At 34.6% G+C, this 72,089-nt stretch overlaps 3 protein-coding genes and 1 long non-coding RNA gene across 4 annotated transcripts; all 4 read right to left on the bottom strand.

Moving 5' to 3' along the window:
• Nucleotides 1-22,352: 22,352 nt before the first annotated feature.
• On the bottom strand, nucleotides 22,353-26,268 carry LOC127878057 (probable G-protein coupled receptor 139). Its single transcript, XM_052424459.1, has 4 exons — nucleotides 26,132-26,268; nucleotides 24,890-25,380; nucleotides 24,114-24,542; nucleotides 22,353-23,932 (listed from the first exon to the last, which is right to left on the bottom strand). The coding sequence occupies exons 2-4, from the start codon at nucleotides 25,358-25,360 to the stop codon at nucleotides 23,666-23,668; spliced, it is 1,167 nt and encodes a 388-aa protein (XP_052280419.1). The 5' UTR covers nucleotides 25,361-25,380; nucleotides 26,132-26,268; the 3' UTR covers nucleotides 22,353-23,665.
• An 8,220-nt stretch (nucleotides 26,269-34,488) lies between these two features.
• On the bottom strand, nucleotides 34,489-35,308 carry LOC127878671 (uncharacterized). The gene is made up of 2 exons (XM_052425199.1): nucleotides 35,192-35,308; nucleotides 34,489-34,647 (listed from the first exon to the last, which is right to left on the bottom strand). Exons 1-2 carry the CDS (start codon nucleotides 35,306-35,308, stop codon nucleotides 34,489-34,491), a joined length of 276 nt encoding a protein of 91 aa, XP_052281159.1.
• A 10,742-nt stretch (nucleotides 35,309-46,050) lies between these two features.
• On the bottom strand, nucleotides 46,051-51,871 carry LOC127877144 (uncharacterized). The gene is made up of 3 exons (XM_052422791.1): nucleotides 51,048-51,871; nucleotides 48,647-49,170; nucleotides 46,051-47,688 (listed from the first exon to the last, which is right to left on the bottom strand). The coding sequence occupies exons 1-3, from the start codon at nucleotides 51,731-51,733 to the stop codon at nucleotides 47,339-47,341; spliced, it is 1,560 nt and encodes a 519-aa protein (XP_052278751.1). The 5' UTR covers nucleotides 51,734-51,871; the 3' UTR covers nucleotides 46,051-47,338.
• A 5,348-nt stretch (nucleotides 51,872-57,219) lies between these two features.
• LOC127877152 (uncharacterized) lies at nucleotides 57,220-58,365 on the bottom strand. Its single transcript, XR_008048261.1, has 2 exons — nucleotides 58,301-58,365; nucleotides 57,220-57,571 (listed from the first exon to the last, which is right to left on the bottom strand). It is a non-coding gene; the product is annotated as an uncharacterized LOC127877152 (long non-coding RNA).
• Between the last annotated feature and the right edge of the window lie 13,724 nt (nucleotides 58,366-72,089).

Genomic DNA, 72,089 nt, shown 5'->3' with positions numbered 1-72,089 from the left:
TATTTTGCCACACTTGCCTCCACCTCCTTACGGAATAACTTAAAACGTCTCTTGGACATCTGTCGCATTTCGTTTATCAGATGCTGTCCATACAAGGCGGCGCGATCAGACGGTTCATCAAGTTTAACAGCAACTTTGTCATCACTGTCAGTTTTGTTTCCATGTTCACTGTCAAGTTCGATGCCCTGAGATTGGGATGGGGATTTTTGGTCATAAGACTGATGTATATCACCTCCACTGAACATATTATATGTGAAAACTAATAGTATTAATTGGAAACAATTTACCATGTATATACTAGCATAATTAGAAACATTGCTGAAAATCTTAATGACATTGCCACTTCCCATGTGGATTTTTCTTGGACAGTAGATGACCCCTATTGAAATCTGAGTCACTAGGCCAAGGGTTAAGGTCACTGTCACACTAATTGTGAAAATTGTTACCGATCAATAACTCGTCAACGAGTTAAACGATTTGTCTGATACTTCACATGTGCATTGGCCTTGGACAGTAGATGACCCTTATTGTAATTGTGGTCACTAGTCCAAAGCCCTGTTTGGGGGCATATGTCTCCGACCGCGGAACGTTTGTTCGCCTTATTGTGTTTGAAGAGTGTTATTCTATTCCCTTATTTTATTTGACGTTTTTTTTCCTAGGATTTATAAGCAAACATCAGTGATTTAAAAACACTTAATAAAAATCGTGAAGACTAACAGTGAAAATATTCAATAAATATAATTGTTTCACTGAAAAATTACGTGTTTTGTTTATTCGATTTGTAATCAATATGTTAGAAAACGGAGAATAAAAATCATTCAATAAACAAAAATTAAGATGGGATTTCGGTAAATAATCTTTTTTATATACGCACGATCATAAAACAGTCATGCTCGTAAACTCATTGCGCATATTATTGTATTTATTTTATGTATCATCACTCCCGAATTAAAATCGATCATCAACCAAAACCAATAAAAATCCTCAATATAAGAATCATTTTGTCCTTTATCGCAATATTTACGAAGATTTACACCTGAATTCCTTTATTTTTGTTAATTATTTAAAATCAAATACCGTCTAATGATGATAACAAGAAAGCACTTGTGTCGTTTAACACAGATTTAAACGGCACTTAACATGTCCATTTTTAATGCTGTAATGCAATAAATGTAAATACTTCTTAAGATATACTTTTAAAAGTCATAAGCACACATCTTTCGATCATAAGGTGCGGCCTTATAAGATAATTAAATATTGGTTAGTGTCTTCTACAGTATGTGATAGTCTGTACACAACTGAATTACAATACATAATGACTTGTGTATTGTATTGATACATTTATTGTTGTTTCCTGATGTTCCGCAGACTCGGTATGTGCAAACTGATGAAAAGTGCACATGCTCATCCTCGTAAAGGGGTTGTGGTTATTTGAGTGGATTGCACTCCAATATTATTACATTTTATGGTTTGGAATTTGCATAATGTGTTTAATTTATCATACATTTCTTACAGCGTTTTAATGTTTCTTCTGCGTGTTCTGAAATAGCAAATGGTAATAAGTGGATAATAATGAATACTGATTTTATCCCATTTTCACCGCGACATTGACGGTATAACACGTTGTGGGATATACTTGCTTGTATTCAACACTGTGGAATATACCTGTCGCGTGCACGGACTACTTTTTAAATGACGTCATGCGATATGCGCTAAAATTAGGTCGATATTGTTTGGTTCATTGATCGAATTTTAAGGTCACCCATTAGAAGAAAATGTGCATATTTTGCAGAAAAACATATATCTGACATATTCACCAAAAGAAATGTTGAAATAAAATATGAAATTACACGATTTTTGTTTTGTCATTTTTTTATTTATAACAAAGTCGACAAAACTTAAGCTTCAAAATTATACGACCTTCAACCTTTAAAACTAGTCATATGACATAATTTTTCGCCATCCGTATAATGAATCAGCTGATTGATGGCGTCATAAAATGACATACTTATTGCGTCATTTTCCCCATTTTTTTGACGATTTATTATAAACGCGACTTATTTCACATTTTTTCTACATGTACTGTATGTCGACATATCTGAATTGTCAATTGATCACATTTTCCTTATTTCGTGTAATGTGCATTGTTTATAACCAAAGCATATACTTTTGACATTTAACTTAAATATTAAGAATGTACAACAAGCCATACACATATCGCACAGTTCATGAATAATCTGCTATGTTTGCTTTTCTATTTAATTCACGTTAGGCATAGAGCTGTGTAAAGTATAAGATGGTAAAAATAGCACCACACTGGAATTGGGAACGTCCCATTTTGTACACGGGTATTTTCTACTTATTTATCTGTTGTGTACTGGAATGTTTTCCATTCTTTGTGTATTTATATATTAAATTATTTTCTCGTACAATAAGGGCATTTACCATAGATAAATAAAACATTGTGCAAGTTTAAACATAATTATGTTTGTATGCAGAAATCTGCAAATGCAACCGAGTTTACCAACGGCTATTATTAGATATACTGCTCCGGTTCATTTGAACAGCAGTAATGTAGAGTACATGACGTAGCGTGTGACGAAGAAGAAAGTTTATCGCGTTCATAAACTCATTTGAATAAAGTGATAGAATGGCATTAGGGTCTTTATTTAACTATGCTAAAATAATTATTAAAGACCCTAGATGCAAAATCGTCAATTATTGAGTTAAATGGATTATTAGATGGATTTTAAAGGATAATTAAAGGTAAGATACTAGTTCTTACGTGTTTTTATTTTTGTTTGTACTTTTGTCGTTCCCTGTTGTCGGGGAAATGATTTTAATATGGGCGCCATTGATGCATCGGATCACACACGGCATACCCATAACATTATATAAAAAACACGTTCTGCGCGTCCTTAAATTCGTCGTCCGAAGTCGGAAAACGTATTGCCCTGTATATTTTGTCAAATAAAGTGTCAGTCGCTGCAATTGTCTGTTTACTCGTCAAAATTGTCAAGGTCTTCGATAGCTAAAGAAACTTCAGCGTACAGTTTATTTAGTATTGAAAGACCTGTACAAAGTCGCGCCAGTCAAAAATCATAAAAAGCGACATTTAAAGTTATGGTAGCCAGAACTAGGTCGTCGATGGTGTACATGTATGTTGACATCGACAGCATTTTGTCAGGAGCAATCGCCGCCATATTGGATTTGATCATTTTCTTTCGAAAATAAAATGAATTATAGTAAAGTAAAATCTTCTTTTCGCGGTCGTAATGTGTTAAAATTCGCATACTGCGTAAAATTGAATGTAGGCATATGGTGATATTTTTTACTTGTTTTACAGTTTGTGTGTGAATTTTTTAAAGACTTTTGCGTACCAGAACAAATACATGTATATCACTACGCATGGTTACATTTGTTAGATTTTAAGCGCTTTTATGACTGAATTAAAATTATTGTTAAGGTTATTAAATCTATTTATGTTAAATGTCACGTTGAAAAAATCAAATGGGATAAATAGAATACTAGGATTAGCGTTGAATACAGAGAAGTTTATGTTGCTCGGCTCGAACACCGAAAGCGCTCGCCAAGGCTCGCGCTTCCGGCGTTCTAAGCCTCGCAACATAAACTTCTCTGTATTCAACGCTAACCTAGTATTCTCTATTTTCTTCATGGAAGACATTTATGGCATTAAGAGTAGTTTCCACAATGAGCAAAAATTGCAGAAAGTTTCACGTTTTATTGTCATTTATAAATGACAAGTTAGTGTTTGATTATTATCTTTAAAAACCTTTGCTACTAATTGTAATGCAATAATTATAATAGGTAAGCTGGTTATAAATATTATTATATGTATGACGGTATACCATCCATTACATGGTTTTACGGTTTTTACAAATGACTATAACGTATTGCGCTATTTAAAACGCTTTCGATAATACTAAATAACATAATTCATGTATTTATCAGTGAATACATTATTTCAGACATCTGTTAAAAACAAACAATTTGCATTATAAGTATTTCAAACTAATTAAAAGCGATAATTAACGATTTATCATACATGAAAAATTGTGACTGGACTAAACTCACTGTGTTTCAAATTTTTGCAATTCAGTTGCCTTAACCTACCACAATAAACAATAAGTACGACATATTGTATGGACATTAAATTATTTATTAAACTGCAAAAAAAGAAAACCCAGGGTGTCTCATAAACATTCGGTTGACATGGTGCTCGAGATCTTTTGTTAAATAAAGTATTTATCTAAATTTGACTTTAATAGATTTCCATTAATATATACGTATACAAGAAATGTAAATGATTTACATGTCTAGTGCATTAGCAAAAAGCACATGTAGCAATTACTTAACATTGGTACCGTACAATTATCGAAGCATGCAACAAGGTAAACGACCAGGTAAATGGTTTCCGTTTGACTTTTGCCGTGATTAAGGTAAAAACGCAAACAAAGTACGAAACGCGAAATCGACTTATCAACTTCGAGTAATTAAATTATGGGACAATCTTTCGAATGCGATATATTGTGAAATTGATCAACAAGAAAAACAGTGTTAACAGCGATGAAACACACTTATAACCGAACTGTTATCGGGTCTTAATTAAGCAACTAATTGATCATAATAAAAACACTTTATAATTTTGATTCGAGCAAGTATATATCAATCAGTCATCATCTAAGATTGAACAGATCTATACAGGGAGTCATTAAGGGGCTAGAAATGTTGTGTTTATTATTAAAACATCGGTGATATATGTCATTGTCATACAATTTGATTCCTGATTGGAAATATTTTGGAACAATTTATATCTTCAAAACTTATGGATCACGTTTTCGGTTATCCATTAACTAAATACCAGTTATACTTTCTTTATCTTTAATGACATTTCTTTTCCCCCTGTGGCAGGAAGCTTTAAGATCACAATTATATTTAGTTTATTGTAGTAATTTTAAACTTGAGTTTTGTTCGCGATGTTGTTGTTGCCGTTGCGTTTTAGTTTTTCGACAAAATAACATTGAGATAATATTTGAAATATTCATGATGTTCTTTTTTTTTGCTTAACCAAACCAAAACCTCATTAAAACTAGTGCTCGAAATTAGTAAATATAAGAAGGCCATTCTATAAAACGATGGCGATACGTAATTTAATTAATATCCCAGTGCAACCAATGTTGACACGAGTAAGACATGTGCGATTCATGTTTTGCTGACTAAATACCGCCACAGTTTATCAGAAGCTTAGCATGGATTTAGGGGCCTGCAGAGCTAACAATTAAAATCTTTCTTAAAGTGAATGCAAGTGTTGTTGTTTTTTTTTCATATTTTATGGAATGGCCTTGATCTTTTGGAAGACAATAACGACGCACGTATTACCCATATAATAGCATTTTGCATTATTAAAAAAGACATTATGAAAATGCACAAATGACCTTATGAGAACAAATCTCAACATTTATTTAATATGTAGGAGTAAATGCGGTGGAAAATATTGGCCTATTGCGACTGACAGGTGTTTTTTTCTTCTGAATGTTCGATAGTTCAGTGCTATCAAAAGTTTTAGTCCATTTCAAACTGTTTAAGACACGGATTTTTTTACACCAATTCCGGCCGGCCGACAGACAGACAGGTATACATACACACAATAAAACATTTATATGTAGCTTATCGCCATATTGAAATGGTTTGGTAATAATCCCGAATTTAACATATAAAAATACTATAACTACGCAGATTATATTCAGCCGGTGAGCAGAGGTAAATGTAAGCACAAAATATTCTCTCTTGTTAATAAATGTATTTTTAAAAAATATTGCGTACGCACAGCTCCAGAGTAAATATATCTCCTTGTGACGGCGACCAATGTAAGGCTATTAATAGTGCTCCGCAATATGTATTTAATGCACTACTACGAGTACCGACACATGATTGCATGAGTTTATCGCAAATACAAGCGACATAAGAAACTACACACATGTACAACACATATAACAATTTATACAATCAATTGTGTTAGTAAATTAAAATAATGAATATCACCAATGCACGGACAATAACAATTTTAGGACCCTTCCCCAACTGACGAAATGACAAATGCACTAGCACATACGTCCCCTTACAATGTAATGGTATTGTATATAAAGTTTATCATATTGAATCATCAAAGAATGAAATTAAAATTCTGAATTTAGTAAATACATCTACATCCACGATAGTGCCCACTCAAATCCACCACGGAACAGCTGCATCGGCTTCCTTATACAAGCAGCAAAATAACTTGATTGTGGCAGTTGCCACGTATTCATTTCAATTGATCCATTTGATGCTCCGAGTTATCACGTCATGATGAGCCCGATATTTTGCAATGTGTATGACTGTTCCATAAATTTGTTTAAAGTTCTTGGAAATCATTATGTTGAAAATGTATACCACTTCCATACGTGTCTACTTAAAGAATCTGTGCAGTGTGGTTTAGATTTTTTACCGCAAAAACAATACAATATGAGATATGGGCCGTGCTCTGTGAAAAGGGGGTTTAATGCATGTGCGTCAAGTGTTGTCCCATATTAGCCTATGCACTCCACACAGGCTTATCTGGGACGACAATTTCTGCGGAAAGTGTCGTCCCTGATAAGCCTGTCCGGACTGCACAGACAAATCTGGGACAGCTATTGACGCACATGCATTAAACCCCTTTTTCACAGAGAACAGCCCATATTATTGATAACTGGACCGTTGGTTCTTAGGCATTTGACCGTAACTTTGGCAATATACCGATATTCAAATAATTGTCACATGCCAATACGACCGATGTTATGTTAAGTACAACATCCCAATTTGTCGAAATGATTGTGTTCAGCCATTTTATAATTTCGAAAACGTGCACAAGGGTCCCTATTTGTCTTGTCGATAATAATTTATCAAGTTTTCTTCCGATTCTAGGTTTTCGTTATTTATCATCTTCTTCCGTTAGGCATCATTTAAACGTTCATCAATCTTTTTCTACCAAACAAATAACCACACGTTATTATATTGTCGGCAGCATCTCCATCGTGTAAGGAATGCATAGCCCATGTAAGGCTAAAGTCACTGAAGATATTTTATTTTATTGATTGAGCAATTCTCAATTTAATCAGCAAAGTCATTGAACCAAAGCGCATACGACGCTGCTTTAACAAGTATTACTATATTCATGTATTTTGTATTATCATTTTGTTTAACACTAGAAACTGTTTAGTTTATGTGTAATAACATTCTGTTCTGTTAAGTATTGTATTAGCAATGCAACACTAGTAAGAATATATAAGAAACAATGTTGGAAAAAATATTACATAGCATCACCATACAGGCAGTGATAGTGTTAAGGATTAAATTTTTTGCAGGACAAGGAGGTGCGGACAATTCGTTGGGTATTGGCGCCTTGGTGTTGAGATCAAATGTAGCTTTTATTATATTGATAACAAACTGTGGGTATTGGCTTCATGTCGAGCTCAAATTATGTGCTGTGTTGATAGACAACTGCTACGGAGTCTGATGTTTGTGTATCACACGGCTGAGATAACAGTCATACACAGATGTAGGATGTAAACTGTGTCTGAATCTGAACGATCAAATATAAATGACATGAAATCAGTTACATCAACTTCTACTAAAATCTAATACAATTTGACCATCAAAGTAATGCGTTTGCAAATTGTGTTTGTAATTTTTGTTTAAACATTTTAAAAGATTTCCTCTCTGTGATTTCTACACGCAGACTACATAATGTGTTTGCAATCACGTAATGCACATTTTCAGATAATATCAAGAAGCATGCAGTGTTGTTGTTTTTTCATAAACATTAACGTAGCAAAATAACATGGAACATTGCGTCATGCATATCTTGACGCACTAAATGATCCGGATTTTGTGGGAAATGAATATTTCATCATCCGAATAAAGAATTCATTTCCATTTATCAAACATAATACACATTACAAACTTGTTTCTGGAACAACATCAACAAAATGTTTATGCTAGTTATATTTAATTATTGTATCGTTTGACACGTTGTACCCAGCTCAGACGATTTCATATAATATAACATTTGCAGAAGCGTCGATTTGAAGAAAATAAAATTTCAAAATTGTTTCGGGAAGAACATTAACACAATGTGCGTGTTCTTTATATTTAAATAATATATCGCTTGATATGTTGTACCAAGATCAGACGATTCAATATAATATAACATTTGCAGAAGCGTCGGTTTGAAACAAATAATTTCATTAATGCCTTAATTTCATTCATTTTGCTGGCAAATCATTGATCTGACTTAGTTCAAAGAGTTGTTATAAGCACGCGATTAATATTCGTGGAACGGGAACCTTCATGTATAATAACAATACAAATAATACATTCATCAATACTTTAAAAGAAACACGTTGGTTAAATTCTAGTTTCGCAAAAAATACTTATGAAGTCAACTTGAAATGTGATACTATTTTCATGAGAACTTTTTGTACCCAATTACTTTCAAACGCTCGCCCATTATGTCCTGATAACTTGTGTGAGGATTTGGTCTCCTTGGGCTGCATGTGCAAATGGAAATTTGATTTTTATTATAAATGATTGATTTGTCTCGCATATTAATCTTTCCATTAAACAACCTAAACTGCAAATAATATTTAATCAAAAACGGCCAGTGCTCAATTAAAAGATACAGCAACCATGCACTATAATATCAGTTCTTACCGCACATGCAACGCATGGGTTACAGGCGTATCAGATCACACATTAGAGCCATTTTCTTTGCAATGGATATCTCACTGTCACAAATATAACATTACATTTTACCACGAATTGTTGTAAAAGTAAGATCTGTCAACCCACCCGTTGTAGCTTTGTGGGATCCTGAACGCGTTCGTATTCGGAGTTTGGTGTATCTCTACGAATATCATACAATATTATGGATCGTCATTGTGTGTTATATCTATGTTTTGAGTGCGAATTTAACACAATGTGGATTATTCCAAATAATGTTCAAGAGGGATGTTTACATAGATTTATTTATTCATATTCCAATTATTAATACAATCCACAATCCATTCAATCAAGAAGCCATTGGAATGCGTGAGTGTGTATTCATCATTTATATCTTGGAACTATTTTCGGCCAGCGGTCTCAATTCTGATGACACACATGTTTTTTGCTTTTTTGAAATTAACAAATTTGCGTAAGCAACAACAATTCGGTAAATGCATATACCGACGTTAAAATGTGCCTTACGGCCTATGCAATGCACAAAAATGCAGAGTTACACTACTATTTTATCCCATCATCAGACGTGCATTGTCGAAATAAACCACTGTGAAATAAATTTACCTTTATTTCAGCAGTGCTGAAATATAGCTGTCACGCGCGGCGAAGAATGTTCATATTACTCGGAATCAACTATAAAGTAATCATTTTTAGTAAAATCGAATCAGATTCAACAAAACAAACAATTTGATACCAAGATGTAATATAGTTTTTACACATAATGCAACTCAAAAAGCAAATAAACATTATTTACAAATATTAAGTGCGCGTACTCGTGACGTCATTATTAATACGTCATACGACACAATGCATGTTGTTTCACGCTAAAGATGCAGTTGTTTAGTGTCTTTTTTTCCATTATTTCTTAAACATCGGGGACGTAGAGGTATGATAAACGAAAAACAGGTTGGTTACTGATCTTTTTGTAATGTATTAGGCTCGACACGATTAAAATAATGAAACGATGTTTGCTTAAAATATCTTTGGGATTTTCCGTCTAGTTCGATTTTCCTATTCTATGTTTAAAGAAATAATTTACGTCTAAGAAAATTGATGGGATAAATCGAATACTAGGTCGGTGCCGAATAAAGCAAAGTTTATCTTGCTCGGCACGAAAATCTGAACCACTCGCCAAGGCTCGTGGTTCAGATTTTCTAAGCCTCGCAAAATAAACTTTGCTTTATTCGGCACCGACCTAGTATTCTCTATATTCTAAATGTACAAAGCAGTGTACAAGATTCACTTTAAGACTTAAACCATGCTAACAAACAAAAACACTAAATAAATACAATTTACGCAACGACATAGCAAATGTAACGAACATCTTATCAAGCGATCAGATGAATTTTTTAGACATTCTTATGTTCAAAAAATATGTTATGGATTTAAACAAGTAACACAGGCACACGACAAATTAAGAAAGTTAAACACTTTTGTGAATGCGTTATTCGGTAAACCGTTCCGGCGTCTGCCGTCCGAAGGCCAATTTGGCGTTCTATTCTGTCGTAGGACGTGTGTGTGTGCGTGTGTGTGTGTTTGTGTGTGTGTGTGTGTGTGTGTGTGTGTGTGCGTGCGTGCGTGCGTGCGTGCGTGCGTGCGTGCGTGCGTGCGTGTGCGTGTGTGTGTGTGTGTGTGTGTGTGTGTGTGATGTTTTTATATATTAAACCAGTCTACAAACCCCTAACTATGTTTTTACAAAGTATTTCCAGGGTGAATGTGATTGTTAAATATCGCATGGCCTTGTTTTTGAGGCGATTGCCTTCTGCAATTCGCCCAATAGGTAACATAATATTCGTTTACCGAAGAACGAAGTCCGTTACTGCAACTAGCCACTTTGCACCAAGATTCTGCATTTGCAAACAAAACAGCTCCGATCTCATGGTATTAATAATAATGCGCCACAAAAACACTGTGACGAAGTACATCGGTGTTTTCCGTTGCACAAATTGACCAATCAGAAGATGTCAAAGATATCGGAAATTGTTTGATTTTTTTATAATACATATTGCGAGACGAATGTGTCCGCTCGGCTAGCTCAGTCAGTAGAGCAGGAGACTGTTAAACTCAAGGTTTGAGTACCCCGTTGGTTGATACTTTTGTCCCTATTATTGAATGGATTAACTTAATTCTTTGACAGGACACCCCTTTGGACAAGACCTTTCTGTTGACTGTTTTACCTTGACCCCTGGTTGACATTGACCATTAGTATCCAATTGCTAAAAAACTAACATTTTCCGTATCTTACTTGATACTGAATGGATTTACTTTATACTTTGACACACACGGAGGCCCGTGTACTTAGGCAAGAACGATCCAAAACCTAACTGTACTTATTAGAAATTACTGCAATTCTTGGCTATCAAATGTATGTCAAGTTTGGAACTGGGTTGACTTTTTACCTTGAATCCTGTTTGACATTGACCTTTAGTATCCAATTGCTCAAAAACTAACATTTGTCGTATCTTACTTAAAACCGAATGGATTTACTTTATACTTTGACACACACAGAGGTCCGTGTACATAGGCAAGAGCGATCCAGAAACCTTATTATACTAATTAGAAATTACAGCAATGATTGTCTTTATCAAATCTATGTCAAGTTTGGAACTGGGTGTGTTATTTCTTAGAAGTTTAGCTATCAATTGGCAAAAAACGACGATGCCTTGTTTTAAAAAGCAGGATTTACGTTTAAACCCAATAGCTAAATCATATAATGTTGACAGCCTGTCACCCTTGCTTACTTCAATCTGTTGTGAATGCGTTATTCGGTAAACCGTTCCGGCGTCTGCCGTCCGAAGGCCAATTAGGCGTTCTATTCTGTCGTAGGACGTGTGTGTGTGCGTGCGTGCGTGCGTGCGTGTGTGTGTGTGTGTGTGTGTGTGTGTGTGTGTGTGTGTGCGTGCGTGCGTGCGTGCGTGCGTGCGTGCGTGCGTGCGTGTGTGTGCGTGTGTGTGTGTGTGTGTGTGTGATGTTTTAATATATTAAACCAGTCTACAAACCCCTAACTATGTTTTTACAAAGTATTTCCAGGGTGAATCTGATTGTTAACTATCGCATGGCCTTGTTTTTGAGGCGATTGCCTTCTGCAATTCGCCCAATAGGTAGCATAATATACGTTTACCGAAGAACGAAGTCCGTTACTGCAACTAGCCACTTTGCACCAAGATTCTGCATTTGCAAACAAAACAGCTCCGATCTCATGGTATTAATATTAATGCGCCACAAAAACACTGTGACGAAGTACATCGGTGTTTTCCGTTGCACAAATTGACCAATCAGAAGATGTCAAAGATATCGGAAATTGTTTGATTTTTTTTATAATACATATTGCGAGACGAATGTGTCCGCTCGGCTAGCTCAGTCAGTAGAGCAGGAGACTGTTAAACTCAAGGTTTGAGTACCCCGTTGGGTGATACTTTTGTCCCTATTATTGAATGGATTAACTTAATTCTTTGACAGGACACCCCTTTGGACAAGACCTTTCTGTTAACTGTTTTACCTTGACCCCTGGTTGACATTGACCATTAGTATCCAATTGCTAAAAAACTAACATTTTCCGTATCTTACTTGATACTGAATGGATTTACTTTATACTTTGACACACACGGAGGCCCGTGTACTTAGGCAAGAACGATCCAGAAACCTAACTGTACTTATTAGAAATTACTGCAATTCTTGGCTATCAAATGTATGTCAAGTTTGGAACTGGGTTGACTTTTTTACCTGGAATCCTGTTTGACATTGACCTTTAGTATCCAATTGCTCAAAAACTAACATTTGTCGTATCTTACTTAAAACCGAATGGATTTACTTTATACTTTGACACACACAGAGGTCCGTGTACATAGGCAAGAGCGATCCAGAAACCTTATTATACTAATTAGAAATTACAGCAATGCTTGTCTTTATCAAATTTATGTCAAGTTTGGAACTGGGTAAGTGTGTTATTTCTTAGAAGTTTAGCTATCAATTGGCAAAAACGACGATGCCTTGTTTTAAAAAGCAGGATTTACGTTTAAACCCAATAGCTAAATCATATAATGTTGACAGCCTGTCACCCTTGCTTACTTCAATCTGTTGTGTTTTTTTTCAAAATGGTGATTGGTTGGCATTACGGTGTATAGGGTTTAACGACCACAAAATTTGAGCAAATTCGCCCCACCAGTACGTTGAGTACTTTGATTATATATTGTCGAACAAATACAAAATCAAATAACCAATTGTACCACTCTGCTATTTACTGCCCAGTGCACACCAATATAGACAAACGCTGATGAAAATGGCTTCCGCAATATTTTATATTAGTTTTGACTTATTAAGACGACCATATATACTGCCAGGCGCGATACATAACAAGAGGATCTTATAAATTATTTCGAGAAATACGCAAAAGAAATTTCGCAAATGTGTTGTGTTTTTTTTTGGAGGGGGGGATTTGATTGAGTTTATTATAACTTGCCATAAAAGCTTAATATAATTGTGGGAATAAACATCGGCAGAAATCGTGTGATATTAAAAGCCTAAATATTGCATAGTTACAGGCCTTATTTCGTTTCAAGTTATCTTACAGAACATCACAACATTAGTGAATATGGTACCAGAAGCCTTAAATTGCATCACGAATATAACTTATTCCTACGATTGCTTCTTGTTTCAAAGAATTGTGAATAGAAAAAACTAACATACATTAACTACAATGGTTCAAATATGCTGTGTCGTGTGTCAACTGCAAAGGACGACAAACAACCGGTGTGTAGTTGATTCGTTAAAAATTGTTCGAGTTACATGGTTTACAGTAAAGATGGTTTAGTTTTACGGTAAACACCTTATGAAATATACTAACCTGTATTCAACACTGTGGGATATACCTTTCGCGTGCACGGACTATTTTTTACTTTACCACTGAATGATTTTTCATAAGAAATAAAGTCGAGAAAACTTTAGCTTCAAAATTATACGACCTTCAACCTTTAAATCTAGTCATATGACATAATTTTTCGCCATCCGTATAATGATGAATCAGCTGAAAATGACACTTATTGCATCATTCCCCCCCCCCCCCCCAAAAAAAAAAAATTGACGATTTATTATAAACGCAACTTATTTCACATGTACATGTACTGTATATCGACATATTTGAATTGTCAATTTATCACCTTTTCCTTATTTCGTGTAATGTGCATTGTTTATAACCCATGCGTATACTTTTGAGATTTAAGAATGTACAACAAGCAATACACATATCGCACAATTCATAAATAATCTGCAATATTTGCTTTCCGATTTAATTCACGTTAGGCATAGAGCTGTGTGAAGTATAAGATGGTAAAAATAGCACCACACCAGGAATTCGGAACGTCCCATTTTGTACACGGGTATTATCCACTCATTTATTTGTTGTGTACTGGAATGTTTTCATTCTTTGTGTATTTATATATTAAATTATTTTCTTGTACAATAAGCGCATTTACCATAGACAAATAAAAAAGTGTGCAAGTTTAAACATAATTATGTTTGTATGCAGAAATCTGCAAATGCAACCGAGTTTACCAACGGCTATTATTTGATAAACTGCTCCGGTTCATTTTAACAGCAGTAATGTAGAGTACATGACGTAGCGTGTAACGAAGAAGAAAGTTTTTTGAGTTCGTAAACTCATTTGAATATAGTGATAGGATGGCATAAGGGTCTTCATTTAACTATGCTAAAATAATTATTAAAGACCCTAGATGCAAAATCGTCAATTATTGAGTTAAATGGATTATTAGATGGATTTTAAAGGATAATTAAAGGTAAGATACTAGTTCGAACGTGTTTTGCTTTTTTTGTACTTTTGTCGTTCCCTGTTCTCGGGAAAATGATTTTAACAAGGACGCCATTGATGCATCTATCACACACGGCATACCCATAACATTATATAAAAACACGTTCTGCGCGTACTTAAATTCGTCGTCCGAAGTTGGAAAACGTATTGCCCTGTATACTGATCAAATAAAGTGTCAGTCGCTGCAATTGTCTGTTTATTCGTCGAAATTGTCAAGGTCGTCGACGGTGTACATGTATGTTGACATCGACATTATTTTGTCAGGAAGCAATCGCCGCCATATTGGATTTTGATCATTTTCTTTCGAAAATAAAATGAATTATAGTAAAGTAAAATCTTCTTTTTGCGGTCGTAATGTGTTACAATTCGAGTACTGCGTAAAATTGAATCGAGGCTTATGGTGATATTTTTACTATTTTTACAGTTTGTGTGTGAATTTTTTAAAGACTATTTTACGTACCAGAACAAATTCATCTATATCACTACGCATGGTTACATTCGTTAGATTTTAAGCGCTTTTAAGACTGAATTAAAATTATTGTTAAGGTTATTAGATCTATTTATGTTAAATGTCACGTTGAAAAAAATCAAATGAGATAAATAGAATACTAGGATTAGCGTTGAATACAGAGAAGTATATGTTGCTCGGCTCGAACACCGAAAGCGCTCGCCAAGGCTCGCGCTCCCGGCGTTCTAAGCCTCGCAACATAAACTTCTCTTTATTCAACGCTAACCTAGTATTCTCTATGTGTATATTATAGCATATATATATATTAAATCGGATAGCAAATATTGCAAATTATTTATGAATTGTGCGATATTTGTATGGCTTGTTGTACATTCTTAAATGTCAAAAGTATATGCATGGATTATAAACAATGCACATTACACGAAATAAGGAAAATGTGATTGACAATTCAAATACCGTATGTCGATATACAGTACATGTTCAGGTGAAATAAGTCGCGTTTATAATAAATCGTCAATTTTTTTGGGAAAATGACGAAATAAGTGTCATTTTATGACGCCATCAATCAGCTTATTCATTATACGGATGGCAAAAAATATGTCATATGACTAGATTTAAAAGTTGAAGGTCGTATAATTTTGAAGCAAAAGTTTTCTCGACTTTATTAATTATGAAAAATAATTCAGTGGTAAAGTAAAAAGTCGTCCGTGCACGTGACAGGGCACGGGACAGGTATACCCACAGTGTTGAACACAGGCTAGTATATTCCATAAGGTGTTATACCGTCAATGTCGCGTTGTAAAATGGGATAAATATATATATCCCATTGTGGGAATAAACATCGGCAAATGTATATATATATATGCTATAATAGACACAAGGAGTTCAACATCGTTTACCGTAAAACTAGACCATCTTTACTGTAAACTTTACTATATATATGGGCTTCCCTACTGTGTCAATGACCGGATTACATGCATTGGGATTTTTAATTAATTGACTCAAAGACAATCAAACTGTTTCTGAAAGGAACGAAAAAAACGCAGTTGAATCAATTTTATACCGTTATCTGTCATGTTATATGTATATGTATTAAATAAAATGGTATCAAACAGAAAGGATTGTTACTGATGACAACGGCTTTTTATTTTGCAGTAATTGTGTTTCGTTTTTGTATATATTCGCCCTTATACATGAACCCTTTTTGTATCTGCCATATCTTTGTTAAAAACATGCATCCAAGGTATACATGTTCCGTACTAATATTACCGTTTTTCAGACATTCGGGAGCGTGTAATCAGGAGACGACTGAAAATACAACTTCCATTCTGATATTGCATACGTTCAGGACTGTAACCAAACCAAAAGCATTACGCCTGAAATCTCGATACAAAGCATTCGATCACCATCACTGCATTAAATAAAACCAACAAAATTGATATAATTTATATGAAGGTCCCCAGGCACATTACAATTATTTTAAATTATTCAATTCCACTATATGCTTAAACACCCGGGAAATCAAGAGGTTCGGAGTTGCAATTGATATGAAATAAATTGCCGTTTTAATACGAAAAAATTCAAATATGCAAACGCAATCTGCACACCTAATTTCATACATTGGAATTAAACAAACTCAAAGAATATTTAAATTTAACACATAAAACACATTCGATATGAAGACAGTTAGTGCATAATTTAACATTATTTGTTAAAATGCAAACCATATTCTAGTTAAACAGTCGCAATTCATGTGTATACTTATTAATATATTATGAAGGATTTTGAAACATAATGGTATATACAAAAGAGTATGCTACGAATCCATATTTAATTTCATATTGTCCACTTCCCCGTTCGCAGCACAACCACAGACGTCATGCGATCACAATAACGCACAATTAAAGTATGTGTTCAAGCATGTGCAAATACACAACTAGGAAGTGAACTTTGTATGTCTGCCCTCTGGGTGGGACTCATACAAGTCAAAATGGGATTAGGGGTGGAGTAAGACAGTATTCAAGAGTCTAGCATCCAGAGACATTCACTCATATAATGTCATAAAAATTCTTCGTTCATAAAATTCATTTTTTGTATGATCACTCACTTGATCACTCAGTTATTCAGTAATCAGGGTGCAGGGTCAACTAGGTTCTCATGGGTTTACGTCGGTCTGGGCAGAATGTAAACACACCGTTAAGAACCCTTTTTGACAATATCTCAAATTATTAAAATATGTTTGCAAAATCTTTATTCCATACAATTCAGTTTTTCTTGCATTTTGTGCCGATATCTTAAGATTTAATACATTATTGAATACGCCTGACATCGGTGTCACAATTGCACGTACGTGCAGCATAACCGTGTATAAGAATTCATTATACGTCGATTTGTTTGCACACAGCTCAGGCTTATTTATATAGTAATTCCGATGTTTTTGACATTCCCAGAAGTCGCACAAATCTGCCTTTTATTCACTAGTTGAAATTCATCAGAATCATTGCTTTAACAAGTTATTTAAAACTAATTCACCACTAACCGGTGAGTTTATATCCGTAAACATCCATTTGTAAACCCCATAATAAAGTCCAGTGATCCTGCACCCTCGTAATGCATTGTTTCAATAAACGTACGCGGGACTGGTTATCAACGAGCGCTGAAATACGGACATAAGTAATCAGAGAGCCTCAACGGTCATGTTTAAGGCGCGGTAAAACATTTGAACGGATTTTGCACTGGCCACCTTACTGACAAATTGCGAAGCACGTAGATTCAGTAATCGTTTTCTTATTTTCAAAGCAGGCGGATCGCAAAAATATCTGGAAATGAAGTGAATGTCGCGCTATCATTGCCTTTGTGAAAATCTTTTAATATCAAGTGTTTGTATTTAGATGAAGTATAAACAAATGTATGTCGTGAGAGAAGCTTACGCATCGAATCTTCGACACTACCAACAAAGGGTCTCATTACGTTAACGCATTTTTTGTGTTTAGTATCTTCAAGAAATTATTCAGAAAATCAAATTGTTGAGAAAAAAATATTTAAAATGGTAAAATCATGCATTAACCCTCAACAAAATTTCACCAAATGAATGTTTGTATGTATATGAAGTAAACAAATGTATGCCGTGCGCGTTGGCTTGCGCCTATCAATTTCGACACTACCAAGAAAGGGCCCCATATAGTTAACGCAATTTTAATTTTTAGTATTTTCAAGAAATTATTCAGAAAATCAAAATGATCAGAAATGAAAAGTTAGTAAAGTTACATGATCATGCGTATACATCATCAAATGTCACCAAATGTTAGATTGTATACAAAAAGACGTTTTGCATGGAATAAATTATTTAAAACCATATTTCTAGCTTAACAAATAAATATTTTAAAATATTATAGCTCAATTCGATACATTCTTAACAAAGAAATAATAGAATTATTTCATTATATAAAATTAATATTTGAAACGAATTTCTTTGCGCATTACTGTGTTCTTAAAGGAAACAAATATGTTAAAAAAAGGAATGGTCAATGTATGTTAACCAGAACATATATTTATTTAACGTTGCTTTACAGCTCAGGCTCATATGGTATAAGAGTGATTGCAACATACAATTTGTATACGCAAAGACTATGCAACTCAGTTTTTAAATAGCCGTTAATGTTTCTTTTTCCTGTTCGCATAGCACACAGGAACCGTCCGTCACACTGCAGCAAAATGAATATCACGGCTGACACAAATACTTTACTGACAGAGGAAATGACATAAAAACTGAAGTGTTATTCTTTGGGTCACCCAAAATTCAACGATTTGCTTTAATTCTAATACATTTCATGTTTAAGGTTTACACCATACATACAGCGTTTACACCGTTCCCTACTGCGTGTTTAGCATTAAAGATCAAACGTTGAAGATCTTTAAATCATTTAAAACCCACAGTTTACTATAACTTATTGGTACGTCTATGTAATAAAAATTAAGTTTCAAATAGTACAGTGTTTTTTCCATCTAAAAAAACTTGAGGATTTAAACACGAACCTCGATTATGCAAATAGTTTGGAAAACGAATGTTTATTTTAGAGATTTATATTTGAGCCGTTCACTCCTGCTATAATCACCAAACCAATCCTTTCAACGAACGATCCCTCTTTAAGTGTTTTGAGATGAAACCGTTGCGAAAGGTTCACATCTTTACTTATTTATTGTAAATTGTCAAGTATTACTTCACACTTCTACGAATTTTATCGGTATTTCCAATATGGTATTTCCAATATGGTGATTCGTAGGAGTGTTTTGTTTATCTTTGTTAACAATTTATTCCAACGCAGAGAGAAAAGGATTCGATCTAATGGACTACGGTAGAGCATTCCATCAGTTTATAGTTTATGGTAAAAATATGAGAGATGCTGTGAATTTTATCGGCCATCTTTGCATCGTCTCTAGAGAGAAGTGAATTATAAATATTATTTAAGTATGAAAGATCAGTGCATGCTTTGTTGTCATCTTTGTAAGAGTTATAGAGCCAATTATGGCAACCGGTTCGACGTATAATCCCAAGAAACTAGGTTTCTCATGAGAACCTAGGTTCTCAGAATGAGAACCTAGGTTCTCATTAGAACCTAGGTTTTCAAATGAGAACCTAGGTTCTTGTGAAAACCTAGGATACCAAACGAGACCATAAGTTCTCAGAATGAGAACCTAGGTTCTCAAGCGTTAACTAAGGTTTTCAAATGAAAACCCAGTTTCTCATAAGAAACCTGGTTTGTTGGGATTTCATAAACCTAGTTTCTCATGAGAACCTAGGTTATCATGAGAAACCTAGTTTCTTGGGATTATGCGTCGAACCGCTTGCCATGATTAACCTCCAGTTGTCTCCCATTGCTTGGTACACGCTGGCGGCATATGTGTAAAATTATAAGAATTAGGCGTGAAACCGTGAATGTAACTCCCCAAGAACAATGTTCAGACAATGCTCAGTAATATTCTACGAAACTTGTAGGAAACTTCTTGAGGAATGTAATTAGTAAAGTAATCGGTCGACATTGGTCTGAACACGTTAATAAAAAATTAAACTGTTTATGAAATACATCTTTAATTGTATATATTATTTTGAGACTAAAAATTGAAACAAATTCTGATCAATCGTTACATAATACATTGTTACAGCATTAAATGAGATTCAGATATTCAGTCCCCTTATTCGGGCCTTATACGACTGTACGGTACAGTTTTCTATTTTAAGTATGTCTGTGATATAGTAAGAAATCATTATGGTATAAATAAAAGTTTTATCTCTATTGATAATGTGTAAAAATGTATTATTCAATCGTAAGATATAGGCAACACTGCAAGAAAAACTTATGCACTAAAGACTTTGCAAACATATTTCAATAACTTGAGATATCTGCAAAAATAAAGTTCTTAACGGCGTGTTTTCATTCTGCCCAGCCCGTGTGTAATCATATGTGGACCCTATTGATCCTGCGCCCTGAATAATATGTGTCCCGTATTCCAAACGAGCAAGTTTACGCGTAATTCTGAAAACCTAGGTTCTCTGAAAACCTAGGTTCTCAGAGAACCTAGGTTTTCAGAGAACCAAGGTGCTCATATGAACCTAGGTTTCATGAGAATCTAGGTTCTCTGAAAACCTAGGTTCTCAGAGAACCTATGTTCTCAGAGAACCTATGGTTCCCAAATGAAAACCACGGATATGGCAAGCAGTTCGACGCATAATCCCAAGAAACTAGGTTTTTCATGAGAACCTAGGTTTTCAAATAAGATCATAGGTTCTCATGAGAACCTAGGTTTTCAAATGAGAACCTAGGTTCTCATGAAAACCTAGGTTCTCATTTGAAAACTTGGGTTCTTGAAGCCATGTGCAATCTTCAACCTAGGTTCTCATGAGAAACCTATTTTCTTGGGATTATGCGTCGAACCGCTTGCCAATTAATTGAATAGCTTCTAAAATTATGCTTACCTTGCTCCCTACTAATTATCTTTACTGCTTTCTGTTTATTTTGTTTTCAAGTGCTGTTTCATCTTAAAATTGTTATATTATCCCATATCACATCGGAGTTTTCCATAACTGGTCATAAGTATATTGTTTAAATACATAGACTTGGAATTTCAATCGAATGTATATTTAAATCATTCAATTAAATTAAATAAGTGGCTTGCTTCAAAATGTTCATACCGGGAACATAAATAAGAAACGTTTAAACTATATGTTTATCAGACAATACTGCATTGATTGTAATGGATTTGCTTATTAGAAAAGGAAATTAGATACATTACGTGTTTGATTATTTCCAGATATAATACTTTTTGGGATCGATAGAAGTTAAACAACAACTTATGCGCACTGGAATTAAATTTTTGAAAGATCGGAAATCGACGATTATCATGAGCGGCAATCATTTGCAAACAGACGAGGGCATCAAATATCACGAACATTATTAAGACGTTTGAGTTCCACCAGCATCGATAGACAATGGCTCAGACTTGAACCTCTAAGTTACATACACTGTATTATATCATTTAAATAATTGCTTTTCTAAGACAGCAGATTTTTTAAAATACCATTTAGTCCGAACTTATAAATTGGTGATTCCTACCATACTCTAGCAAATGCCTTTGAAATATCACAAAATAATACTATAACCGTGTTGACTATATCACGGGCTTTAGAGAAAGAGTCATATACCAAGACGTAAGTGGAATCTTAAGATATGAAATATATTTCAAAATGGTACTGAACGTATTAAATATGTATTTGTGAAATACTCTGACAGTAAATCTATTAACCATTCAACCAGCCACAATACCTCAGTGAAACACTTGTATTAAAAATGTTGAATTTGCTATCAGTAAAACACGTGCAGTTTTTTCATTAATCAGAAATATATACCGTTATGAAATGAGTAGATATGAAATATATTTCAAAATGGTTCTGAACGTATTAAATATGTATTTGTGAAATATTCTGACAGTTAATCTATTAACCATTCAACAAGCCACAAGACCTCAGTGAAATATCTGTATTAAAAATGTTGAATTTGCTATCAGTAGAACACGTGCAGGATTTTCAGCAATCAGAAATATATACCGTTATGAAATTAGTAGAAATGTAAAATTCGCGCATATCCCAATACGAAAGAATGCCATATAAAAATAAAATGTTGTATTACTAAGTTATATAAACAAAATTATTCACATTTTTTTTTATTGAATTTAAACGGGGTTTTGTTTCGAAGTGTTTTCGTTTTCAAAATATTTGTTTAGATTGTTTATATATTTGCAGTTGGACGTTGTTTCCACTTGCGTCATTACATATATAATTTTGTTCAGCAATTATCTATATCCGTTACAAAAGTAGTAAAATAAATAATTGTTCTCATACATATTTTACCAACCGACATTGTTTTATTACCTTAAGGGCAATAGTGATTTGTTTATACACGTCATGTTTCGTTAGGGAACGATTAAACACATTAATAATCATATTAATCAAACAACAACAAACGAAAACAAGATATGTTGTTTTGTATTTATACATCGTGGATTAGATGTCATTAACGTAAAATAATACCCGTCGTTGGGTAATATGTTTGGAGTGAAAATATTTGTATCACGGCTTCTTCCGTTAAAGCCACACAACTTACTTGGCATAGTTAATTAAAGTATAAATAAGAAACATATTTTATTAATACCAATTAGAATATATCTGCTGGTTATTATGTTGAAATTCGTTTTTTTTTCGCGCGTTAAAACTTAAAACTAATGGCGTTTGTCGAAATGGACGTATACGTCTAGAAATCCTACTTTCGGTTTTAAAAACGATACCGTTAGAAAAATAATAAATTACTTGCTATCTATGCTATAGATTTAATTTTATCTATGCCAATTAGAATATGTCTGGTGGTTACTAGTAAGACATCCGTCTGTTTTTCGCTTTAAAACTTAAAAATAATCGCGTTTGTCGGAATGAACGTTTATAGGTATAGAAATCCTACTTTCGGTTTTAAAATTTACAAAAAAATTAATTACTTGCTAACTAGGCTATAGATTTAATTTAATCTACGCCAATTAGAATATATCTGGTTGATACAAGATAGAAATCCGTCTTTTGTGCGCTTTAAAACTGAAAAATAATCGCGTTTGTCGAAAAGAACGTATTCATATAGAAATCCTACATTCGGTTTTTAAATTTAACAAAATAATAAATTACTTGCTAACTCGGCTATAGATTTAATGACACTTTTGCATTCTTTCAGATTGCAACTATATGTATTAATTAACATGTATTTCATTTCAAGAAGTGTGGCTTTAAGTGACAAGGTCCGGAGTTCGTAAGTACAGTTATCATCCAGAACATATGTGTGTTAAGTATTTCTCGATAGCTCTAAGTTGACATAACGCTTACAATAAGATTCCATTAATAAAATAACCCACTCCATAGGCAAAGTTATTTTAGGAAACACATCGAACAATGAACATGTTTTAGCGATTGTTTTATAAGTGTCTTTACTGTATCGAAACATAAACTATATGTGTTATTATTTAACTAACAAATCAATTGAGTATCCTGACTTTTCGGACAATGTCGACTTTGTTCTTGAAATAGCAGACGACGATGTGCGCTCACACATTGAGATGGTCGTGGAAACTCTTGAATCACCACGGTAAAGGGAACAGACGACAGATCGGAGCTCCTTTCGAAAACGTTTGCCGCTTAAACAATACAGGAAAAAGTTGATCGAAGAGTTGATGACGAGGCCTAATTTTGCGATCGCAAACGCTTTTGAAAAGACCACGTGGTCACCCTGCAATCAGCAGTATAAAATAATTAGAGATAGCAAACGATACACATATTTGAAGCATGCACCATAAAAATACCAACTAAAATTACATTTAAATTTTGGGATATACATATATTTCGTATTAACAGTGATTGATTGCGAACGTAATGCGTTTAAATGTGAATCAGAAGATATCTCTACATACCGACTTAAACAGAATGAAGCACTGCATGATACATCTAGGGGCGGTTAGGACAAGAAATGTAAATGTAACAGTAAGAAGAAGACGGGTTAACTGCGCCTCGGACTTCCTGGCCATTTTTTTGCCAGACGACCCCCGCTTAATGTCCATTTGTTGGTTCGTAGTGGTGACCCGCTTTATAATAAGCAGGTTCAGCGTTAAAATAATCGCCCAGGGAACCGGCTCAAGGATCATCATGCATTGAACCCATAATTCATAGTTGATGTTTCCAGTGCTGCTACCATATTCTGTGAAGCGCAATCCGGCGTCTGAGCTTTTACGTTCGACGTCGGGTACGGGTTCGTACGTAGCGAAGTGCGGCGCATTGAAGAGGAAACACAGGATGGTTATTATGCTGAGACCTATCCAAGCCCTTTTCTCGCTGCACATTTCCTGATTAAAGTTTGAAAGGAACATGGTGGAATTCAGAGGAAATGATAGATAAATCAACATGGACTTCCACATAATTTTAGGATAAAAACACAAAAAAGGGTCGGGCGAATAAGTATAAACAAGCAACTTGTCTGCGTCTTACAAATACGTAATGGAATGTGGATAAATTTTAGTTGACGTTAGTTCTTAGCGTAAAGTCCATCTTTAACTTATCTCGTCTATTACTTTCATTTTAGAAAACATAAAAGAAAAAAAGACACCGCCTCCGACTTAGTTACACAAAACCGCCATTTATATTCGAAGCTAAAACTTGATATTTTAAAGTTACATATTACAGCAAGTCCTACCTTAGCCTTGTTAATCCAGCACACCTGTATGTAGCGGTCCACAGTGACGCCGACGGTGAACCAGATGCTGCAAAGCAGAAACAGAAAGAAGAGCGGGTAGCCAACGAACGCGTAGAACGCTCCGAAAGTAGACGACGACGCGATGGAGTGCCGAAACATTAAAATACTGTCCGTCAGCATAAAAAACACAAGAAGCCCCATGTCCGCTATGGCCTGACCGATCAGATACGTGCCAGTGGACGAACGCATCTTCCACCGCCGCCAGACGAGCATTGATAATATATTGCCGACGAGACCGAGGCAGATGAAAATAGGTCCGATTATTGCGCTTGTAACGAAGTGTATTTTGTCGGTAATTTCCATTCCCATCCCCATCGCGACTGCTTGTTCAACTGATCCATCTGTTACCGAGACGTTGTTGACGATTGTAGTGTTTGTCACAGACACCGGTGATAGTACGGTTGTATTCATTGCGTCAAAATTAAAGGGATCTGAAACAAAAATTAAGTCACGTGTTTCAACAAAAGCAGAAGCAACGGGTTTAAATAAACAAAATAATAACAGCAACAACAACAACAAAAATGAATCAAAATAATTATAAAAATAGCAATAATAAGTAGTTATTATTATTATTATAACTATTATTATTATTATTATTGTTGTTGTTTTTGTTGTTGTAGTTGCTGTTATTGATTTATTTTTTCATCAAACAACAAACACAATTCTTTACTAAATAAAGTGTATTTCCGAGATGCGACAACCAGTCGTCAATAGCGACAACTTCCCAGAAGGGATGCTGCTGGTTTTACATATAGATGTCGAGTCATACGCCACATATTGGCGAATCTATGAACAGTCGTTTGTGGTTCAAATGATTTGAAAGTAGCTATAGCTAGTCAAGTGATATATAATTGGGTTTCGAAACAGATTTAACACATATAGAAACGCTTCTTATACGATAAGTATTATCGTACGCTGGAACGTCTAACATGTATAGTAACATCGTACGCTTGGACGTCTAACACGTATAGTAACATTGTACGCTTGGACATCTTACAATTGTTGTTATATTTTACGCTTGGACACCCAACACGTAGTGTAACATCGTACGCTTGGAAATAGAAAGAAATGGCCGGTCAAATAATAGGTTAAACAAAAAACGCTTTCAATTCATTCAAGTATAGAGTATACAATTAATGCTCAAATTATTTGATTCACTTTTTCAACGACAAAATTACATACCTTTCCATATTTACGCTATTATTCCACAAAATCTTCCCCATGATTCAGTGGTATGCAACGTGTAAGATAAAACTGATAATAATCTTTATAAACCCAGTTATCACAGTTTCGTATTAACTTCCTAAATGTCTAATCAAATCGACAATTCTATTTATAATGGCGTACGCAATAAACAAAAATTTGCATGCAAGGCTATCTATAGACAAGATTTATTAAGATGTCCATTATTCTGTTGGTAGTTGGGAGGTGTCAATTTAAACATGAAGCTTTTTACTACGAATGCCTTGCCCATAAAAATGGAATACAAGTGGATTCTTATTACAATTATGGCAATAAGGAAACCGTTTAAAAATCCCTAGCAAAACAAAATTTATCAATTATTGCTCATGTCTACTTCTTTGCTTTTTGCCGAATATATACGTAAAAATAATAATGTCTATGCATTCATTCGTAAAGATGCGTTGATTACATGTTCACATTACTTTACTTAATCAGTCTTTATTTTAAATCTATCTAAAACATACACAAGAGAACGCCACTGGACCTAGTGGTTTCGGATAATTTATGATGGTCAAATGGACTTTAAGAGGGCGGTGGGAGGTTGGTTTTCGTGAATTATATATCTGGCTTTATTAAGCCAATTCGTAAAATACTCGTATTTATATTTAACAAATTATTTGTAGTGTATTGTGAGACAGTCTTACGTCTTACATTTGCATGTTTTAAATACCCATAATGAAGACTTTCCCATTCTGAGCTCTGAATGCTTAAATGGCTATTCGATTTTGCTGGACTAACTGGTATTTCATCGTTGTATATTAATTTGTAATATAAACGGAGTTATTTTTGTTGTGAAACATTAAAAGCTAAATATACCCCAGACGTAAAGGGTAACGATATCTATCATAATTTTTTGTGCGTTTCTCGAATTTCGGCAATTGTTAGTTGTTTTTTCATAAATTATAGAATTCCTTCAAAGTGTACATATTTACATAATAAACGCCAATGTTTGTTCTAATCCCATTAAAATTATAAATGTTTCTTAGTAATTATTGATATTTTTAACAAGTGGTTCTCCTTTGTTATACCAGCTAGAAACATAAAAAGTCGCGATGAAAGAGAACTGGTGATTAAAGAATAATGAGCGTTCCAGAAATGTTGTGATATATTGGAATACAAATATTGTTATACGATAGATAAAAATTATCCGCTATAATTCATTTTTTTATTACGGAGGTTTCGTCACACTGCAATTTCGTCACACTGAATTTAGTGTAGAAAACGTGTAGAGGGTTCGTCACAATGGAAATATATACGTGAATAATACCGGGAAACTTTAGCGCCTTTGATTGATACCTTTAATCCATGTTAAAACAAAATAGTTGTTGTGCTGTTCTGTTCATGAATTAAATAACAGTGTCCGACAAATCCATTGCCCGGAGCCCGGGGGCTACCGAAATTTTTCATCGGGCTACTGAAATTTTCCAGCTGACGCCCGCCGGGCTACTATAAATCTATAAGAGCGGAAGCCCGGTTTATTGACAGACATACGTAGAATAACAAGCTGACCATGTGTTTGTACACTGTGTATTGCGTATAATACGATAACAAAGTGCAATCAATTATCTAATCAGTCACCGATCACTTGCGGTAATGTCAATGGGAACAAGATGTGTTTGTGAAACACAATGTCCCCCTATATGATGTTTGACCTTGTAGGATTACCTTGACATTGTGAAGGATGACCTTAACCTTGACCTTTCACCACTCAAAATGTGCAACTCCATGAGATACACATGCATGCCAAATATCAAGTTGCTATCTTCAATATTGCAAAAGTATTCATAAAATAAGCGATTTGGGCCACATATATTTGAGCTCTGACCTTGAAGGATGACCCTGACCTTGACCTTTCACCACTCAAAATGTGCAGCTCCATGACATGCACATGCATGCCAAATATCAAGTTGCTATCTTCAATATTGCAAAAGTATTTATAAAATAAGCGATTAGGGCCACATTTATTTGACCTCTGACCTTGAAGGATGACCTTGACCTTTCACCACTCAAAATGTGCAGCTCCATGAGATACACATGCATGCCAAATATCAAGTTGCTATCATCAATATTGCAAAAGTATTCATAAAATGAGCGATTTTGGCCACATATATTTGACCTCTGACCTTGAAGGATGACCTTGACCTTGACCTTTCACCACTCAAAATGTGCAGATTCATGAGATACACATGCATGCCAAATATGAAGTTGCTATCTTCAATATAGCAAAAGTTATTGCAAAATGTTAAAGTTGGCGCAAACAGACAGACCAACAGACCAACAGACAGACCAACAGACCAACAGACAGGGCAAAAACAATATGTCCCCCACTACTATAGTGGGGGACATAACAAGTAACAGTGTATTTTAATCATCCAATCAGAATCAACATTTGTCGTCTGCTAATAATATAATGAGAGCCGGTTGGATAGTTGGCGCACATGATGCAACGTCATTTCGCAATTTGGAATTCTTTGGTAACCGCGACATCGTTTTTGATGTCGTTAAATATCCAAGGACGCCGAACATTAAATAAATCAAAACAATAGCGGGTTCTTCAAAACGGTAACTAAAGCGAAAATGAATATTAATTACAACGGTGTGAACGCGGTTAACAACTGCTAATTAGTTTGTATTGTCAATTAATAATTGGATTAATCGACTGTTAATCGATAGTCCCATATATGCCCGATTTATATTTTTTTAACCAAATTATAGGTTGGAAATATAAACGATAATTTAAGAGTCATAAACACAAACGTTTGAATTTTTGAAAGTGTCAAATGAATTTCGGCATGCATATGGTTCTATTCAAAGATATGATAAAATAAGCTCCAAATCAGGACCGTTGTATTGCAACATGCGTAAATCACCTGACACGGTTTGCACGCGTCGTGTACAGCTATTTCAGGTAACAAATTCTACATTAAATAAATGAATTTCTTTGTCCAGATAAAAAGCGCGCGAAAATTGGCGTGGATGTATAATTTATTTGTAAATAAAAATTTCGAAGCGGATACAAAATTGAGATTATTTAATTTCCATTACAAGTTTCGTTGTGAATTTCAACTAAAGTACCGGGGTATCTCGCGATTTATTGGGCATTGACATTTCCTCTTAATAAAATATAACGTAAACACGCTGTATCGTTACCGTTACGCTGTGTCAGTTCCTTCATTATTGAAACAATTATTGTACTGTATACTGACTGCACACAAGTGTCGTAACATACGGACGCAATACGTAAATTCGTACAGTACTTAAAGTCACACACAAGTAAATTAATGATTTAATACTCTCTTGATTTCTTTGAAACTCTGTATTTGTTGTTAAAAAGGGCAATTGCATTGATTAACACCATAAGAGTCAATGGTATTGATAATCTAAACGCTTTATATACGTTTCCGACTATACGTATATACTCTCCGAATTTAAGTACGCATACATGTGCACATACAAAGTCATGTAATATCTACATGTAGTATATGATTTTCTTTTGTACATTTACATTTACGTACACGGTGCCTGTACTGTAACAATAATTTATAATATTGACTGAGTGCATCAGACTACTTGCTGTATTGTGTATATGTATGTATACATATTATGTTTATGTGAATGAAGAAATATAATACAGAGGAAAACTTGCCTCTTAATATTATGTATGTAAATTTTATGGGCTACCAAATATTATTATTGGTAGCCCAATGGGCTACCTGAAAAATAAGACATTTTTCGGATACATTTAAACTCAATAAACGGTATAACATACTCATGTATTTACATTTCACAACACATCCATTTATTTGCAAACAATATTACACCAAACATAAATATGTACATATAAAACATAAAGACATAATCAAATACAACAATATTTCACAATACATTAAAATACAACTCGGCTAGATTGCACTTTACCGGTACACAGTTGTTTACCAACAAAGCGGGAGTTTGGGGGCGGTAGCCCTCGATACTAAGGAAATATATACGATCAAAAGGATTATTAGGTGTTGCGTTAGATGTTAGGTGTTGCGTACCGGTAAAGTGCAATTGCCCCTACAACTCTACTCAATAATACTAAATACACAGAAATCATTTGATATATTATGTAAACAACAAACAGTACAGTCAGACGTCTGATTGTTATGTGTCCATGTTCCTTTTCAGACGTCTTCCTCGCGGATTGGGTCGTGTGTTGAATGGGGTCCCAAGCCTGTCTGCATCTCCGCAGTAGTTGTGTGGTGGTGATTTCATCGTCCTCATATTTGTCCCAGGTGTCAACTAGTTTTCCGTGGATTTCCTTAAATTTCCTTCTATGCACACGGCCAAGCGCGTGCTCCGATACTAGTCGAACCTCAAGTCCACTGTCACCGCCTCACGTCGTAGAAAGGGGATGAGCATGTAGAAGCCTTGTTCGGCACGCCCTGCTAGCGCATTGATTCTTCGATGCCACCCTGAAATCTTTTTTGTCTGTTTTCGCATTGCGTGTCTATCATAAATTAATTATAAAATAAAAAAAACTTACAATTTTCATGTCTGCAATGTTTGTCAAAACTTTTGAACATGCATTCTTTACATAACTCCCATGTTCATGTAAATTGTTGACATGTTTTACATATGAAGATTGTTATCAAAATATCTCTGGCATACACGTTTTTTATATGTTATACAGCCTTTATATTGTTTACATATATTTGCTATGATTAATTTGAAAGTCCATGTCTTCCTCAATATTACTGAGATCATTATACTGCTTAAGCATATGCACATAATAAGCAGTATGATGATCTCAAGTTGCCTTCATGAATTCATGCAAATGATAAATAAAATACAAGTAACGCATGTGTAATGTCAAAAGTCTCCTCCTAATTACATCACACTATTTACAAAGTTAAGCACATAGTCTTTGAACCGCTAAGGTGGCTTAACTTGTCGACCTGATCTATTTGTTGCTATTAGTGGTTTAACAGAAGATAGTTTTTGTTACTCTGGGCCCTTATCATTCGGAAGTTCAATGGGAGGTATTTCTGGTGCATCAAAGAATTGTTTATTTTCACGATTTTCCTCCGTTGGAATGTAGTATTCTGGTGTCTTTTCCAGATATAGTTTGCGCTTTATATTGATGACGCCGCCAGATTCTGTTCTTACATCATACTAACGAATTTGGGGGTTTGCCTCAATTGTTCCCCTTTCCCATGTTGTGTTCCGTTCCGTTGGTTGTAAGCGAACGGTGTCACCGACGTGTAATGGCTTTAGGTCACGTGCATTGCGGTTGTAGTAATGCGCTTGACGTTCTTTACTTTCCTTGAGCTTTCGGTGTACGTCATTGGGTACTGCAGGCTGGGGCTTCGAAGACTTGATGGGGAACAGTGTTGTTGTTGCTCGATTGAACAAGTATTGCGCTGGGCAATAGCGAGTAGATTGTTGCGGAGTATTCCGGAAATTTAGCAATGCTATCAGTGTGTAAAAAGAACTATTCGCATATTATGGGCCGGAGGCCTTATTATTGAATAAATTGAGTTGAGTTGATCAGCGTTCTTGTATTTCGCTTTTTTCATTATGTTCTTGGCCAGTTTTACAGCATTCTCGGCTTTTACGTTACTCTGGGGAAATCGAGCTGACGAGTATGAGTGAGCAATGTCCCATTCATTTTCAAAAGCTTTGAACTGCTCAGACTTGAACACTGTGGCTTGATCTGACACAAGCGTTTCCGTTATTCCGTGCCTTGCGAAGTGTTGCTTAACCGACTTTATAATCAAATGCATCAAACGCAATCTGTATTTTTATGTGATTTTTATGAGATTGAATTTTTATGATTGATATAAGTTTTCATTTTTGGAAGGAGTTTTTATTCGAACATTGGTTTACTCAATAACAACGGCCATTCTGGAAAAAGCATGACGTGCACATAAACTTGCAATTGCACTGACAAATAAATTTCAGTCTTTGGGAACATGATGAACCGACTAATAATGTAAGGTAAATCGAGTTGGTTACGACCTCTGCCACCGCTCGTGAAACAGAAGGCTGAGATACATATTGTATTGCTCAATCATTCAGTTGCTTTTTACCACTTGCCTAATAGCTTGGTGTTACTTAGATTGTTTCTACAGACGAAACTCGTTCTTCACAGATTTCTATAGACGAAAGACAGTACACATGGTTGGTGACTGACTTCAGGCGTGCTAAATATTATCAAGAAGTTTAATTCCTTCATTTTTTAACCCATGTCTTTCCACCAACTGCAAAATGGTGACGCCTGACGGTATTCAAATGATCGACTCTCAAATCCATTTATGCATATAAATGTTGCAAATTTACAGCACATTACAGACACGGAAAACTATGACACCAAAAATAACACATAACATATATTATAAATGGCAATTCCTAATAATACATGTATCCTGCATTTTTCGTATGAAGACGACTCAATGCATGCGACCATAACCATTATTTTCAGTTATCATGAACATACGCACAATTGTTTATCCCGACGTTGATGACTCCGAAATATTTAACATGCATGGAAGTGCTTGACTTGTGTGCGTCTTCAGTTGGGAAAATCCGTCGGATTGGTTTCATTTTATATCGCAATCATACCACTATGCAAGTCAGAATGAAAACATAAAACTTAAAAGAAAAATAAATACTCAAATGTTGTTGACAAGAAACTGTGTCTTCTTTTAACTAAAACTTAAATCCCAGTCACAATTACAGTTTGAGAAACTACGGCTTTATAAACTGAAAAATATGAAGCGAGCCATGAAAAACGATAGCGATTATTTAAATTCAATATGTACCAAAATAAAAACATATATTTGCAAAAATAGTGATATTTTATTCCGTTAGTCGATCTGGCTGGTTATGACAGTCCCAAGAACGCAGACATCAGGTTATGTTCTCTCTTATTTTACAAAAAAATGCGAACACTTCCGCAAAGGCTACACTTAAAACAAAGACATATTTGGATGAAATTGTTCGTAGCGAGCATACGTCGCAACACATTTATCGAGCCGAAACAAATAATTGCATGGTTTGCCTTGTCATAAAGAACGTACTGTATATATGCAATACACAAACAAGTTGTATCTAAATTATGTAATTCCCTTGGTAGTACCACAAACCTGAAATGGATTCCGGGCGACCTGCAGCGTCTTCTTTAGCAAACAGAAATTGCGGGTACGTCGTTTGGAAGTCGTACGTACAACTCCATACATGGCTGGTCAAAACCAGTGTAAACATTTCATCATTTGCGCATCCATTATAAGAAAATGTGAAGAAAGTCCTGCTATCATGTATGTAATAAAATAAAATAATTTATTGAAATAATAACTTTCATTCGCGAGGCAGTATAGCACTACCTCGTTTGTATCAGTCGTCAAACAGTTAACAATTAGCTTCGACTTTGAGATTTGAGGGTCGCGATAAATTATTGTCACATTGCTACGACAGTCTGCCTTACTTGCCGTTAAACGACTTGATCGTTCTAACTTACAAACATATTTCAGTAAACAATGGTGGCATTTTCTGACATTATGAGCGTGAGTGTTCAAGTTTCGTATTTTTCTTTCCACCGTTTGTAAAAAATGTGGCACAGAGACTACCCTTTAATTAACATACGTGTGACAAACGTGCATACGTTTAACAATTAATTAAATACACTCAATTGAAACAGTTAAGCCACACACATTTTCAATGAGAACAAAAGATGTGATTGTCATAAACACAATGTCCCCTATTGCGCCGCTTTGATTTTGTTATTTTGATCTTTGACCTTGAAGGATAACCTTGACCGTTCACCACTCAAAATGTGCAAGTTCATGAGATACACATGAATACCAAATATCAAGTTGCTATGTGAAGGGACGTAGATGTTATGAGCATTTTTTGAAACCTAAATGCAGAAACCTAAACGCAAAGTGTGCCGGAAAGACAGACGGACAGACAGACGGACGGACGGTCCGATCACTATATGCCCTCCTTCGGGGGCATAAAAATGTGATCGGAACCAGAGAATACACGTTCTACACAAATGACTGACTTTCTAAGAAAATGCACTGCAAATTACTTTTGAAAAATGTTTTTTTTACTAAGCATATACTAGTTTACGAATATATGGGTAGCATAAAACTATCCTTACACTTCAGGGACAATGGACAAACGTGATCATTTCACATGCTAACAAATTTACAATCGTCAATACTTCGGTTTCTAAACCTAAAATCTGAGGAAAACTCAAATATGCTAAACTTCGTGTTAGTGGGTGACTGGTTTAATTGCTTTCTTAAAGACATTTACCTTTCAATAGAAAAATGTGCATATAATCTCTCCTCCATTGCACTCCATGACGAACTTAGTATCCTGTCTTGTCGGAACCAATCGGAAATGTTGGTATCTGTGCCATTAAAGATTATGTACTTTTCGGTGCCCTCTTTGTAGAATGCAATCTTCACCTAAAAGACAATAAACATGCGCATTAATATCCAAGAGGTAAATATAAAGATGAGTTTTGATGTAAAACGAATGGAATGTCACTAATGCAACGAGCATCTTCCTTGTGTAAAAATATCGGATATTGTATACGTTTTAAGCGACAGTATTTTTGTAATTGTTTATTCCATCCTTATTGCTTGAAGCGAGTTTATACGATATCAATTCTCTTTTCAAAAGACATAAGAAGTTGATTAAACAAATGAAAGAATGAAAGTTCAGAATAAATAGTAAATTAAGGAAATAAGAATTTTATTCAATTGCAAATAATTTTAAGCTGTACAGCAGAAAAATATTCATGTACAAAACACGTTAAGTGTTTAAAAATCCCCACCAGTCCATGCAGATTTGTTCATGCAACACATAGACACATTTATAGTTCTAATATATCGTGAAAAAACCGTAAGGAAGTTTTATTTGATTAGTACGCGAGGCTATCTTTTGACCCATAACTGTTTTTATGGAAAACTAGTTAAGGGTTGCATGGTAACACAGTTCGTGAAATACTTCCTCAGTAATGCGAAGAGTATCCCATTGATCTTCCACAGGGTCCCTATAATGTTGGCTACAGGAAGTTGTGGAAAGGCTCATGCACGACTCTTCAGCGCTTGTAACCTCTTCCATTCCAAACCACGCTAATTTGGGGTTGGTACCTATTCCTGGTGTTCCACGGAAAACTAACGTCCAATCTAGATAAATACACGGTAGTTAATTCATTTATCAACTTTCACTTACCGTACGTATCTGTACAAATATGTTGTGCTTTTTTAAACTGATTACATGATTTTGTATTCAGAAATTTACAGTTATGTTGCTCGGCTTTTCATCCGATCATTTAACAGTAAAATTGTAGAACAATATTTTTTTTAATGAAGTATGATTGAGATTGTGCAGCTTTTAGAATAATTTGTATCTTACACTTTGGGCCCTAAACACGGTTTCAACTCTAAATGTAATGCTTTGAATTTATCGTATTAAATAAGTCACCAAGTCATTGGTATTTACCCTTTTCCCTTGTAATATGTACACTTATTGGGCAATGTTCCACTATCTATACATATAAATGAACCCGTAATTATGGTAAGTATGTAATCCTGCGATAGTTGGTTGTTATTACTGATACTGATGTCTGTTTGGTTTTGCTTGTTAATTAATATGTTATTTTTTTCTTCTGACAATGATATAATGCATGTTGGCATAAGTTACACCGGTTGCTAAGTGAACGCTGCGAACTGAATCGATGAAACCATGATGTGTCAGTTACATGTAGTCATTCTATATTACAGTGTTTGTTTGGCATTTTAATGTGAAAGTTTCAATGTTTCATACTTAGAACAACACCAGAATATGAAAGTGTAAAATTTAAAAAAATAAATAAACAGTTTAACAAAAATTTAGATTACTTTCTTTGAATATAAAAGTGTTAATTCTAGCCGACTAAGCGTTAACATACAATACCAAATATCAGAAGAGTACATAAAACTCCAAATCAATTTTTAAAAGGCTAAAAAAGGGCAAAGATGGCATTTTGATCTCAGCTGAAATTTTTGTTTAATTGTTTACTATGCATAACATGGAAAACAAGTTACCCCTAGGACGAGGCCCATTTTAACATTGTCAAGATGTCAATATTATGTTAATGCTACATACAAAACTCCAATACCCCGGGCCTTGTGGTGTCAGAAGAGATTTTAAGTGATTGTTTTTTATATGAAAGTCCAAATATACCTTGTGACCTTGGTTGGGTCAGTCTTTGATATCAGTATAATGTTACATAAAAATACTACACATTTTGGCCTTGCAGTTTCAGAGGAAAAGAAGTTTCAATTGTTCACTAAGTACTAATAAGAAAAAAGTACAAATAAGTAATCCACAGGGCGGGACAAACTTTTACCAAAGGAACATTATTTAAACAAAATTGGTAGAAGACAATCATATGATGTAACATTCAAGCTATAACACCTCTGGGATTTTCGATTTTGAGAAGATTTTTTGAAGTACGCTCCCTTTATGTCTGTTAAAGCATGTCACTTCTTGAACGTGGTAGGTGTTTATCCCCAGTGCCATGAATTGCACATTTGGACACTTTACGAAAGTAAACGACAATAATGAAACATTTCAGCCTCATAGAAGATGTTTTTAGTTGAAAAAAATATAGTTAACTACATGTGAAGCAATTTGACAGAGCTGTGGTGTTTCATATGAATCTGCCAAGATGGTAGAGAGATGGCGTTTAAAGATTATTGTTGACGCCAAATGACACACGTTGACAGACGCCGGAAAACCACCCACCACAAAATCCCACCCTGAAAACTTTGTGCTGAATTAAGATAATACTATCCGTTTTGAAGTTCAAATCGTGTATGTATATACGGAATGAATGACGTAGTGATAAATCCTCATAATTGTTGACGTGATTTGTTTTTAAAGGATCCATGGAAACGTGTTTGTTTCAAGAAATACGAACACATATTCGCTTGAGCTAGAAATAAATGGTTCTTTATGAAATCCATAAAACATTTAAAGTACGGTATATGTAACTAGTATTTATGTTTCTGCTTCATTTTCATATTCGTTCTCTTACATGTTTTGTTCACATATAAGCAGAATTAACGAATGTCAAATGTAAATACTGTAAAACCAATATTTTACGTCGGACCCTTTTTTCTGTAATTTTCATGGGTTCACTCAACGCGAATCTAGTTTATGTCCAAAGTCTAACATATGAAATATATCCAAGGAGGTGTAACGTCTGACTTAATAAAGGGGGATGAGGCATGCTTTACAAGTCGGTAATTCGTTATCTACCTCGATTACCATTTAAACAATTTTGAATACCCGCCTTATAACTAGAAGCTTAATAGGGAAGTCTAAATAAACCTCGAGTGGTTATGCTTAATTCCCCGCCGAGGGCAAGGAATGCATTTGTTTGCAAAAATGTTATTTAAGTCGTATTAGATTATGCATAGCCATTTCAAACTATGAAATATAACACTGGTTCTATTATTATTACCTATCTCGTTGATATTCGTCATTTATAGTATGTTCTTCAAAACATGAACATTTAATATCAGAATCTTATGTTCCACTTTACTTTATTCTGTCCTATTGTTTCAATGAAAAATATATTTTCAACTGGCAATTCACTAATGCAAACAAATACAGATAAAATAATCGATAATTGACGCATTTAAACGTTTATCAACCTTAAAGGGATCTTTTCACGGTTTGGTAAATTGACAAATTTGAAAAAAGTTGTTTCAGATTCGCAAATTTTCGTTTTAGTTATGATATTTGTGAGGAAACAGTATTACTGAACATTTACCATAGTCCAATATAGCCATTATATGTATCTTTTGACGATTTGAAAACCTAGAAATTATAAAGCGTTGCAACGCGAAACGATTGAATAATTTGGAGAGTTCTGTTGTTGTCGTTTAAATTTACGAAACTTCGAAGATTGCTTATATAAGGTATAAAATACTTAAACTGTGTATACCCGGCGGAATAGCCGAGAGGGTTAATGCGTTTTTACTTCAGACTAACTCCAGGACTCCGGGGGTCACTGGTTCGAGCCCTGGTACCGGCTACTTTTTTTCCTTTTTTTAACTTTATTCTTGATTTTTTACTGGAGCTTTTAAGATCCAATGTTTACATTTATCAATATAAAACATTTAATGACAAACTTCAAAATATGCCAAAAACTGTGAAAAGACCACTATAAACCGTCAAACTTAAGGTAACATCCTCTACATAATACTATTCTAATCCGTAAATTATATTATCCAAGCATTACTTACCATCTAATGCAAAGACTGTGGATGAAGGGTATGTTGTCTCGTTTAACGCCGCTAATGCAGGTGTATATGAAATGTAGCACTCCTTGGTGGTACGACGGTAACCCGTGCTTTTGCACGACCTGTCACGTTCACATTCTGCGCAACATTGTATTGCAGAGACTTTGTTTGTTTGCCGGTCGTATTTCGCCAAAGATGACGACGTTTTTGCTTTAAAAAACGGTTGTTCAAAACGACACAATGACAAATTCAAAAATAAAACAAAAAATATTTTAAAAATTTGAAATTCCATCTATATTTAATGAAAATGTTTGTAAGAACCTATGTTTAATTCGTGATATTGTTTCAGAGCTACTTAACATACAGAGTATCGACTTCGACTGAGCTGTGAAAGCCACTACTAAAGAACGTATATGCAAGTCCCATTACCTATTCATTTGAAAATATTTAACAGGAACTGGTCCATTGCTTTCAAACATTTTACGTGACGTTCAATATTTTCTGAATAGAGCACTCATTGCGATAGTTTGTTGGTAGTAATTGAAGTTAACGATCACTCTGTTTTCATTCGACTATACGTGATAAATAGAATGCAGAAGAATGATAGTTAAGCCGCCTCTGAATAATAGAATAGCTTAACATTAAATATGTATTGTCTATGTTGTATAGCCATAAACGCACAATTAGAAGCCAATTATATGATCATAATGTTTTTGTTGCGACCATAAATACTATTGTAGAAGATTATCGAATCATTTGCTTTCCTTTCAACGATTTTGCCATGGTTTATTTTACACTAAACAGGCACTTGAAGATCAATCGATTGTTTTTATCATCTTTTTGACACAATTGCTGAAATATTGTAATTTAATAAACTCTTCCTCTAACATATTGTAGTTTCGACTCTTTAGAAACTGATGTGTGTGGTTAAACGTGCCTGTTTGTTTTTTGTCTTCGGAAGTCAGTGCTTGAGTAGTCGTAACGCTGGTGAAAATTTTAAAGAATACGTTTCAAAAAGGTGTTCGTAATTTGCGTATGTCTACATAATAATTAAGAAGTATAAAGTTGCAGACACTATGTTGGAACATAAAGCCTGTATATTTAAGTATTATCTTATCTAAAGTTTCACTGATTATCTGTTAAATTCATCTTCAACCTGCATTTGAAAGCCAAGACGAAGGTCCATTTCAAAAGGCTAAGAGACCTTCTCTTTGCAGATGATTCTGCCCTTAATGCTTTAACAGAGGCTGACATGCAACAGAGCCTGAACAGATTCTCAGATGCCTGTGACAGTTTTGGCTTGACAATCAGCACTAAAAAGACTGAGGTCATGTTCCAACCAGCACCAAACACCCCTTACATCAAGCCAAACATCTCCATCAAGTCTCAGCGTCTCAATCCTGTGGAGAAGTTCACATATCTTGGTAGCACTCTATCCAGAAACGTCCATATTGATGACGAAGTCAACTCCCGCATAGCTAAAGCAAGCTCTGCCTTTGGTCGCCAAAACAAAACTGTATGGAACCGCCGAGGTATCACAGCAGCGACAAAGCTCAATGTGTACAGAGCAGTTGTAGGTTCATCATTACTTTATGCCAGCGAGACCTGGACGTTGTAACAGAGACACACCAAAAAGCTTAACCACGTTCACACAGTATACCTCCGAAAATACTAGGCATCAGATAGCAAGACAAAATCCCGGATACTGAGGTCCTGAGCCATGCAAACTTGTACGGTATCGACACCTTACTACGGTGAGGCAAACTTCGCTGGGCTGGTCACGTTTGCAGGATGGAAGACACACACATCCCGAAACAGCTGTTTTATGGCGAACTAGTAAATGGCTCACTATCCAGAGGTGGTCAAAAGAAGCGGTTCAAAGACTCGCTGAAAGTATCATCCAAAATGTTTGGCATTGAACCCGACTCATAGGAAAAGCTCGCCCTGAATTGTAGTGCTCGGAGAACGACTCTAAAGTTCGGAGCCAAAAAAAACACGAGCAGCATTGTGTCTGCATTGCCGAGCAAAAGAGAGCAAAGCGGAAGGAGAGGAAAGCATCTGAAGCATACCCATCTGGACCATCCTGTCCGATATGTGGAAGGGCGTTCCATGCCAGGATTGGATTAATCGGTCACCTTCGCACCCACAACACCAACCACAGAAACACTAGCAGTTGAATTCATGGTCATCTTCGACTTCGAAGGACGAACTATCATCTGTTAAAGTGTATCACTGCTAAAATGTTATTAAAATTTTCGGTAATTTATTCTGAAATGGAATAGAATATGTATGTATATTATCGACTTTTTACATACAATATTTTACAGTATAGTGAATATGTTCAGATCAATAACACTTAATCTTATCATTTCAAGTCTCTTTTCAATTGTCAGACCAAAAGATAATAAAGATTGTTTTGTCTGTGCTAGAAAAATGGGAAAACTATATCTCCATAACTGATCTGTACAATATCGAATGGGTGAATTAACATATGCATACATGAATAATAGTGATGCCAGATAAATTTGCATTATCTTTACAATTGATTTTTCGTCCGAAATTATTATAAGCAGTCTTTAAAATCTTCATTTGCCGTTGTTTACATTGCACGCAGGGTACGGGAAATTTATGTTATTATTATCAATGCTATTTAAAGGCAACCACATAAAGTTTATACTGGATAACATTGTGTCAACATGCCTTGTTGTTTTAAGGAAGACAGAGCACATATAAACCAAATGTTATTGCAATAGAAGGGGAGAAATTCGTTTAAGATAGATATGTATAACTTTCCGCTTGCTCTTCTTTTTCTGCATGAACAGATCGTTCATCAGCTCAATATATTATTAACCCGCAATAAATTTGTCTTTGCTCAAATCAGTTGTTTTTCTCAGATGTGGTCACTGCACAAGACATTGGTTTAAACATACCGACAAACTTAAGTTGTTACTCTCTCTTTGTGTCAATAAGTTCCAGCCGACACACTTCAATTTGTGTTTGGAATAATAGTTCAGAGATTCACGTCCCAGTGAGCAAGCCCATATCGGATAGATATCGGAAAATGGTCGGAATATCGGCAGATAGGTCCGGGGACGGGCCGACGTCTGTCCGATGAAAAATCATTACCCCACCAATTGAGTCTTTTAATGATAGGTGCTATTTGTGTAACTTAATGTTATTGAAATTTCCCAAACAATGGATATAATTATTTTTGTATGTATTTTAAACAAAATCAGAATTAACATCGGTCCCATATCGGACCGATGTCTCTAAAATTCAGTGAATATATTAATCATAACTATGGCAGACTTTATATACAGCAATACATCAATTAATACCTGTCTGGCAAATTGTGCAAAAATGGTATGTATGTTTGCATTGTATTGATTACATGTCCGTACGAATAAAATTGTTTAAACCGAGATTTTTTAGTCGTTGCTACGTAAAAATACCAGAATATTATCAATCATAGATCCATGTATGAATCGAAATGTTAAGTCTCTACTACATACTGTATGTCTGAATATTCAAAATTATTAATTCAGGATTAAGATTAGTTTGACCTGATGAATCAACATCGGTCCCCATATATATACCTACTATTGCGAACATATCATCAGAGTAGTCGGTGAGTTCCGGAAGAAGATTCTGAAGTAGTGTCAGTTTGGTCATTTGATGAAGACCTATAAGTGTTGATTAGTATTGTGAATGTCGTGAAGTTTCACGAACTATAGATGTTTTTTGTCGATATTATTCTCCGCATAATCAAGTTCCTCTAATACTTATTTCGCGCAACTAATAATTTATAAATAAAGGTTGATAAACTTATAGACCCCGTCAGTAATTGCTCTGATGCAAGTTCTTAAACTTGTGTTCTATTTTAATTCATTGTAATTAACATTGTTAACTAAGTCACAGTTTCGTGTAAAGACTACGATTTTCCCTATTTTGCTTTAGACTCATTTGGATTCCTTCTTTGGCTTTTCATTGGATCCTGTGAGTATTATGCAAGTTTACAACTATTTGTATATAAAAGTGTGTTTGCTTAAATATAGAAATACAACATAAATGTAAAAATGGATTTCAAGTTTAAATAATTGTGATTTATTCTTCAAGTTGGTATTTTGGTATGTTTTAAGAACAGTCCACTGTGGACATCACTACTACTGCTTATACTACTATTGTCAGACCAAAAGATAATAAAGATTGTTTTGTCTGTGCTAGAAAAATGGGAAAACTATATCTCCATAACTGATCTGTACAATATCGAATGGGTGAATTAACATATGCATACATGAATAATAGTGATGCCAGATAAATTTGTATTATCTTTACAATTGATTTTTCGTCCGAAATTATTATAAGCAGTCTTTAAAATCTTCATTTGCCGTTGTTTACATTGCACGCAGGGTACGGGAAATTTATTTTATTATTATCAATGCTATTTAAAGGCAACCACATAAAGTTTATACTGGATAACATTGTGCCAACATGCCTTGTTGTTTTAAGGAAGACAGAGCACATATAAACCAAATGTTATTGCAATAGAAGGGGAGAAATTCGTTTAAGATAGATATGTATAACTTTCCGCTTGCTCTTCTTTTTCTGCATGAACAGATCGTTCATCAGCTCAATATATTATTAACCCGCAATAAATTTGTCTTTGCTCAAATCAGTTGTTTTTCTCAGATGTGGTCACTGCACAAGACATTGGTTTAAACATACCGACAAACTTAAGTTGTTACTCTCTCTTTGTGTCAATAAGTTCCAGCCGACACACTTCAATTTGTGTTTGGAATAATAGTTCAGAGATTCACGTCCCAGTGAGCAAGCCCATATCGGATAGATATCGGAAAATGGTCGGAATATCGGCAGATAGGTCCGGGGACGGGCTACGTCTGTCCGATGAAAAATCATTACCCCACCAATTGAGTCTTTTAATGATAGGTGCTATTTGTGTAACTTAATGTTATTGAAATTTCCCAAACAATGGATATAATTATTTTTGTATGTATTTTAAACAAAATCAGAATTAACATCGGTCCCATATCGGACCGATGTCTCTAAAATTCAGTGAATATATTAATCATAACTATGGCAGACTTTATATACAGCAATACATCAATTAATACCTGTCTGGCAAATTGTGCAAAAATGGTATGTATGTTTGCATTGTATTGATTACATGTCCGTACGAATAAAATTGTTTAAACCGAGATTTTTTAGTCGTTGCTACGTAAAAATACCAGAATATTATCAATCATAGATCCATGTATGAATCGAAATGTTAAGTCTCTACTACATACTGTATGTCTGAATATTCAAAATTATTAATTCAGGATTAAGATTAGTTTGACCTGATGAATCAACATCGGTCCCCATATATATACCTACTATTGCGAACATATCATCAGAGTAGTCGGTGAGTTCCGGAAGAAGATTCTGAAGTAGTGTCAGTTTGGTCATTTGATGAAGACCTATAAGTGTTGATTAGTATTGTGAATGTCGTGAAGTTTCACGAACTAAAGATGTTTTTTGTCGATATTATTCTCCGCATAATCAAGTTCCTCTAATACTTATTTCGCGCAACTATTAATTTATAAATAAAGGTTTATAAACTTATAGACCCCGTCAGTAATTGCTCTGATGCAAGTTCTTTAACTTGTGTTCTATTTTAATTCATTGTAATTAACATTGTTAACTAAGTCACAGTTTCGTGTAAAGACTACGATTTTCCCTATTTTGCTTTAGACTCATTTGGATTCCTTCTTTGGCTTTTCATTGGATCCTGTGAGTATTATGCAAGTTTACAACTATTTGTATATAAAAGTGTGTTTGCTTAAATATAGAAATACAACATAAATGTAAAAATGGATTTCAAGTTTAAATAATTGTGATTTATTCTTCAAGTTGGTATTTTGGTATGTTTTAAGAACAGTCCACTGTGGACATCACAACTACTGCTTATACTACTACTTCTTCTACTATTTTATATGATGCCAAACACAGGTGTGTCGATACTAATACATAAGCGTCCAAGATTGTATGATTCAACATTTGTTATCAATTGATATTTATATGCAACAGAATTTTCTTTTATTGTACAACCGCTCGTTTCGATCGTTCAGCACTTTGATGTCTCTATCGACAATATGTGCTGTTGTTACCGTATGACATATTCGGTGTATAAAAAAGTCAGTTAGAATTCAGCTTTCATATACATCAGATTCATATGCTTGTAAATCCCGGTCCTAGCCCGTAAGGGTGAGGTAGCCCGGTCGTTTGTTTTATAATTTGACTAGAACTTTTAATGAACTTTACTGAATGCATCTTGTTCATTAGAATATTCTGCGGGCTTGGAAAGGGTCGTGTTAAGAAAACAGCATAAAATCCCATTGAAAACTTAATCGGACTTGCATGCGTCTTTATTATACCGAATTACGCATCAATATGTTGACTTGACGCTATTGTTGTATGGAACCCTAATATTGTAATCGACCATCGTCTCGTCGTGTGTAATACGTGGTTGTGCTCGGAACGAGTCAGATCTCTGTGCGGAGGTTGGCACACTTTGTACAGCAGTCGTAGTCTAAAGAAATCCGTTCTCTTAAACTTCGTTGAAAATACGGGTATTTTTAATGGTCTAAGAGTAAAATTTCTTCTATGCTGCTGGTGCAGCTGTATTGTTACATTTAATGTATTTGAATGCTATAAATATGAATCTTGTTTTTAATGAGACCAACTAAATTGACAAATGACGTTCCGAGGAAGTAAAAGATTAAAATAAAAATACTAATTTCTGCTACAAATCTTACATGCATGTGCATCCATGTATGGCGTAGTTTTCTTGTGCAAAAGGTATGTGAGCATTTTAACTCTCTATTATGATAAAGATCTTTGATTGGAAGAGCAGATGCCAAGAGACGTAACTTTGTAATTTTGGCTGTAGTGAAGACATAGTTAATGTCCTTTTGAATTATTTGGCAGCATTCATCCATAAATATTAAATTCAGCACACATAATCTAAATGATTTTATCGGTAATCATGTCAAATCCTTCTTAAGAATGTAACATGATAGTGTTTTCTGTCAGAGCGTATCGATACATTTGAACTAGTTATATTATCGATTGTTATATACGTTTTCTTCGTTGTTGAAAAATAAGCGTCGATAAATCAAAGTTTGACTTTATTTAATGCGGTTCATATAAAATTATCATAAAATCAACAACAAGAAACCATCAAAGTGACGCCCTTTTGTGCACGAACTGCTGATCGACAAATCACCTGTAACGTTGCGCATTTACCTGTTCTTATTGATATAGGGTATTACATAGGAGATAACAGAGGTTGTAACTTGTCAGAGAGAAGCACCGAGTGCACCGATAAAGAATCTTGGTTTAAAGTCTCATGTGAAATACGATCAGGGTAGTCATGTAAAGTAGGTATTCAAATCTGTAATTTGATTTTATAGCAAATACGTTACACAAAATTGATCCGCTGCAAGATTTAACTAATTTAATATACCCATGTCGATAAAGTGCCGCTAAATTTAAGCCGGTGCATTGAAGTAAGTTTTATAGTTTATTGGTTAAATTCAGTACCTACAATACAATATTTATACAACTAGTTCAGTAAATTCTTTCATAGAAGCTAAGTTATTTCGAATCCTTAAAAGTTAATACAAAAGTGCGTTTAAATATGAAATAAACGTCATTTTCTTCAATTTATTGTTTACATTAAATTACTTCAGTTGGAGAGGGCCTTCAAGCATTTAGCTGACTATTCCAACATTCTCTATAGTCGAGCTCCTTATTCACTTAAAATGTCTCTTACGAGAACGCCGCCTTAACGAAATATACTAATTTCTATACGGGTGTTATGAGTAGGAAATACCATATCCAAACACTCTCAAAAAATAGTTTTACAATGATCATATACAGCAATAAATCCTTAGACAACATGCAATAATTTGAAATAATATAATATCAAATATTTGTTTCAAACATCTATATAAATAGCTATAAAAACTGACAACGTAAGAACCGGTTTAGATGACTGTTGCATACTTCTAGAAAATGAAATAATTAACAACGAACTATACAAAACATTGTGGAAAAAGACATATTTTGAAATCAACAATAAATAAATACCAAAAGCATTACCAAAATGCCACCTTATATTAATATGGCAAACGCTTATGACGGTAATACTTCGTCTGAAAATGTACACTTTAGAAAACTGTCATGCACTTGACAACGTGATAACGACGGTATACTATGTATTTTGTAAAATTTGTAAGACCAGCAATCTTATATATGATTTAAATAATAGAATGATAACCAACAATCTGACTGTCTTATGAATAAAAAGACAATACCCCGCTACAAGTGTAACTCTAAAATAACTGTATATATCACTACTGTTTTTGTTCGATTTATATCAGTATTGTAAATCCAGAATTAAATGTTGAAAAAATATTGTTCGTATAACAAGAAACAGTTATTTTCAATCGATTCAGTAAAAGATTGTTCAACAAAGATAAGGAACACACTCTCTGAAGACTTATTTTTTTTTTTTTAACTGAAATTTGTAAACGCGAAAAAAAAGCGAATTTTAAACCTCTTTGGAATTGCCAACAGGTGAAACAATTTACTAGACTGGTTATCTGCATACTTTATTGGCGGTCTAGAACGAACATAACTAATCTGATTCGGAACTTATTAAACACATTTGAAAAACAGTAAGCGTAGGATAATTCGTGTAAAGTTTCATGAACTCTACCCTGATTATGACTAATATTTCGTATAATCGTATGGTAAAACAAATGTATAGATGCGAGTTGCATGACCTCACAAGTTACGCAACTTCTAACACACGGATCTTATCGTTGTCCATTTGTCCCAGGATGATGGTAGCTGTGTTGCTGTCGTAACATATCGAGTCTAAGTATCCCAATGTATCATATTCTGAGCCAAGTACAGTAAGCGTCATGTTCTTACCATCCACTTGCACAACATTGTAAGACCAGCATCCACAGACCAAAATCTGGTCTGTTGCTGTCACATGTATCCCCCGCGCGTTAACTAGTTTAGGGTCTTGAATGGTGGCCAGGAGTGTGCCGTTCATGGTCAGGATAAGGACCTTGTTTTTGGTTGCTGTGGTTATGTATATATTTGTACCTGTTGAGTTCACGGCACATCTACAAACTGAATAAAGAGAGTAATATCAAGTGAAATCAATATATTTAAATAAATAAAATGTGCAATACAAATGTCTCAATAAACTGCTTTTATTGTTGAAACTTTGGTTTATACCATCGAACCAGAATTTTACTTTGTTATTAATTTTTACCGTTCATTTTTCATTTTACAACGATGCCACCTTGTTTGAAGAGGAATAATGACTTTTTGTATTGCTTGGGAATGTAATTTTATTCAATTTGTAATTTCTTTCAATGTATATAGAGTAGAGATTGTGTTTGCATTCGGAGCAATACCGTTATATATTATTTCATTTAAATGAGAAAACAAGTAATCTTAACTATCCCAAAAGTAAATGTTTTATTGATTAATACGAATCGCGTATGTCGTGTGTTATTAGGTATTTAGTTTTTCCTGTATTTGAATCGCAGAAGATAAATTTAACCATACAGCAGATAATCAATGTATACATTTGTTGTACCATTGAACACTATTGTTTGGGTATGCTGGAATTATCCGCCCTTTGATTTATATTCGCCGCTAAGTTCAGATTGCAAGCAGGTTTGCAAGGTAGGGGGGGGGGGTTAATGTGCACACATTTAACAGAAAATACCCAATTTAATATACCCATTGAACAAATAGAGTCGACAAGTGTATTTTAAGTTAATGTTTCACACGTCATAATACACACTTTGAGAGGATTGATACTATTCAAAGAGGATACCGCTCACCTAAAGTTTAATTTAAACAAAAATGCGTGTATTTTTAAAACGGATAAATCGAGTACCATGTATAAGTAGAATACATACAAGTTTAAAGCTATTCAAAATCCGTATTAAGGTTTTCGTAGCCTTGATTAATAAACCTATATATTCAACACTGCTCTAGTATCCTATATATTATCATATATTGTACCATTACAATATATACTTATACAGAGCATTATGTATTAAAAAGGATTTACCATAATCTTCAGACGATGTATCGCCATATATTTTGCTCACCAATGTACCTTCCATTGTATACTTGAACAGTTCAATATTAGAAGCGATATATAAGTCTCTCTGATGTATGGCAATACCGTAGCATTTATGGTCAAACCGAAGCGTTCTGCCCTTTATTAACTGTCCATTGGTTACTGTGATGAATTGGACCTCATGTGTCCTTTTTGTATTCACAGTCACTGCTACCTGGTCAGCGGAGATATTACACATGTCGTCTGGAACACCAGTCACAAGTAAGTACGACATCAACCTATACTGCTGGTCCAGCAGCTTTACAGTTTCATTAGTAGTGTCGACAAGCAGTATTTGGCTATCAGGAAGAACACACACAGCTGATATCCAACAGTTTTCTTCATCACTTGGTATACTGACATCAATATCAACTATCCCTACCACAGTAAACACTTGGTCTGGGTTGGACTGCGATGCAATTGTGGACTGTCGTTTAACCGACTCGGAAATAAGTGTCACATCACGGCAGTGTCTGAAGTATTAAAAATCATTTTTAAAACATGCAAACTATTTTTTAAATACTCCGCAGTGCATATTTCCATATAAACACTGACTTGTCAAATGTCCATGCATGCGAGTGGATGTTCTAAGTCCTCGGAAAGGTATATCGTATTTTAATTGTTTAAAAATGATTGGTATCTTCATCTTGTACTTAGGAACAGCGTCAGTACACGCAGCATTACCTCTCAGTAGGACTAGCTTGTGTTTTTTTTTAAATCTTAGTTGAAGAATGTGAATACCGTACACTATATTGTGTCAATAATGAACACCGTCGTTTTTTACAATGGTTTTCATGCCCGGAGAACACGCATTTAACGCATCATAGCAAACATTGCAATGCCAATCAGTAACATCTTATTTCAAAAATCGACGATAAAATTACGCACTTACACACTGTTGCAAAGCCATGTTTTAGAATGATATTTAAAAGTTACAATTGCTTTTTAGTTTTGGATTGTGACATATGTCTTTTGTACGTTGTAAACAACATTTCAGCTTTTTTAAATTGAATAATAAAGCTATTAATCTTAAATCGTACCCGTAACAAAGTAGGCTTTTAAATGTTGAGCTACCGCATACTTATATTTTGGGTAAAGCTTTCATAAAGTGCTTAAAGGGATCTTTTCACAGATTTTTACATGTATCGAAGTTTGTCATTTAATGACTTAAATTTGATAAAAGTTAACATATTGGACTAAATAGGTCCAGTAAAAAACAAGAATACAAGAAAGAAAAAAAGTAATCCTCAACAGAACTCGAACCACTGACCTTCGGAGGGAAAAGTCTAAAACTTAAACCGTTCGGCTATTCGTACTCATACAGTGGTGTATTTGATACATTATATAAGTAATCCTCTTAATGTAACAAAATATAATGATCACATCATAACTTTCCAAATATTTAATCGTTTTGATTTTCATTTGCTTTATCATTTTTAGGTTTTTAAATCGTCAAAAGAGGCATATACTGGACATTTTAGAGCATGATAAATGTTCAGTATTACTGTTTCCTCGCATATATAATACGAACAAAGACAATTTGCAAATCTGAAAGGTTTTTTTACTTTTGTAAATTTAGCAAAACGTGAACTGGTCCATTTAATAAATGGTGTCGTTACAATCCTGAAAAAAACGAATGTTAGTAATAGGTGTATGCTTAATACTACTCTTTATTGTTCAGTGTTAAATTTACATTTGAGACGAGACATGAACCTTTCATGCCGTCAAACAGATATTTAAAATTGCACGGTGCATCGTTTAGTTACAGTCAAGATAAGCTTTTTAATGTACACAGTGTACCCTTTACATTAAACCTTTATGACAGGTATAAATGGCTCGTTCATAAAATGAGCTTGAAAATAAAATGTATGTTATTTCAGAAACGCCAGTTTAGGTCGTGGTACTTTGCATTTCCATCTGTTTGAAGGTTATAATTTAAATTATTGTGTAAATACATCGGAGTTGCTGCGTATGGTATACAGTATATAAATATGCCATGACAATTCCCCGCCAATTATTAATCAAAGATTTGAGGTTATTTTAACTTGCACTTCCGAAAAATTTCTTATATTATTAAAAATCGTGTTGCTATGTTCTATGCATTCAGTATAAATTGGGTTACCATCCGCGCATATAAAGTTAAACACACTATAAAAGGCATAGTTAAGGTCCGTTAAATCTCCGCTAATTTTCAAATGTAACAATCACTTATAACTTTGTTATAACCTCTATGACAAATGGTATATAAACATGTACAGTTCGATACTGAATGACGTCGTGAAGACGCAGTGACGACCTGTAAATAAACTCTTAATTACAACAACAATATAAACATGTTATTATATATTACCTATGATGAATGAAAGCACATTTTGCGCAGCACAGCTGATTGTGGTCAATGCACATCATTTCAAGCTTTTCACCTTTGTGCACTTGGCAATTTCGCTGAACGTTATTCTCCAGTTTTAAAATTGGCCAATTACTTAAGTGTCTTGTTCCAAGAATGTTATGATTTGTAAACAACTGGTCATGAAGTGCAATACACTTTCTGCAGAACAACTTTTGACATGTCTCACAGAAAAACTCAGCACTTTCCACAAGTCTTTTCTCTGTGCATGAAATGCAACTAAAGTCAGTAACAAAATCAGAACCACTCTCTATAGATAAATGAGACAGAGATGTTGTCATATCCGAACTATTTTTAATTGAAGAATGACAAAATAACGCAGACGTAGCCATATCCGATCCCTTCTCAATAGACAACGTAGACAATGCAGTAGATTTAACCATATCAGATCCTTTTTCAAAAGACGACCTAGACATTGCCGTAGACTTAACCATATCCGAACCTTTTTCAATAGACGACGTAGACACTGCCGTAGAAATAACCATATCCGATCCTTTCCCAATAGACGAAGTAAACACTGCCGCAGACTTAGCCACACCCGAGTCTTTTTCAATAGACGTCTCAGACAATGCCACAGTTTTAGCAGTCATGTTCGTTTTCTTTTTAGAAGCTCTTAATTTTGAAGCCATGTTATTGTGTTAGTAAAATCAAAGCTGCATTGCTGATTTTATTATAAATAGGCGTCATTAAAATACTATGTCTTTATACTAATGTTAAGATCCATTAACTTAAGAGTACACATCAATTGCTTCATAAACACTGTGCATAGTTATGATCGCTCATTTGTTATTCGGCAAACAACTATCACGTAACTATGAGACCATGACAATGTTTAAACTGTACCGATTTACACTAGATATATTATACCACAGTGTACAGACCATTTGAATGTCAACCAGATGTTGTGAGTGGGTTAGTGTATTGCATTGCACATAATTAGATAACATATATTTGATTACTTGTTGGATCATGTAATATCAAACTGCTCTGTTATGGCATTGGAAAAGACGAGGCTTTCCAATTTCGCAGTTTGTTCAATTTTCGTGAAACTATTCAGATTACTTGAATAAGATTTAGACTTGTAGAATAAATGTATGGTGCTTTGTAAAAAAGTAAATCTAAGAACAGTATAAACTTCAATTAATTATTTAATTAAAATTGTTAAAAATTGTCAGATGGAACGCACGTTAAGTTATACAGTTATAAAAATAGCGCAATACAATACATGCCGAGATACAGTAAGGTCTGATTACATATAGCCGTTACGAAGTGGCGTTTTAAGTATTAAAGAATTCCAATAGAAATTAACATAACGATAATTATAATAGATTGTGACACACTGCGGAAAAGGAACCATAATTAATACTTGTAATGGAGTTATTTACCTGTTCTTAATAATTTTGCTCTAAAAACTAACTACCTCAAGTTAGTTTGAATAAGAAGTTTTTCAGTAAATAAATACAATGTTTTTCCCAATACTTTAAGTCAATAAAACATGATTTCGTCATAGCAATAGTTCTGGACATGTCGCACTACAGTAACTCTATTGTGTTATTGTGTTACTCTAATAGTTTTGTTAATTGTTTTTTTGAATAACAAAAGTTGCATAAGTTGTTTTACAATAGTTTGTATACACAATTATTATTTTTATTATTTTCCCTCGATTTAATTTTCATCTCAAAACTACTTTATCACTGTGTTTTGCTAGCAAGTTTTGAAAGTGTTTCCACATTTTCGGTTGAATGCTTGTGGTAAATTAAGAAGATACACTAGTTCGTTTTTACCGGCATCAATAACAGCAAAAATGTAGTGTTATACATCAGAATAAACTGCACCATTGACAAGTAATAACAAGTAACGATAACATCGATTACAAAAACAACCTTAATATGTAGAATTAAATATGATTATTTCAGTGAATGGCAGTTGATTTTAAGAAATTCTTCCTTAAATAATGTATTCAAATGTTACAATCATTTGAATTGACTTCAACAACAGCAACAATAACATTTATTAACAACGCTTTGTGTACTCGCTATTTTGTTAGTGTTGAGGTCATTGTTTGATAATCGACAAACGATTGTAAATTAATTTTATAATATAAGTCGTTTTGTTACATCTATACTAAAATAACAGGTAATCACCACATTCGGTCGACGCTTACATCGTTTTTACACTGTAATCACGGGTGACTGGAGGAAGTATTAGGTTTCATAAAACTGGGGGAGGTAGTAGGTTTCATAAAACTGGACTAAAACACAGTGGGGTAAGTATTGGGCTGCTTAAATTTTGACTAGTATACAATTGTGGAAATATTGGGCTACTTAAAACTGAACTAATACAAAGAACAATCTGCATAGAATGTGACGGTTCTTTATTCATACACATTCATGAAATAGGACGTATGTTCATGCAAATTCTCATCAGAATAAAAATATAACTGATGTGTACAACATGTTCAAAATCAATATTGTTTTGTTTTCCATAACATGTATGATGGTATTGTCTATCTATCTTTCAATACTGCCGGACTCTCCTCGCGGGTAATACTGGCAAGTGCGCGAGTCAGTGCAAGATTAAAGGGGTTTAAAAGCATTGAAAGTGAGACTTCAAAGCATAAAAGTGAGGTGAAGATACAAGTGTGATAGTTTTAAACAAGACGAAACATATTTATAGGTTATAAGTTGTTAAAAACACTGTTTTGTACATTCAGGGACGCCTGGGGAGTAGAGTGGGGCTAGGGCAACCCCTCTAGGTCTGACTGATGTACAATTAAGTCAGGTAGGCTGTTCCAAAGAACTACGGTGTAAGGAAATAATGCGTATTTGAAGAAGTTGGCTGATGTATGGATTTGCCTGAATGAGAGTGGGTGCATATGACGAGTCATCCTCATAGGCCTCTCAAGATATGATGGCGGCGGAATGGCTACCAAGCCATACACAACCTTGTAAAACATGGTTAATCGGGAGAGGTCACGTCGGTCATTAAAAGTCTGCCGGCCAAGTTCAGATTGCATACCGGTAATACTGATGTAAAATGAGTAGTTGTTTTTCACCCATCGGACTGCTCTACGCTGTACTCTTTCTATATCGTCAGTACTTTATTTGGTATGTGGGCTCAAGACAGAGGACGCATATTCTACCTGGGGTCTAACTAAGGTCTTCTAGGCTACTTCTCTGATGTTTTCGTTATTATGGAACTGGCATATATTGAAACAAAAACTAATATTAAATATGAAAGGTTATTGAAATGAGTTAAAACACAAACATTGTTTAAAATATTGCTGGATTGTTAAAGCAAACACGGCCATAGTTGTTTTTTATTGATGTAGATATTAATCACTTTGTGAAAGATCGAATTTGAATGTTTGTTTATTCTGTGAAAAAAGTAATTTGGGTGATCTTTTTTAGTTGTTTAACCCAAGTATTTCATCAATCAATTGTTTTCGCAAAAAAACGGATTGCATTTGTTATATTTGTTTCAAAAATATAAATATGTCATATGCGAGGGTTCATATTCGTTTATAGAGCTATTAAACCAGTATTATCAAAGCTGCATTGCACTACAAGAGGTTATGTACATCATTCGAAAAATCAATAGATTAATAATCAAAAATCTGAACAGACTGATAAATGACATGTTGGATCAAAACGCACTTGCATGCACGAGTGATGAATAAAATAAAAATAAATACTTAGTTTGTTTGTTATTTTCTGTAACTCTTTAAAGATGATTTTCAACCTTAAATCTGATATTGTTGTGAATTATTTTTTAAAGCATGCTCTTTAGTTGTAAACAATCTTATATACAGTCCTTGTTTTATATACCTGCCATATACAAAACCTTATTTTTTGTTGCTGAATGATCAGTATTATAAGCATGCCTAGCTGTAGTTCAGGAATAGGAGTTGAATATATTGTGTATTTGTTAAAATAAATTCTGTATATCTTTCACTACTATTTTATTGTGGCTTTATAATATTCTAGTTTATTCCAGAGACCAGCTAGTATATATATATAGCAGTAGTAAACAATACCAAACCGATAATGGACCGATGTTTAACCAATATTCAGAATGATATCGGTTAGATATCCCTTTTAGTACTGATGCGATATCGGACCGATGTCCAAAAATTGTCGTACCAAAGACGGATAAACGACTAAAATGATAACTGTCCGATATAGGACCGATGGATAACCGACAAGATATCGGACCGACTTAAAACCGATGGGCAAAACGATATCGGTTGGATGTTGTTTACGATATCTATCCGATCTATACAATACATCGGTCCGATGATGGCCCGATATAGTTTTGCTGACTGGGGTAGTGTTATTTACTCGTACAACCTGTAGGAACAGCATTCTCGGCATCACTGTTTTCATCCTTATCAGTTTGAAGTCTGAGAATATTTCACAAAGATGACAAAATATGGACCGTTTGCAACAAAGTTATTTTCATTCATTCAAAAGCAGGGGGCATGCGTATACGGGAGCTAACCGCGTTTAAGTGAGAAAGTTGTTGCACAACTTCAAAGATGGCGTCGTTTGAGTGTTTTTCGTGAAGGAGTAGCGGATATTTTCACCCGGTAAGCCAGTTTATATTTATAGTTCTTTAAATGAATAAGCCCTTTCGGCTCTACGGTGTTTGTGCTCCCCTCGGTTTTTTTGTTTCGATACCGTAGACGTCGGAATAAAAAAGTTATTGAAGCAAAACCGTCGACAAATTTGTTGTTTAATTTCTTGACCATCGACGTTTTCGAGATGTTGGATGTTCGAATATCATTTTTTCTCATAATAAACAGTATTTGTGCATGTTTACAGTAAACCATAACATAAATCACGATTATTTTATTATCTCGACGCGTTTTTATGTCTATTAATTCATGTAATGCCTAATTATAACGGGTTAACCCCCATTTTTGGAACTAAACTTCCTTTTAATCACATTTTGGGACCTGACTTCCAAATGATAAACAGCTCTTTCCTATGTTAGAAGGTTTTATGCGAAATAACTTTCGTGAATGAATTCCGCATTGGTGCGAATGTTTTGGAAAACATTTTCACTTTAGGAAATCAAGAGTTATCTTTTTTCTATTAATTGTTATATTATTAATTTTTATTATTATATGTTTTATCGCGTACTTAACGCTAACATTTAGTGTGTGTAATATAAGACATTCGACGGTATTATTAACACAGTGTAATTCTTACCTGTTTATTTTAACACATATGGACATACTTATGTTTGAATATGCATCAAACGGAATACTTTGCCTACTAAACGAAATACTATGCTTACTATTTCCAGATATCAAGACGCCAGTTATATATGTTGAGGATGCCAAGATTAAAAAAGAAGGCGTTACGAAGTGTGTACCGCTCTAGAAAGCGATAGGTACATGAAAACCCACCAATCAAACAAAAAAGATTATGTCGAAGTACCATGCCAAGCAATCACATATACGTGCAATAAAAGTTTAATGAAAAACAGAAAAGGGTAAAGCCGGTTTGATACTAGTATAAGGTTGATGTAACCAAATACTGCCATTGTTGCGATTCAGAATACATGAAGCAATTTGGAATACTTGACATCTGCTTAGAAGATGCATATCGGTGGATGTTTTTTCATGAAAACTTAACTATTAATTGTTTATTTAATACAATGACATTTGACGCGTTTTACCATAACGATACTGATACATGTATGTGACTTTGATGTGACACATTTTGGACGACCTTCTTTTAAACCAGTTCTGAGTTGGTCACTATATTATAATCGCAAAAGGTGAATTTGTAGTGGATAGAAAGATTTGTGCAAATGCAATACACGATATGATTTCAGTAGATCAATATATACATGTTTTTTTCTCTTTTATACCTATGTGAATACATATTATTTATGACTGTTGTATTGAGGGCATAAAGTATTGGTTCACTTAGAAAGATTATTTCGTTTGTTCCTAACATTGCCTTCTAATCGTAAGTAATGTTAATATGTCAAATGCATAACGAATTAATTTCGACCAAAATCTTTTTTATTTCATGTATGTAAGTGCTGAATACAATTGAAAATTTATGCAGAGACATCGTAGGAAGAAATAACGTAACACAGATAATGGTTTATTTTCATAACAAAGTGAGAAACTAGCATCATGACATATACGGAACAAAACGTGTAAGTAAATAGCACTGGTAGCAATTATATGTCAGACGTGTCTATGTAGACTTTATAAATAAAACAAAAACACTACAAACATCAGCTGTACATGTTTTGTTTGGTTCGTGTTTTTTTATTTGCTGTTTTAGTCCGGCTCTGTTGAAGGATTCTTTCTTGCATATTCTACATTTAAACTCATGTGGTCCATGAATGGGGCATGGTATCTCAATCCTCCCCTGATGTAAAATTCCTCATTACATATACTGCAACGAAAGATGCACTTATTTTCGCCCTTTAACCTGCATCATCTTAAAAGACAGTAAAAGAATGGTTTTAAAAAGTTCATATCAGAATAAGGTCGACACGTTATAAAATACATTAAATTAATTATCATATTAATGAAAGGGCTGATAAACGTTCTATTATCTCGTACATCAGCCACCACACAACCCATCTTCTTGAAAAGAGGTTAATTGATTCAATTGGTCGGCAGGTTTTTCGTACAGCATTATTATTATTCTACAGTAAGTAACGTGATTAAGAAAACACTTATATTGCACCACGTAACATGCTATAAAACTATAATATTGGAGTACACATACAAAATTTATTTAAGATGGGTAGGTATATCATGTCAAGCTCTTTTACATATGAAAGAGCTGTTTGTCATTTGGAAGTCAGGTCCCAAAATGTGCTTAAAAGGAAGTCAGTTCCAAATAAGGGGGTTAAACAAGTAATGTTTGCCAATAAATTAATTATCAGTGATAAAATGGCGCCGAGAGAATGAAATAATAATTTTTTTTATATTTTACTGTTCACGTGTGTCAATACTGTGTATTATAAGAGAAAATGATATTTGTGCATCCAATTTATCGAACGTCCCGTAAGTAGACAACAGATTTGTGGACGGTTTTCCTTCAATAACTTTTTTATCCCGACGACTACTATCTTGAAACAAAAAACCGAGGGAAGTACAAACACCGGAGAGCCGAAACGGCGTGTCCATTTAAAATAATTATAAATACAAAGGGGCTTACCGGGTGAAAATATCCTCTCTTCCTTTAAGAAAACCCAACAAACGACGCCATCTTTGAAGTTTTGCAACAACTTTCTCACTTAAACGCGGTTAGCTCCCGTATACGCATGCCCCCCCCCCCTGAAAAGGAGCGGTCTACTTATAGCGTCATGTAAAATAAAAACAGGTGTGTTTTCTTTCAGTTCAAACTATTCATGCTATTTAAGTTGTTTGCTTGCACACGACTAAGGTTAGTGGTATGCGTTGCAAATTTGTCTGCTCTTAACAATGCTAACAACGATAACCACCGCACCTGCCTGTTTATACTTCCCCACTGGTACACTGGAGACAGTGAGTGTGTGTATGTAATCAATAGCATTTAACAGCTTGTGCGACGACATTGCCCAGTTTGTCATTGAAATCTGTACACATGAGCTGCTTACAGTGAAAACGAGGCTTAATGCATGTCCAATTAATGGTGTCCCAGATTAGCTTGTGCACACTGATTAGCCTGTGCAATGCACACAAGCTAATCAACGAAACTTTCTGATTCTGTGGTGTTTTTTCGTTTAAAGAGAGTATGTGGTACTGGGATGACAATTCATGCATATGCATTAAGCTGTTTTACCAAAATGAAGCTTAAATTATCTTCTCTATTAATGATTAGAAAAAAAAAGATAAAAGTGATATTAATTTCAAAGTTATCTCGCTGACAAGGCAAATAAACAAATTCATTTTTAAATAAAAAAAAACAATGAGTTCTTAATTTTGTTCCTTGTGGCATTTTTTAGTAAAAATCTAAAAGGGACCTGTTCACAGTTTGTCATTTAATGCTTAATATTGATAAATGTAAACATTTGATCTTAAAAGCTCCATTAAAAGAAACAAGAATAAAATTGAAGAAACAAAAAAAGTTACCCTAAACTGGGCTCGAACCACTCACCCCTGGAATAAGTCTATTGCTAAGACCACTCGGCCATCCGTGCTCATACAATGCGAGATGTATTTTATACTTTATATAAGCAATCATCGTAGTATGATACAATATAACGACAACAACAGAACTCTCAAAATTAGTAAATCGTTTAATTTTGTCAAAGGCCCATTTAATGTCTTCAGACTTGGAAATTGAATTTAATACACTGTCAGATCTTACATCATGAAAAACTTACAGGTTTAGTGGTTGCCTGTTAGCCTGGGGAAAGTAGATTTAAGCCTATGAAACTCAATTTTAAAAGTTGATTACAGTTGGCCTAACAAGCAGGGCAACTAGCTTTTTCAAAACTTGAACAACTCAATCCAATTAAACATAGAATACAAATTGCCGACTGTGGATCAAAACGGCCTAGGAAATGATTCAATTTCGGCTCACAACAAGCCGACATAATGCTTTAAAAGTCTGTTATGTCGGCAATATAAAGTATTAGATACACATAACACAACATGTACATGATCCTAGGCTTGTTATTTTAAGCAAGGCAACCAACATTCTAAAGATGGTTGCCAGTGCAGCAGCCAATTGAGAAGAAAGAGACATATTGTTGTTATCTCCATAAAATAAATATGAGGATAAACGGTGCATACACAACTCGACCTGTGCTTGAAGACAAATTCTGTATACATTTGAATGGGTTGTATTCATTTCAAACTTGCGATATCAAAAGCTATAACATAATTTTGAAAACTGAGTTTTGTTTAAGATTATGCAATAGCGAACATCTTCAGTGCCTTCAGCGCTTTGATCATCATTTTAAACGGATATATAAAGAACAATAATCATTTATTATTAAAATTCACTTTACAGGGTGCTTATATGTTTTGTGAAATAGTTTTTGCAAACATATGACATCTTTTTGTAGTGCCATATTAAATCGACTCTCTTTGAAATGCCTCAATTCATGATGTTCACGAATATACACGACGTTCTTAAACATGCGATTTTTTCGACGTAGCTGTCTAAGCCAGCTTTTCACCTTACGTGACCTTTGTTAGCGTCAAATAGAATTCAAATAAAACTTTTCGCGGCTAAATACAAATGAATACACTTCATTGACTGCATTGACTGATTTGAGCATTTTACGCAGAACATTGGCAACACAACCGCTTTCTTGTATTAAAGCATGTAACACTGTTCATTGAAGGGGATGCGGACTTGGAGAGAACAATTTGGAATTTTGTCTGCGTTTCCCGTATGCGTTTCAGAGAGACCCCGAAACTTAGCAGTGTTTAGTGAGACCCACGAAATGTTTAAACAGCGTAGTTAATACTCGTCAACGTCTTAAGTAAAAAAATGATTATTTATACTAGTGTTTGTCTATTGCAATATTTATGTTACTGATATGTTAATTCAACGTGTAATGACTATTAATCGCTAAAAGTGGCATCATAATCATAATTGTTATGGAACTATATTTCCTCACATTAATTTATGCCGGTGTACTGCGGTTGTGTATACAAACCCAAGAAAGAATCGACGATTGCTGAAGAATTTTTCATTTCAAGATGGTAAGAATAATTAATTGAAGATTTCATCAAGCGCATATTATATCTAGTTCTTCGGGTTTTCAATGTACAGCAATAGCTCTGGCTGCCATTATGTTTATCGGTTGCAATTTAATTTAAACACCCGATTGTTTGACCATGTTGACCTAAATCTTGATTATTTGCTATATTCTAGTTGGTTTACGGAGGTTTCGTAACACTGCAGTTTCGTCCCACTGAATTTACTGTAAAAAACGGGTAGAGGGTTCGTCACAATTGTAATATATAGGTGTGAATAATACCGGAAAACTTTAGCGCCTTTGATTGACACCTTTCTTCCATGTTAAAACAACAGTTTTTTGTGCTGTTCTGTTCATGAATTAAATACATTTAAACTAATTAAACGGTATAATAATATTATTATCATATATTTACATTTCACAACACATCCATTTATTTGCAAACAATATTACACCAAACATAAATATTTTCATATAAAACATAAAGACATAATCAAATACAACACAAATTCACAATACATTAAAATACAACTGGACTAGATTGCACTTTACCGGTACACAGTTGTTTACCACTATCGACAAAGCGGTGGTTTGGGGGCGGTAGCCCCCGATACTAAGAAAATATTCTACTCAAAATTGCTAAGGATCACTTTTTATATTATGTGTAATTTGAAGTGTTTATTAATAACAACAAAACAGCTTGTGTTTTCCAATATATGAGTGCGTATTCTACATAACCAATAACTTGTCTTATCGATTTTGTTTACACAGGCTTGCTAATTTGCTCATGAAAAGCAAAACGCACGAAAAAGCCATGACATTTGGCCTTGCACTTGACAAACCCATTGTGAACATCCTTCAAATCTACACTTGTTGCTCAATCATTCATATTGAAAGTTGTTTGAAATGGCTAACTATCGCGTAAGAAGACGTCTTACCTTAGAAAAAATGAATAGGGGGGTTGGGCTGCTGGAAGTAGGAGCGTCACAACGTCACGTGCCACGGAAGCTTGGCGTTTCACAGAGCGTTGTAGCCAGGATGTGGAGCCGATACCAAATGAATGGTAATGTTATCTCAAGATACAGGGGAGGTCGTCAGAGGGCTACTACGCAGGCACAAGACCGGTTTATCGTGGTACAAGCCCGACGTCATCGCTTCATGAACGCCACGGCCCTTAAAATGACTTGCAGAATGCATCAGGGGTTCGAGTTTCAACTCAAACCATTCGAAACAGACTGCATAGTGTTGGCATGAGAGCTAGACGACCTGCCATTCGTATTCCATTCATGCGCAACCACATCCAGGCTCTTCTCCAATGGACACAAGATCACATAACCTGGTCTTTAAATGACTGGACACCAGTACTCTTCACAGACGAGTCTAGATTCTGTGTTGACTTTGGAGATAGACGAGCCCAGGTGTGGAGAATAACCAATGAGCGATTCGCACCAGTATGCATCGCAAACCATAATCGTTATGGTGAGGGCTCAGTATTGGTTTGGGCTAGGATCAGTATGCAGGGGAAGACCGATCTGCATATCATTGATAACGGCACTATGACAGCTCAGAGATTCGTTAGAGAGGTCTTGGGTGTATACGTCCGTCCATATGCTGGTGCAATAGGCCCAGATTTCATTTTAATGGACGATAACGCCAGACCTTACAGAGCCATGGTGACCAATGAGTAGCTCCAAGCTGAAACAATCGTCAGGATGGAGTGGCCTGCGAGGTCTCCGGACCTCAAACCCATAGAGCATGTCTGGGACATGCTTCAGGTTGCAATATCTGCACGCCCTGACAAGCCTATCACAATCCAGGACCTACGACAGGCCCTCCTATAAGAATGGGTTCGAATCCCACAAGACCGCATCCGTGGGCTTATCAGCAGCATGAGAAGGCGATGCCAATTAGTAATCAATGCCAATGGGAACCATACACGATATTGAAAAGATCCTTTCACTGTTTTAAGAACTTTAACAATAATTTCTATTATGACACACATTCACTAAAACCTTCAAAAGTCACCTCTAGCTAGATTCAGCCAGCGTCACGCATCAATGATAAATCAATGCATAAAAATAAAATCAAAAACACACATTCTAATACCAAAACCTGCAAAATAACACATTTAAATGAACGTAATCCCATATTGAAGATTATGCAAAACAAAATAAAAAGTGATCCTTAGCAAATGTTGAGTAGTATTTTTAGGATAAAAAGGATTATTAGGTGTTGCGTTAGGTGTTAGGTATTAGGTGTTGCGTACCGGTAAAGTGCAGTTGCCCCTACAACTCTACTCAATAACACTACATACACAGAAATCATTTCATATATTATATACACAACAAACAGTCAGACTTCTGTCTGTTATATGTCTATGTTCTTTTTCAGATGTCTTCGTCGTGGACTGGGTCGTGTGTTGAATTGGGCAAAAGCCCTGCGATGTGTCTGCATCTCCTCAGAAGTTGTGTGGTGGGGATTTCATCGTTCTCATATTTGTCCCAGGTGTCGAATAGTTTTCAGTGGATTTCCTTGAATTTCCTCGTATGCCCACGGGCAAGCGCGTGCTCAGACACTAGTTGAATCCTCAAGTCCACTGTCACCGCCTTACCTCGTAGAAATGGGATGAGCATGTAGAAGCCTAGTTCGGCACGCCCTGCTTGCGTATTGATTCTTCGATGCCACCCTGAAATCTTGTTTGTCTGTTTTCGCATTGAGTATCTATCATAAATTAATTTTATAATAAAAAAAACTTACCATTTTCATATCTACCATGTTTGTCAAAATGTTTAAAACATGAATTTTTTACATAACTCCCATGTTCATGTAAATTGTTGACATGTTTCATATATGAAGATTGTTATCAAAATATCTCTTGCATATACTTTTTTTACATGTTATGCAGCCTTTATATTGTGTACATATATATTTGCTATGATTAATTCGAAAGTCCCTGTGTTCCTTAGTATTACATGTTTTATGCCCACAGTAGGGTGGCATATAGCAGTTGAACTGTCCGTCAGTCAGTCCGTCCGTCCGTCCGAAAATTTTAACATTGGCCATAAGTTTTGCAATATTGAAGATAGAAACTTGATATTTTGGCATGCATGTTATCTAATGAAGCTGCACATTTGAGTGGTGAAAGGTCAAGGTCATCCTTCAAGGTCAAAAATAAACAAATACAATCCAAGGCAAGTAATAAGCTTTAAAAGGGAGATAATTTTTAAACCTGCCAAATGATGTATTAAAATTTTATTTCAAAGCGGCGCAATAGGGGGCATTGTGTTTCTGACAAACACATCTCTTGTTTTTTTTATACGTTTGCAATACTTACTTTGATTTTGCATGTGTTTTTCATTTAAACATCGCAAATGTGTTGTCCTACTCATTTCCTACATTACTTACTTGTATTTCATCTATTATTAATGTCGGATTGTCCAACATTATGCAAATAAATCTTTACAATTTCCTCCAGTAAATACTCAAGTTCCGTGTTGCATACTTTCTAAAAAGCTGATTACACTATCACTTTACATGTACATCTTAATTGTGCATTTTTCCTCTAATGCAATAAACACCACATTGATGTCTTTTGCAACATCCATAATCCTTACATAACATAATGTTTATTTTAATTTAATATCATTTTGTACTTCTCTCAAACTATTATATAGAACATATTTACTTCCTTAATGCTAACTAGGATTCCTAGCTTATTTAAAGTCCTGTACTAAAAATATCTGGATTGCACTTTCGATTCTCTGTCCAGCCAAAAAAAAATGTTTGAATATGTACAGGAATATTCATTTATTTTCATTCATCCTACATTTTGCAACATTGTTGTTCGAATTCCACGATTTTTCACTTGTTTCTATCCTAATCTGTCTTTGATTTATTCATATTCATATTTGCGTTTATTGGTGTAAATATGTTAATTTGTACTTTGTTTTGTTCATTTTGTTATAATGTTCTGTTTTTCTGCAAAACATTCATATCACTATGATGCTTGCAATATTGAGTCTTTTATGTTAACATTCTACTGACATCTTAATACATTATCTTTTATTTCATTCCAACATTACGTTCATAGTAGTTCTCATTATCTCCTCCAAAGACACCAAGTACTGGTTCTTCCCAGGAAACGGACTCAACAGTGTCCATATCTGCCTATAATAGGCCATCCTGTAATAGTCAGCAATTGACTGTAGGAACTACGAAGTAGAAGTATTTCAGTGGCAAGTATGTTTTCTTTTCCTTTTGAAAGTAATGTATTACTTATTCAATTATGAAATCTAGTCATTACAACACTTACTGACAATAAAACATACACTTAGTTTTACCTCTTCTTGTTCTTCATTTCTTATTTGTAAATACAGTAAAATATATTATCTTATTATCACTCACTACATTCATTAAAATACATGGTCGCTTCATTACGTCTCCTTTCACTGGTGGCAAACATAACAACATCAACGCCGTATATCTTTTTTAAAGATATTTCTTGTTTTTATTTTGTGAAAGTGTTAGATTATAAGAAATATATCGGCTGAAAATATTGCTGGCTGCTTGTGCAAAAGCAAATCATACAGAGTAGATGGAACTGGAAAACTGCGATAGAACGAGTTGTGAAGTCATCTCTAAATCGTAATGCAGGACCACACCAGACATGTCAGTCATGTGAAATAACAGATCATGTTTTTTGTGTATTGCATTGTTTATGTAAAAAAAATTAAAAAAATGTGTCCTTCAAAAAAATAATTACTTTCCCACTCAAGTCATATCAAGTTTCAATCAATACTCGGACGAATGCGTTGTAATTGCCGTGCAATAAAAATAAAGTGTCAAGATTTCCTTAACCGGCCCATTAATGACAACATCATATAATTATAATCATAACAGCGTAACAATTTGTCATTTCAATCGATCGTTTGTGGAATTATTTAATGGGCCAAGAAGGTAGTTCAAATGATATCCTATCTTGCCAGAGAAAATATAAATATAAATATAAAAGTCGATCGTTATCTATGAAGTGTACCCCAAAAGTGACAAAGTTTATGTCATATTACGTCATTGTGCAATTTTCAGTCCCATTCCAAACTTCGACTTAATTCTTGCAAACAATACTTCAAGTCATAATATAATATATATCCTTTGATAGCTCATTAATAAATTATGAAAAGCAAAGTATGCCTGTATCGACAAACCAGGGCCTTTTAACAAAAGGGCAATGAACCCAATAGAAAACAATTTGTATTATCCAAGAAGAATATAAATGACTCGACATATGGCAATCTCTCTGTGAACAGAATCGATGTGCAAATATATGGAAGGGAATGTCCGCCAATACATGCATGCTGTTATGTGACATTCTTATTTTAATACAGAACATGCATGCTGTTAATTGACATTCTTATTTTAACTGCTGTCAAATGCTTTCTGATACATGGCAGTTGCATTTTGCCTACTTACAATTACTGTGCTAACATTCCATCCTCTTAACCGCATATTGATAGGTATTGGTAGGTTTATAATGACTTCATGTATATTTTTACTTCGTGTGAGCTATTGCTAACTGCAGTTAAACTTTCGAAAATTGTATTAATGCTTATTCGAACGGCGTTTTTTGTTTTACTATGCGCGTTTGGAGCATGTTGCTACTGAATTCAACTAGCTGTGAATATCTTTGTGGATCTATAGTACTTCCTGAGTCGATTGTTATTGCGTCTCTGATTCAGAAAATTAGTCTTCGTTTCTGCATGCACATCCATTATACATATTTCATGTTGCAAAAAGGTAAAACAAGTATTAACAAGAAATATCTTTAAAAAAGATATACGGCGTAAATAGTTTAATGAATGAGATCAAGGATAGCGAATGTCTTTTTCTGTGCAGTTCTTAGCTGCATCACACGCAGTACGGGATGTTACGGGGAGTTTTCGCGGCTTATTTTACATTATAACATATTGCTGGTCATAAACCTATAGATACAAAACAGAAAACCAAAAGAAGAATGGATGTGAAATTTAAACATATGAGTCAACCGGCCACACGAGAACAAACCTGTTTTAGTGGTCTGTCGGGCATTGCTATTTGATTCGATTATTAACAGTATCGAGAATCATCGTGCTCATGCTTAAAGTGATATTATGGGCATTTTGCACTGTTGAATTGAGCTGAAAAGAATTAACAGGTCAAAATAGTTAGTTAAAATGTGGTTACTGATCAATTATCTGCAACTCACCTTGCTACCAGTTGTTTATAAAAATATATTTTATATTCGATATTCTTACGTGACCCACCCAGTCCTGTAAGCCGAAATGATCCGTAAAACAATATTGTGTCTTTGTGTCGTATGAACAAATCTGCACTAAAACTAAATTTAGGTTCAACTCGTAAACGCATGATCAGTTGTCAAACGAAAGTACGGTTAATATTCAAATGCATTATTTTTCTCTTTCTGGTATATTGTTTTAGTATGTTGATGCTGCATTAATTACTATAAGTGTATATGAAGTAGAAAATAATCAACGGTTGCGATAGACACCTATAAACTGTTACATGCTCATAATATCACTTTAGTACATTAGGCAATATGGTGGAATAATTATTGTTAAATTTATTAAAAATAATATTTATCATTGTATTGTTGAAAACACATTAAGAATCTATTATTGACATACCATAATTATATTGCTGAATATCTTCTTTTAACATATTTCTGGTCTAAAGAAAATTCCAGGTAACCTAGTTCACGGATAGCGTCTTTATTATATAACGATTATTTTACTGACCGCGAACTCCGGTGATGACCTGTATATAAACTCTGAATGTCCGCGACTTGACCCGAAACCTCGCGGGTTGAAATGCAATTCTTTAAAGTGAGGCCTCGCTTCCACTGCTCTTTATACTTTTACATGTTAACATGTTGACAGGAATATGGAAGTAAGTACTAAATATGAGAACATAGCCTTTTAAGTATAAACGCTTTTGCGCTGGTAATACTCTGAAAATAAAAGGTGTACGCACAAACTGTATTGATGTCGAGAATTGAGTGTAAAACTGTTCTATCTATTAAGCCTTTTCATTAGAGATAAAATTGTTTCATACAGTAAAACAGTGGTACAAAGACGCGGATATGTTTCCAATGTTCTGGTGGTATACTCAAATCAGCCAATGGAATAAATGAAGTGTATTCATTCGTACCTAGCCGCGGGAAATTGTATTTGAATTTTATTGGACACTTACAAAGGTCAAGTCAGGGTGAAAAGCTGGCTTATGCAGCTTACGCCGAAAAAAATAATAATTCTAGCGCAAATTCTAGCGTAAATTATTATTTCCGGGAGATCACTCTAAACATCAAAATCAGACCTCCGATATCAACCGTGATACAACGACTATCTCCGGAATCCCCCGAAGATGGGCGGTGAGGGAGTTAATAACATCCCCGTCTACATCGTGTCTTTTGTTTTGACGGAAATGATTTAAACCCCCCTCCCAAGACCCAACACCTTATTCTTGTTAAATCGATTTGATAAAAATGGTGTCGAGGTAGGATCTACTGTTTATGATATATTTACGTTACAACAGGACCTAAAAGGCTTAATATGTCTCTGCTGTAAAAATTATACAGTAGCTCATCGGATTTGATTTGGTTTGAATTGTATTTTGTACATCGCGTCAGCAGTAGTCTGCCACGTGAAGTTCAGTCATATTGCGATCCTCTCGTTGGTGATGAAGGAAGATCCTTATGACTTTACAACTAGATCAATTACTTGGGTAGAACGATGGTCCACGGAAATTGTCTCTGCCTCGGGATACGAAAGGTTTTGGTTCAAATTCCGTGATGAGCGGGACAACATTTCATATCTCTGCAAACCCATTTCTCGAGTATTAAAGGCAGCTTTGTACATAGGGCCTACTGGTTAGGTATCCAGGTGGCAGAACATAGATAATTAGTATGAGTATGGAGAACTTATGTCACAATCGATACATTCGCTGGCTAATTATATTAAATAAAATGATTTATATCTAATTTCTGATTCAAAATAAGTATGCAAACTTTCAAGAAGCATATCTTATAAGCGTATGGTTCCTATTGTGTGGAGTATTCTCAGTTTATTTGCTATTTTAGACTGAAAAAATGAGGATATACCAAAAGTTAAAATTTGAGCAAGCGCATAAAGTGAGTAAATCAGTCAAGTATTGTTTCTTTGTCCCTTTAACATGTGTAGGTGTGAATGTCATCGAAAATCCATATATGTGCTGTGTTATTGCAGGTCCGGTCTAAGCCCAATAATGCTTGCCAAGTTTCTAAACATGCGTTCAGGACGTCGCTGATCTTCTGAAATGTTAAACCAATGCCCTGGTGTCCTTTCGGGGGCTCCATCCAGCAATGACTACAATGATGGATTCGGGACACCCTTTATGACCAAGGTGAGTTCATATCTTATATGCGTGTTTGTTTGTTTTTTATAAAGTTTATGAGGTTTTATCATGCCAATGCGGAATTGTGTGAGGATCTCTGGTCACCTAAGCAAGCGTTCAGTATACAACTGCAATAGCAGAATATCCGCATCCAGCTATTCTTGTGAACAATATAATGTGAAACCGGAGAAGGACTTATGGTATGCGCTCTGTGTGTCTGTCACACTTTTCTGGATCCTGCGATAACTTTAAAAGTTCTTCATTTTTTTCATAAAACTTGAAAACATGGACAGATGTTTATATGCAGATTATGCACGTCATTTCATTTTGTTCATACGTCAAGAAATCTGGTTGCTATGGCAATAAATAGACAAGAAATACTGCTGAAAATGGTGGATCATGCGATAACTTTAAAAGTTCTTCATATTTTTTAATGAAACTTGAAACATGGATAGATGGAAATATCGAAATTATGAACGTCATTTCATTTTGTTCCTACGTCAAGATTTCATGTTGCTATGGCAACAAATAAACTACAAATATTGCTGAAAAGTGTGGATACTGGGTAGGTAGGGGACTTGTATGTTATAACAAGTTTTTGTTCAGCCACATAGGTCTTAAGATAAAATAATATTTTGACGTAATTTTCACAATAGAAAAGGTGTTTCAGCAGATAACCAGACATCAGGCTACATGTCACCGTTTGTTACATCAGTATCAGTTTGTGTTTATTTTTTATGTACAACAAATTTCTGTTGTGACGTATCCAGTACGGTACGGGCGGGTATGGTAAGAACGGGTTTTACCCTTACTCTTCCGTAAGTGGGGTATACAAAAGACTGTCACGGTCTCTTCCTATAGACCAGTTGAATGTTAATGTTTACATTCGGGATTTTCCGCGCATGCGCACTGACTGGTTGGCGAAAACACTGGTTACAGTAACGTAAAACATGTATATATGTCTTTTGTTTAGTCAATAAAACGATGCAAAAATCGAAAATAAACATTAAAACTCTTAAATAATAGTGCAAACATTTAATATTTAGTACCAATAAAGGTATTTTCATAAATATAATTTCCTCTGTATAAAAATACGAATTAGTTATTAACATCAGAGTAAACGTGGTCGGAAGACTAAAAACTGGCAATCCCACAAAACGAAACAATAAATATTCTTTCGTATTCTTTGTGAAAGTAAGATTTTGATAAATTATATTTCAAAGATAATAACACATACATTTATTTGATTTTAATTATAAGTGGTGTAGATATTGTTATTGTTCATAAGCGAACGAAAGTGTAAGTGGGGCATTTAATCAATTTTATAAAAAGAAACCCTTAAAGCGGAATACATAACAATTTTTAAACATTGTAGTTATTTTATTATCCATTGAATGAAATATCGTTTCGTTTCCATCGAATGACAATATCATAGTAAAGTTTAGCATACATATGAAAAACAAGAACTGCATATTATGCAAATTGAACTGTCTTTGCGTGCACTCTCTTTACTTGTGATAAGGAGTGATAACAATCTAACATTTTATGATAAAATAAATATATATATTAATTTCTTTTACGCAAGTATTCTTTACCCTTTTGTTGTTTGCTTGTTTTCGTGATGTCGTTTCGTACACTACAGTAACGCTCGATTGGTCTTTGTCGGCTCGGGTACTACTTACATGTACCCCGGGTACATTTAAGTATACTTACATATACCCTGTGCACGGTAAATATACTAAAACGTACCCGGACGATATTAGATTGTACCCGAGTTTAATTCCCGCCCAAAATCCGATGTCGTAAAACGCGCTACCGATTACTGTCATTACGAATTAAACTTCTATTGAAAAAACTTCATCAACATGCTTTTTGAATATGAGTTTCGATCATATTGAGGCATTTAAATAGAAAATTGATATAAATATAAACATGATTTTTTAAGCCGACGAGTGATTTAGCGTTAAATTTCCCGCGTACGTTTTAGTGTATTTACCGTACCCGGGGTACATGTAAGTATACCTAAGTGTACCCGGGGTACATGTGTGTACTGCCCGAACCGACAATGATCAATCGAGCTACAGTAACGTACAATCTTAACACGTAATAGCTGAGTTTACATTTGCCGGTACTCGATCGATAAAAACGTTGTGTAGCAGTGAAATTGCACAATATTTTTAATTTATAGTTATTAAACACTGTTTAAATATGTTAAAATATTTTATTTAAGCAACTGTTTCGTATTTTGGCTTTACAATTGTGCTTAGATGATCGCTCAATATGCCAAGAGATGACATGGAGGTATCATTAATTGTGTTTAGTGACCAGACACTTGTACGCCACATGTGGTTTGTGCAGGGACCCAAGAATAGGTCCCTGGATTTATGACACCACGTGATCTTTGTAATTGTTTGGACAGTATCCGATCATAACGACATAATCGGTTTATGATGAACAAAGGTGCAATTAAACACCGGGTTAAAAACGCTAAAACAAAGAGTGTCAAAATTGGTGTGAATAATTAAATAAAAACAATTACATTTATCAAGAGAATTTATTTAATGTGTAAAAAGGTAGGTTTTTACAGACATAAATGGTCAAATCAGTTACTATATGTTGCGTACATAAAGTCGATCTATTTGCTGTTTGTTTACATCCTTATTTGTGTTCGTTCATTAAATTTGATTTATTCTGAAATAATTTCAATATCTGAGAATTATTTATCTAAAAAATGGTCGCGAAGATGTGCCAAGTAGAGATTTTTATGGTAACCACATACCGAGCTCGTAAATTGTGTTCCACTCCCGAGTTCGTTTATAGTTAAAACAAATAATAACAACAATATAATCGTGTCAAAAATGCATTTCCTTGCACGCTTATGTTTTA

The sequence above is a fragment of the Dreissena polymorpha genome, chromosome 4 (assembly GCF_020536995.1).
Source record: "Dreissena polymorpha isolate Duluth1 chromosome 4, UMN_Dpol_1.0, whole genome shotgun sequence".
Taxonomy (NCBI): domain Eukaryota; kingdom Metazoa; phylum Mollusca; class Bivalvia; order Myida; family Dreissenidae; genus Dreissena; species Dreissena polymorpha.
Note: the sequence above shows the minus strand (reverse complement) of the source record. Positions and strands in the feature narration are given on the sequence as shown.

Coding starts and splice junctions, on each gene's coding strand:
- LOC127878671 (XM_052425199.1), bottom strand. CDS start 35,308: ATGGAAGAGGTTACAAGCGCTGAAGAGTCGTGCATGAGCCTTTCCACA. Junction 34,648..35,191: donor CTCTTCGCATTACTGAGGAA/GTATTTCACGAA, acceptor ATTGTCTTTTAG/GTGAAGATTGCATTCTACAA.
- LOC127878057 (XM_052424459.1), bottom strand. CDS start 25,360: ATGAATACAACCGTACTATCACCGGTGTCTGTGACAAACACTACAATC. Junction 24,543..24,889: donor GCTGGATTAACAAGGCTAAG/GTAGGACTTGCT, acceptor AACTTTAATCAG/GAAATGTGCAGCGAGAAAAG. Junction 23,933..24,113: donor GCTTCATTCTGTTTAAGTCG/GTATGTAGAGAT, acceptor TGCTGATTGCAG/GGTGACCACGTGGTCTTTTC.
- LOC127877144 (XM_052422791.1), bottom strand. CDS start 51,733: ATGGCTTCAAAATTAAGAGCTTCTAAAAAGAAAACGAACATGACTGCT. Junction 49,171..51,047: donor TGTGCTTTCATTCATCATAG/GTAATATATAAT, acceptor TTAATACTTCAG/ACACTGCCGTGATGTGACAC. Junction 47,689..48,646: donor TACATCGTCTGAAGATTATG/GTAAATCCTTTT, acceptor CTCTTTATTCAG/TTTGTAGATGTGCCGTGAAC.